The following is a 71,665-nucleotide window of genomic DNA, read 5'->3' as shown; positions in this document are numbered from 1 at the left end:
GATGGGTGATGCAACAGGACAATGACCCAAAGCATACAAGTAATTCAACAAAACAATGGCTTCAACAGAACAGAATACGCCTTCTGGAGTGGCCCAGTCAGAGTCCTGACCTCAACCCGATTGAAATGCTGTGGCATGACCTTAAGAGAGTGATTCACACCAGACTTCCCAAGAATATTGCTACACTGAAACAGTTTTGTGAAGACAAGTGGTCCAAAATTACTCCAGATCGTTGTGCAGGTCTGATCTGCAACTACAGGAAACGTTTGGTTGAGGTTATTGCTGCCAAAGGAGGGTCAACCAGTTATTAAGTCCAAAGGTTCACATACTTTTTCCACCTGCACTGTGAATGTTTCCATCTTATCTTCAATTAAAACATGACAACAGCTAATGTTTGTGTAGTATTATTTTAAGCAGACTGTTTTTCTATTGCTGTGACTTACATGACGTTTAGAGCGCATTTTATGGCCAATTCATGCAAAACTCCACATAATCCCAAAGGGTTCACATACTTTTTCTTGCAACTGTAAGTCTAAATGCCATTGCTGTTGTTTATGATGAACTGCTATTCTAAAACCTTTTTCCTAAATGTTACTACCAAGCCCCATCCTGTAATTATGCATTTGTTGTCTGTTTCTCAGATGGATGACTTTGCATTTGTCTGTTCAATTTCATTGTTATTTTTAAGCCATTTAAAAAAAAATTTGTAAGTACATTTTGGATTTTTCCCCCCAGATCATTATTTATCCCATCCAATTTTGTAATATTAGTATATTAGATAAGCTTTTTCCATACCCAAAATAAAAAATATTGGAAAAAAATAGAGCTAAGGAAGGAAGACAGAACCTTATAGTACCCCACTCAATATTTCCCTACAGTTTGATGAGAAACTCAATGAGTGTGATTTTCAAGTCAGCATCAATCCACTTGTTGTGCCACATAGCCAAAAGTTAGCTGGCTAGCTTAAGAACTAAAAGAATCACCCACTCAAAATACAAGTCACTTTTTTCCAGTGTTACTGATATTGATAGCCATGCTAAAAAAAAAAAAAAAAGCTATCCTCCGGAAAATATGACACAGACCCATCATGCTAAAGAAGCAGAACAATGGAAAATCTCACTTTATTTCCAGAACTACATAGCCAGAAAAACGTGAATACAATATAATTTTGTCTTGCTTGCTTGCAGGATCTCATTCATTCCTCTTCCACAGAACGCAAAGGGAATTGAGTCAAGTTTTAAAAACATCGGCAACAATGTGGACGGCAGATTGACAGGTATTCTTCGCCTTCATGGGCTTCTTCAAAGCTGCTCTCAAAGCTTATCTGCTGCCTTTGTAACTCGGGAGCAGGAGGGAAGCTCATTTAAACAACAGGCCGAGGCTGCTGGGTCATCAGGACACCGAAGCGTTTTTTGATGGTGATCCTATGTCGAGAATATTTGTCATCAGGAGAGAAGCGGGCAGGATGGGCTGAGCATGTTGGCTGGCCGGACGGATCCACCTTCTACAAAGTCGGGGAGGCAAAACAGAACCGTGTGTCAATTTCATGAAGATGATGTATTAACTTGAAATCAACATATTTCATCTTAAAATCATGCAGGCCCCCAACCTCTCAGACGAAATAGCTGTATGAGCATAACTTATTGAAAGCTCATTGGAACGTATCCAGAACATCTGCAGAGTATTAGAAGACCATGAAAAAACAATGCTGAGATGCTCAGTAACCTGCATGAGGATTGTGCTGCAATGCTTCTCTTTAATTTGGAAAAGTATATTCAGCCACCAAGCAACTGACCTCGAAAGCAAATTGGAAAGTGTTAAAAGTCTCCCTGCAGTTCTCTCTGGTGTCTTTATTTTCACTCGCAAACACACACGGATCCAGCTCTGGGAAAAGGTCATGTGTCCATTGGTGTTTGACTGATACCACTAGCATCCATCAAATGTGCTTTCTTATCTAAAACAGGTCTAACATTAGACAACCAATGACCCCATGGGGTCATCGTTTCAGAAATATTTCCTTACCAGATTCCTCAATGTCTTCAACAATGACAGAGCTTCTAATGCACTGCCTTCACTGGAAAAGTTAGGATTCATTCAGAGATGTATCTGCCTTGGAAATAGCACATGTTGAACTGAGAGATCTTTGGTGCTCTCTGTGCTGGGTTATTTTTTTGCAGATGTTTCATTACCCAAACTGGGTGACATCATCAATGTTAGATTTTCAGCGCCAGCACAGATAATGTTACCTAGTTGGATAATGAAACAACTGCAAGAAAACAGCCAAGCTCAGAGGGAGCACCAAGGACCCCTCAATTCAACCCTAAGCTACAAACATTCTCTATTGGTACTATGTTGAACTGTATAGCACAGGGGTCCTCACACCCTGATCCACAATCCTATTATCGGTCCGCAGCCTGTTGGGAACCCAGCCATACAAGCAGCAGATGAACAAAGCTTCATCTGCACATGGGCAGGATCTAGGTTGTGCATGCAAAACCATCCCTCCCAGCACCGCTCCATGGAGCCAGAAAAGATGGGAACCACTGATATACACGTACCACAATCAAACATCAGCACAGGACGTATTTTATGACATTTTGTATTGTGTCATAAGGATATTGTTTGTGTCATAAAAAGCTTTATAACATTTGCAAAATTTCAATTCCACAGGAGTCATGAGTCCTAGATTAAATTTGCTGACAACACCAAGCTGGCAGGAATAGCCAATACTCCAGAAGTTAGGCTTAAGATACAGGAGGATCTGGACAGACTCGAACACTGGGCACTATCTAACAAAATGAAATTCAATGGTGAAAAAAGTAAGGTTCTACATTTAGGCAGGAAAAATCAAAGGCACAGGTATAGTATAGGTGGTACCTTGCTCAATAGTAGTAACTGTGAGAGGGATCTCGGAGTCCTAGTAGACAATCACTTAAATATGAGCCAGCAGTGTGCTGCAGCTGCCAAAAAAGCCAACACAGTGCTAGGCTGCATTAACAGAGGGATAGAATCAAGATCAAGTGAAGTACTAATACCACTTTACAATGCTTTAGTAAGGCCACACCTGGAATACTGCATCCAGTTTTGGTCACCACGATGTAAAAAAGATGTCGAGACTCTAGAAAGGGTACGGAGAAGAGCAACAAAGATGATTGGGGGACTGGAGGCTAAAACATATAGGGAACGGTTGCTGGAATTGGGTATGTGTAGTTTAACGAAGAGAAGAGTGAGGGGTGACATGATAGCAGTGTTCCAATATCTCAGGGGCTACCACAAAGAAGAGGGAGTCAAGCTATTCTCCAAAGCACCTGAAAGCAGGACAAGAAGCAACGGATGGAAACTAGTCAAGGAGAGAAGCAACCTAGAACTAAGGAGAAACTTCCTGACAGTTAGAACAATTAACCAGTGGAACAACCTGCCTCCAGAGGTGGTGAATGCTCCAACACTGGAGGTTTTTAAGAAGAGACTCGGCAGCCATTTGCCTGAAATGGTATAGGGTTTCCTGCCTGAGCAGGGGGTTGGACTAGATGACTTCCAAGGTCCCTTCCAACTTCTTCTTCTTCTTCTTCTTCTTCTTCTTCTTCTTCTTCTTCTTCTTCTTCTTATTATTATTATTATTATTATTATTATTATTATTATTATTATTATTATTATTATTATTATTATGGATGCATTATATAAATTAGCCTATTTGAAGTAGTTTGTTTCAGACATTGTTGTCCTATGGTTTCCTAACATTTTGCCCAATTAAAGGATATGGGAAAGACTTTTGGTAGTATTGAGAATCTAATGTGGTGATTAAAATACTACTGGTATTTCAAATGACCTAGCCCTTTGCCCAGCCCTTTGGAGAAGACAACTGATGTTCCTTTCTTCCCCTCTCTTTGTCTCTGGGTTTACTTTCGTTGCCATCATTTTTCTTTTGGCTTGTACTGTTTTGTAGAGTTATTTTCCACTTGTCTTTGTTTTAAAAATTTTAACAATTGTAAACCATCCATAGTTGCCAGGAGTTGGGAAGCATATAAATTTTAAAAAAATTATTATATTATTATATACCCTACAATGTGAAATCACAGCTGCAAGTCTTTAGCCGGTGTTGGCCTTCATACGTATCAAGTTCTTTCCCAAAACCTAGGATGTTTTAATATATGTGCGGATCCAAGTAGTGCGGCCTTTCACAATTGACAGATAGAAATTTGGTCAATGTGCGCAATTTCTAAGGGCCATCCAAGATTTTTTGGTCTGGCACCAAGTGTGCCGATAACTATTGGGACCAACATGGCCAGCTTATGCTATAATTTTTCAATTTTTATTTTCAAATCTTGTTACTTTGTGATCCTCCCCAAATTTGTGTCTTCTCTTCTACTATCCTCTGGTACTGTCACATCAATGATCCACATTTTCTTCTTTTCAACCACAGTTAAATATCAGTTTGTGTTTGGCTTTATTAATAAATTATAAATTATTATTGGTGCCTCTTTTGCAAGCCTTAATATCACAAAACAAACAGCTCTACGGCTCTAACCACTGAGTTGCATATTTGTGCTTTCAATCTCTTTTTATCAGTTTTGCTTTAGGTGTGAAAAATTCTATAAGATACAGTAAATGAATATTCCATTCCCAAATTTAGATAACGATCCCATTCTAACTTTTTTTCACACCGGTTTCTATATTTCCCAGTTTTTCTTCTCCAGGCTAAAGACCTGGAAGAGCCCAAGAATTAATTATCCTAGTTTTAAACTGAACAAAAAATATTCCCATATTAAATTCTGCAAATCCAGCTGCATATGGAGATCATTCTCTCCACCTCCCTTTACTTCCCAAAAGATGATTAAGAGAAATACTATGGAAGGAAAATTGTGTTTGCAGCCACACCAGATGCATGAAGATTAGCTACAGGATATCAAAAAAATAAAACAGGCCAACCATTCAGACAAATCGCTAAATGGCCATGGGAATTATATTTCCATGGCTTTTTATATTGGTCATCGTATTATATAATCACATTAATGTTTTCAATATCTGTATTTGTGCATTTGATATTTATGTCACTGTTCACCGCCCTGAGTCCTTAGGGAGAAGGGCGGTATACAAATCAAATAAATAAATAAATAAATAAAATAAATATTGGTCACCATATTGTATAATCATATTGGTAACAATATTATAGAAAAGAGGTAGAGGTTCTGGAAAGAGGATAGAAAAGAGCAAAAAAGATGATTAGAGGCCTGGAGGCTAAAACATATGAAGAACAGTTGCAGGAATTGGATTGATCCAGTTTAATGAAAAGCAGGACTAGAGGTGACATGACAGTAGTGTTCCAATATCTGAGGGGCTGCCACAAAGAAGAAGGGGGGGGTCAACCTACTTTCCAAAGCACCAGAAGGCAGGACAAGAAGCAATGGACGGAAAGAAATCAAGGAGAGAAGCAACCTAGAACTAAAGAGAAATTTCCTGATAGAACAATTAACCAGTGGAACAAGCTGCCTGCAGAAGTTGTGCATGCTCCATCTGGAGGCTTTCCAAAAGAGACTTGAGCTTGTAGTTATTTTATAAGAGTTAAAGTGCGATAGATTTAATAGTTTATTGTTGTTTGCATAAGGTAGACTATGATTGTTTGTATTTTTATACCCTGTATTGAGCTCTGGGAAGTCGGGGAGGGGGGAGGGGGAGGGGAGGGAGGTGTTGGGGAGGGTTGGGGAGAGGGGAGGGGGTTGGGAGGGGTTTTGTCTTTTTAAAAAAATGTATTGTAAAACTTTTCAATAATAAAAAAAAAAGACTGGACAACCATTTGTCTAAAATGGTCCAGAGTAGACTCTATGGCTGGCTCAGGAATTCTGGGAGTTGAAGTCCACGAGTCATAAAAGAGCCAAGGTTGCTCTAGGGCAGGGGTAGGCAACCTCGGCTCTTTTATGACTCATGGACTTCAACTCCCAGAATTCCTGAGTCAGCATAGCTGACTCAGGAATTCTGGGAGTTGAAGTCCATGAGTCATAAAAGAGCCGAGGTTGCCTACCCCTGCTCTAGGGTCTCCTGCTTGAGCGGAGGGGTTGGACTAGAAGACCTCCGAGGTCCCTTCCAACTCTTGCTATTCTGTCCTTTTCTGTTCCAAACAAGTCTTACCTTGAGAGTGTAGATTCTCTCCCCTTGTTCATTGATGTAGTACTGCAGAAACATTGTGACCAAGCTGCAACCGCAAAGCCGCTGAGTTTACAGGTTTATTTATTATGAAAAAAACGCAGTTCTTCTTCTGCTACTCCGCACACGCACGTGCGTGCCACCACTTCCGGGATACCGCTCCACTTTAATCTTCCAAAGAAGAACCGCCCAAGAAACAGAGCATTCTGGGTCTTGTCGTTTTATTCGTCTGAAGCTCGACGAATCACGTCACTGTCTGGCTCGCAGTGCTCTCCTGGAGTCTCTTCCCTCAATGAATTCTGGGAACGGTAGTCGTTCTTCTCCGCGCAAGCCTTATTTCAGGGGTCTTCAAACTTGGCCCTTTTATGACTTGTGGACTTCAACTCCCAGAATTCCTTTGCTGGCTGAGGAATTCTGGGAGTTGAAGTCCACAAGTCATAAAAGGGCCAAGTTTGAAGACCCCTGCCTTATTTTGTCGAAAGCATTGTCACTGAGGATGTGGGGGCTTTTTTGGGGGAGGTTTTCGTTCAGGTTTTCGTTTGATTTTCTTAGAAAACACAGTTTGCCGCATTAATTAAAAAAGCAAGTTGCGTAACAAGCAACAACTGCCACTGCAAAAACTTATCGATGACCTCAAAACATCTAATTTGTGACAGCTCATTGTTTGATCAAAGAGAGGAGAAGAACATCACATTTCCAAACAGTTAAATGAAAGAAATCTTAGATCACTCTCCAGCTCACCTTTCTTGCCCTGTTGTAGAATAAAGCTGGAACACGTCTAGAAATCAATTTTCTCTTGGGCGTCACCAAAAACCAGCACCCCATTTGCATTGTGTAACCTGGGAGCAAATCCTCTCAGAGGAGGGTTTATTGGCTTTTTCTCCATACTACATTTCTCAAAATTCTGTTAATAGAGGCCATATGACAGTTAAAACAGTTTGAAACTGGTTTACATTGTGTCAGTCGAGGCTGCCCTCAAGGGGATAACATGTGCCTACAATTCACTGCCCCATGTCAGAAGAGACATCATGTATCAAACTGCGCCTCACAAACACCCCCTTGCTGTTTCAATTTTGGTAAACTGGACTTAGATCATATTTGGGGGAAGGTATGTAACTTCATAGGGCTCCCGTGTGATTTGTTTTTTTTTAAAGGTCTCAGCTAAAGGAAGGATTGTCAGCTGACCCAAAAGTAATTTCTAAAACTTGCTTCTCTACCTTCATAAGAGCTGTGTTGTGTACAGGCAACATCAGGCATGAATCTTAATCATGGAACCCAGTAGGTTATTGTAACCTATTCCTGTTTACAGGTTAATTGGGGTTTTTATTTTTTAGGGATTGATTTAATCTTTTTTAATTGGTTTTAACTTTTGTATCGATCTTTCTTTTAAATACCCTGTAAACTGCCCTGAGTCCTTCGGGAAAGGGCGGTATATAAATCCAATAAAATAAATAAATAAATAAATAAATAAATAAATAAATAAATAAATAAATAAATAAATAAATAAATAAAAGACCTAAGACAGACATGTCAAACACAAGGCCTGGGGGTTGGATCCGGCCCGCGAAGTGGTTTCATGTGGCCCGCGAAGCCTTGGCCCTGGCCCAGAGACCCTCCTTCTGCCAGAGACCCTCAGATCTGTCCCACTCCTGCCCAGGCCTCCATAGGCACCCTTGATGCGAACGATGTAGAGCTGGCCACGCCCACCCAGTAGGCCATACGCACTCTGGCCACGCTCATCCAGTAGGCCACGCCCACCCTGGCCATACCCACCCGGCCCCTTGAGGGCAACCGCAATGCTGATGCGGCCCTCAATGAAATTGAGTTTGACACCCCTGACCTAAGAGATAAACATCCTTAGAAAGTATTGTTGAGATGGAATAGAACGTTCCTTCTCGCAGAAGGAACCATGTCATCTGAAAGTATTTTCCATTCCATTTTCCCTTCTGGGACGCTCGCAGTCGGTGTTGGCAGGGGGGCAGAGATCGACCTTGAGACCTCTCATTTGTGGAGTTCCTCAGGGATCGGTTCTCTCGCCTCTCCTGTTCAACATCTATATGAAGCCGCTGGGTGAGATCATTCGTGGTTTTGGAGTTGGGTATCATCAATATGCTGATGATACCCAGCTTTTTATTTCGACCCCAAACCACCCCAGTGATGCCCTCGATGTGATGTCCCGCTGCCTGGAGGTGGCCCGGGTCTGGATGGGGAGGAACAGGCTTCGACTCAACCCTGACAAGACTGAGTGGCTGTTCGTGCCGGCATCCCGGGAAATTCTGATTATTCCATCTTTGTCCATGGGGGGTGAGCTATTACCCCCCGTAGATAGGGCACGCAACTTGGGGGTCCTTCTAGATTCACAGCTCTCTTTAGAAGAGCATATCGGAGCTGTGACTAGGGGGGCCTTTGCCCAGGTTCGCCTGGTGCGCCATTGCGACCCTATCTAGACCGGGATGCCTTGCGTACAGTCACTCATGCGCTCGTGACTTCTCGTCTAGACTACTGTAATGCTCTCTACATGGGGCTGCCCTTGAAGTCCACTCGGAGGCTCCAACTGATGCAAAATGCAGCCGCGCGAGTTGTGCTGGTGGTTTCCCGATACTCCCATGCTACACCTTTGCTCCGCGAGCTGCATTGGCTGCCGGTTGCCCTCCGGGTGAGATTCAAGGTGTTAGTAATGACTTACAAAGCCCTACATGGCATGGGTCCGGATTACCTACGGCAACACCTGCGGCCGGCGTCAACTTCCCTCCGTCCAGTGCGCTCCCACAGAGAGGGCCTCTTCAGGGTGCCTCCGATCAAAGAATGCCGATTGGTGGCCCCCGGGGGGGGCGTTCTCTGTGTGCGCGCCAGACCTATGGAACTGCTTGCCGGTTGAGCTCCGGACGGCCCCCGACCTTCGCTCCTTCCGGCGCGACTTAAAAACATATCTATTCGAGCAGTCTGACCTGGTCTGATGGGTTAGGGTTGGGGTTTTAATATGTTTTAATACTGTTTTAAACTGGGCTAAATATTTAATCATTTTTTTAACTTTTGTATTCCACTTTTTTATATTTATTGCCCTGTACACCGCCCTGAGTCCTTCGGGAGAAGGGCGGTATAAAAATATAATAAATAAATAAATAAATTATGTTCACACAATGGAATATTATACATGATAAATACAGAGCCACTGTATGAAAATTCAGGTCGGATCTGCAGGTAGAACTTTAAACTTCCTCCCCCTTATTAGAACCACCAAGACATCCAAGTTCTGGAACCGTTATTCAACCTTTGCACCTAGAGTCAAGTCAACAATGAACGATCTTCTTGGAAACCAGATGCTGGCCTCATGAATTTCCCAGAAGACCCAGCATCCAATCCACTTCCACTAATGCTGTTACAGCAGGACCTCTCAGAGACCAAAGGGCTGTCAGTTTTCTTGGCCAGCTCAATTTGCTAAAGATTCTTTCTCCTGTAGGATCATGACCTCCCAGAATCATACCCAGGCCCCTGGCCTCTCATCCTGCCCCCCAAATGTTCCTTCACTGCTCCTGCCAGCTTTTCCTGGGGCTGCTTTACTGGTGACTTCAGCTGACACCCCAGGAAGCAAGCTGATCATCAAACTGAAACGTGAAGGACCACTTATGGGAGGCAGTGAGGAGCTGCCCCGAACTCAGACTTTCTTCCTGACAGGGATGCCATTAGGTTGGGCCACCCACCGCCGGGATGGGCCAGGTGGTCCCGGCATCCGCACTGTGTTATTGACGAAAGCTGGTGAGGAGCCAGGTGGTCGGAAAACCAGAGCACCTGAGGCTGTCCCATCTGCACAAGGGTCACCTTCCAGTGACACCTCTTTTGCTTGTACCTCCAAGGGAGTTTATGAGAATTACCGGCGCTGGCAACGCTACAAGGCTTTGGCAAGGCGCCATTTCCCAGCCACACCTGATGCAGAAGCTCTTGCTTGTTTTTTCATGTGAGGATCCTGGTGGGCAAGATCCATAGGTTGGAAGGCTGATCTTGTCTTGGGAAGATAAGGAGATATAGACAGGGTTCAGCCAATATGCCAAATCCTAGGGGAATGTATTAGATTTTTGATTTAGCTTGCTGGGTGAACCCAGCTATATAGTAGACATCATGGTTTAGTGACTTCTGATAAACCATGGTATTGAGCAATATATGAACCTAGACTATGAAATGGGACTAGAGACACTTAAAATTAAATTATCCCTCACTGGGACAAAATGCCAAGTTTAGAACAAATCCTGTTTTTCAAAAAATACTCAGTTCAACCCATTAGAAAAATAGACTCAAGGGAGGGAAATGGCTTGGCCCAAAGCAATGTGACTTTGGTAGCAAACTAAGAACTGGTTAGCTCCAAATCTCAAATTGTGAAGGCTGAATGTAAAGTTAGCGAGTCAGATTTACAGAGATTTTCATTTTACCTCCACAGCAAGAGGTCCATCTAAAATTTCAGATCTATGAGTTTAAGGATAGACAACCGGTAGCTGTTTGTTTCTTTGATTAATTTATATTCCACCTTTCTCCTTCAGCATCCAAGCGCCATCAGTAGTAATCTTGCCTTCAGATTTATCCTCCCAACAATTCTATGAGGTATCCTGGTCTCAGAGATGTTGCTTTGTTCATCACAGGACATATTTACTTATGGTTAACTGAATAATCATGGGTGATCTTTCATTCCTCCAGACCATAAAATAATCATATAGCCTGGAGCAGTAAATACATGGTTGTCTAGTTTATGTTTAACACAACCAACATCTACCCCAGAGTCAATAGGTTTTGTATCAGAGTCGATATTTAAACCTGAATTTCTAGTCTCACCACTATTCTAAGGTAGGCTGTATAAATTCAGGCTACAGCTACATTGCTAAATATGCTTGTGTCAAATATTTGTGTAATGTCAAGAAACAAAGCAGAATCAAAATTAAAATCAGCACCACCACCCCCAAAAAAAAGTTTCTAAAAATTCTGGCACAAAATAAACCCACTCTTAGGTGCTGCAAAGTTATATTCTGCTTTTCCTCATAGGGCAGTCTTAGTACAATCTGTTGCTAACTTCCCCCTCATCTTTTCCCTAACGGTTTTTTTAAGTGCCTCTCAAAATGTTGGTTTCTTTGCCCCTTGCTACTCTCTTCTTGTTTTGTGCACTTAAATCAATTACACTTCTATCACAGCGCTGTAACCACTGAGCCACACTATTGGAGAGCCCAAGAAGATGAGAAGGTACTCTGAGGGGGTCTTGAAGATGAGGGCTTGAGGAAGGAATGGTGGGGGGTGGGGGATGGAAAGTTGTAAGTCATGTGGTGGGAGATGCTACAATGGGCAATGGTACCTTATTACGGTGAAGACGGCTGTTCAGAATTGAGAAATCTTGTTGATACACAATATTGCCATCCTGCCCTACAGCCCCGTCCTCCGTTCACTGGCCCGCCTTCGTCCCAACATGACCCTAGAGGATGGGATCCCTCGTGCTGTGCAGGAATGGGAGCACAGCAGCAATTTTGAACGCATGATCTTCTATGAAATGGCAGAAAAGTGAGAATTGGCTCCAAGTGTCCCTTTTAGTATCCCCCGAGGCCCTCAGTGTATGTTACGCATATCTGGTGTGGGTTTAAGATGCTTGACCCCCCCCCTACTCAGTCTTCTTCATCTCCATCCTTTCCCAGGTTCATGGAATTTGAAGCCGAAGAAGAACAGCAGATCCAAAAGATCAAACTCTTGGCCACCTGTTCCCAGTTCCAAAACCCAGTCCCCAAACCCACCAAGCCAACAATGTCCCCCGTCCCTGAGTCTGGACATCAGCAAGGTACTGTCTATCCATCATCAGCTGTTTGAGCAAAGGGTTTATTCACTCAGGGAAGCCGCTCGGAGAATTACCCAGGGTCAGTCAACAAGAGGCATGATGGGAAAATAAGGGGCCCTGTTTGCAGTGAGACTCCTTTGTTTTCCCCTTGCCCTGTGAGGTGGGTTCATGGGTAATGTAGTTGGCTTGATTTGGAATGACAGCTAGTCCTTGATTTATGACCGGTCACTTAGTGGCCATTCTGCAAAGTTACAACAGACCTCACAAAAGATATTTATGACCCAGGTCCAAAATTGCAATAGCTGACTCCCTCCCCCCCACCCCACGGTCATGTGACTGCATTTTGGGCACCTGGCAGCCAGACAACATTTATGGCCGTTCCCCATATCCTGTGGTCATGCCCACCACAACTTATAACATTTTTGCGGACAACCTGTCCTGACTTCTAGTTTTGGGCAAAATCGCTCCATAACAAACAATGGGTTTGCTCTGCAACCATCGTGCTCACTTAACAACAGCCACAAAAAAAGGCAGTGAAAACAGCTCCAGTCACATACAGTAGCAACCTACCTTACAACCATCATGACTTAATGATCCTAATGGGCAGGTTATAAACTGAGGACTACCTGTAGTATGTATGAATCCAAGCAATGTCATTGGTAAAACGTGGTTGTATGATGAAACTACAGATAGTCCTTTACTTACAACCATTTGTTTAGTGACTGTTTGAAGTCACAACAGCACTGAAAAAGCGGACTTACATTTTTCACACTGTTGCAGCATCTCCATGGCTCAAAAACAGTAACTGCAAGAGGGACCTTGGAGTCCTAGTGGATGATCACTTAAATATGAGCCAGCAGTGTGTTGTGGCAGCAGACAAAAAAGCTAACACAATCCTTGGTTGGTAAAAATTGGGTATGAGAAAAAAAGGACTAGGGGGGACATGATAGCAGTATTCCAGTATTTGAGGGTCCGTTTGTCCAGTCAGACAAATAGATGTCCAGATGGTATAGGGTCTCCCACTTGAGCAGGCGGTTGGATTAGAAGATTAGAACGCAAAGCCAATGGAGAAGGTAGATTCATTTAAGAACCGTGTTATAGCTTAACAACTGCAAGAAACTATATCCAGAAAGATTGTAAATAGGGGCAAAACTCAACTTAACAAGCGTCTTGCTTAGCAACAGAAATTCTGGCTTAATTGTGGGCGCAAATTGAGGAATACCTGTACATGTGGATTATAAACCTGCCAGCTACAACAAAAGCAAATTAATAATAATAATAATAATAATAATAATAATAATAATAATAATAATAATAATAATAATAATAATATGTTATTATTAATAAAAGCTAAAGTAAACCATAGTTTAGTACCATATGCAAGCACCAGGTCTCCAAATAACCACTAGGTGACGCCATTTTCCATATTGTATTGCTGCTGTCTGGTGGTTACCCAGATTGCTGCAGTTCAAAGATGGTAGGTAGCTTTATTGGGCCCACCCATTAATTATGTTTCTAGCAGGGAATGCTTAAAGCATTCCCTGCTAGAAAGTATCTGAATTTAAGAGCAGAGTAGGACTTCAGTGCATATATAGGCATGAGGACTATTAGCTTGTTTCAGTGTTTCTGATTACAAACCAGGCTTTAGTCTCCATGCTTTCATGGATATGTGTTTATACTGTAGTGCTCCACTTTGCAATCCTGGGGAAAAAATTGTATTCTCTAAGTGATGTGTTTGGGATATATAAAGTGTGCTCACCAGCCTCCTTTCCAACTCACTTCTCTTTTTAATACCATACAAGGAATCTGAAATAATCCCTAATTCTGAGCTGCAGCAGTGCGCAAAGCGTAAGAATTCCAGAGATGTTAAAAATGCTGTTGCAAAAGCACAGCAGCAGCTAGCACATATTGGACCAAAAGTCATTATGCCAATGGAACACATTGTGTGTACATGTGGGAATTGTGTAAAGTTGCTTCTATCAACCTGAGTTATGGGAGGACACTAGATAGGGACTCGTCGTTAGAATCTTGGCTCCTGTGTGTCTCTGCTTCCCAACACTGCTATGGCTGCTATGAGTTTAAGCTAGTATGCCTTTTTCGTGTACAATAAATTAGTACAAAGCCAGACCTGTCTTTGCCTAGCCTACTCTAACCCAATTCCCTCTGGATGTAGTGGGACTGCAACTCCCAGGATTCTCAGTGAGAATTGGGAATTCCCACCATATTCAGATGCTATAGATCAGGGCTTTTCAACCAGTGGTACGGGTACCACCTGTGGTACATTGGCACCTGGCAGGTGGTACACAGCCATCCTAGAAAAGTGGTAGCGGGGGAGGGGAATGAGCTGAATCGGTGGCAGCACCGCACAAGCCTGAGCGAGAGACGGCTGGAGCTGCAGGGCTGTCAGGGCTCAGCGGAAGCCCTAGGATCAGTGCTTCTTCGGGGCTGTCAGGGCTCAGTGGAAGTGCCAGGATCAGCACCAGGCTCCAGCTGGATCTCGGTGCTGATCCTGGCGCTTCTGCTGAGCCCAGAAGTAGCGTCGATCAGCTGGAATGTTGCAGCATCTCCAGGGTCTTGTGATTTGCATTCAGATGCTTGGCAACTGATTCATATTTATGACGGTTGCAGTGTCCCAGGGTCATGTGAAGTGATCAAAACCTGCTGCAACCAGACCGGGGAAATAAAAACCAAATATCCCCCCACCCCCCACCCCACTGCCAATCCTCAACAGAAATGTTCACAACAATGGAAACCTCGGACAGGAGGAAGAGCGCCGCCGGGCGGACAGGCAGGTGTCTTGCTCAGCTGTGGCTTATGGGGGGGGGGCTTTTTTCAGTGCCATTGTAACTTCGAACAGTCCTTTTGTCATCAAGTTTTTGACACCTTGCTAGGCGACTGGTGGTACTCGGATATTGCCATATCCTAAAAGTGGTACAATGGGTGAAAAGGTTGAAAAGCCCTGCTATAGATAAGTGAAAACTGATTTAGGATTTCCCTGGGCAGAAAGTATTTGGATCTTATCCAATTGGAGAAGCATCAGCGATTCTTTGCAGTGACCAGTCCAAATGAAGGAAAAGAGCATTTCAAGCAGTAGCCTTGAAAACTGCTGAAAATTCTTCCATCTTCTTCTCAGCTAACATCTAGTTGCTCCCTGGGCCATCCCCTAGAAATTATAGGTTCAGAATGGGACAACTTGCCACAGTGATCTTGCTGTGGTCAACTCACTGAGGGACAATTCAATAGATACAAACATTAAATTAATTTCGACGGAACTGCGGCCAATAATAATAATAAAACCAAGAAAGTCAATCCAGAAAGAATAGAATAGAATAGAATAGAATAGAATAGAATAGAATAGAATAGAATAGAATAGAATAGAATAGAATAGAATAGAATAGAATAGAATAAGTTTAAGTTTAAGTTTAAGTTTAAGTTTATTATATCTGTATACCGCCCTTCTCCCGAAGGACTCAGGGCGGTGAACAGGGCACATATAAAATACAAAGTACAAAAGTTAAAAGAGAATTAAATAGAGGCCCGAGCTAAAACAATAAATAATAGTATAAAAACCCGGAATAAAAACCCCAACACATCCCGCATCAGGCCAGGCCGGCTTGTTCAAATAAATAGGTCTTCAGATCGCGTCGGAAGGAGCGAAGGTCAGGCGCTGTCCGGAGCTCAACCGGCAACTGATTCCATAAGTCTGGGGCGCCCACAGAGAAGGCCCTCCCCCTATTCTATAAAATAGAGTAGAGTAGAGTAGAGTAGAGTAGAGTAGAGTAGAGTAGAGTAGAGTAGAGTAGAGTAGAATAGAATAGAATAGAATAGAATAGAATAGAATAGAATAGAATAGAATAGAATAGAATAGAATAGAATAGAATAGAATAGAAGAATTGGAAGGGACCTTGGAGGTCTTCTAGTCCAACCCACTACTCAGGCAGGAAACCCTATACCATTTCAGAGAAATGGTTGTTCAATCTCTTCCTAAAAACTTCCTGTTTTGGTGCATTCAGAGGCACGTTGTTCTTCTGATTAATTGTTCTAGCCATCAGAAAATTTCTTCTTAGTTCTAGGTTGCTTCTCTTCTTGATTAGTTTTCATCCATTGCTTCTTGTCCTGCCTTCAAATGCTTTGGGGAATTGCTTGACTCCCTCTTCTTTGTGGCAACCAGTAAGATATTGGAACCCTTCTATCATGTCACCCCAGGTCCTTCTCTTCATTAAACTAAACATATCCAATTCCAGCAGCTGTCCTTTATCTGTTTTAGCCTCCACTCCCCTGATCATCTTTTTTTGCTCTTCTCTGTATTTGCAAGAGTAAATACAAGAGTTACAATAGTTTCTGTGAAAACGTGGCCCCCAATAATAAAAGTAACTGAATGAAAATGGTTAATACAGTATTGAATTGTCCTACGGCGAGTTGCCCCACAATGAGTTGGCCATGGCAAGTTGTCCTAGACCCTTGTAGGTCAACCGTAGGACTGAGTAGACCATATCATTCTATTTAAGGGGAGTGGCAAATGTACGCCTGTGGGTTTTCTTCAGAATTGACTCCCTAATCCCTCTTTTCCCCCAAAGTATACATTCCAAAGAAATCAGCTTCCAAGAGCCGACAGCCTCGACGCCGTCAAAAGCGCCCACCCAGTACTTCCAACCCAGGAGCACCCAGGGAGATCCCTGCTGAGGCCGTGCACCAGTATGCCGAGATCATGGAAGGCCTAAAGGCCAGCTGGGAGGAAGAAGAAGCTGAGAAGAAAGAACAAGGGATGTGCCGAGACGCCCAGGACCAAGAGGAAGGGGTGTTCCCAGACCCTGGCCTGCTTCAGTATATTGATCAGTTGTGCGATGATGAAGAATTTGTTTGTAAGGTAATGAAGAACGTCCAACAGCAGGGAGATTTGTCCTTCTGAGCTGTAGCATTCTTCTGCCTCATTTTCATGACTTCTTTCTCTTGAGAATTCCCAGTGTTCTTTTAAAATGTGGGTTTAACATGATAAACACACAGTTAGAGATAATTTTAATTTGTAGATGGGGCAGTGATGATGGTGCTAATGACCATCAGCAGCTATCCCAAAAGAGTCCCCAGACGGCAAGGAAGATGGAGAGGCATAGACCATTGGACCCCCATCAGCAGATCAGCTCTGCTGCCTTAACCCAGGGGTGTCAAACTGCCAGCCGGATGCGTCATGGCGAAACTGCGCCTACCCCATTTGCCAACAATGGAAAAAAAGTCACGATGCATCACGACACGTCGCGTGACATTGCAAGTTTGACACCCCTTCCTTAACCAAACTATTTTTGCTCACAAAAGACAGTAACTTACTGCAAGCAGCCATCGGTCACTTGAGCAGTGCTATTCCAAATAGGGATATGACTGTGACCCTCCCTTTACTGAGCCATTTCCACATGAGTCTTGGCTTAACTCCAAGTTGGGAAAACGTTCCTTTAATTAAAATACTTGTTTTCGGACTCTTGAGAACTAAAAGGGATGGAAGAATGCCTCCATGATGTCATCATAAGGGAAGAAGCTGAAATATTCAAGCTTTTTTTTAAGTTTAGGGCCTGCGGAGCCTATTTTAAAGAGCCACGATGACACAGTGGTTAGAATGCTATATTGCAGGCTAACTCTGCCCACTGCAGGAGTTTGATCCTGACCAGCTGAAGGTTGACTGAGCCTTCCATCCTTCTGAGGTCAGTAAAATGAGGACCCAGAATGTTGGGGGCCATATGTTGACCCTGTTAACCGCTTAGAGCAGGGGTGTCAAACTCAATTTCATTGAGGGCCGCATCAGCATTGCGGTTGCCCTTAGGGGGCCGGGTGGGTGTGGCCTGGGTGGGCGTGGCCTACTGGGTGGGCGTGGCCAGCTCTACATCGTTCGCATCAAGGGTGCCTATGGGGGCCTGGGCAGGAGTGGGACAGATCTGGGGGTCTCTGGCAGAAGGAGGGTCTCTGGGCCAGGGCCAAGGCAGTGGGGGCCGTTCCCTCACTGTTTCCAGGATGGCTTCGCGGGCCGCATGAAACCACTTCGCGGGCCGGATCTGGCCCCCGGGCCTTGTGTTTGACATGTCTGGCTTAGAGAGTGCTGTAAAGCACTATGAAGTGGTATATAAGTCTAAGTGCTATTGCTATTGCTATGAAAGGGAAATATGTACTCCAAGCTTGGTTGTTTTCTTGCAGATGATGATGTTCCCTAGTTGGGTAATGAAACATCTTCAAGAAAACAACCAAGCTCAGAGACCACCAAGGACCTTCATTTCAAGCCTATACTACAAAATTCTCCCTTTATTGGAAATATGCACATGAAGCCTAGTCAAGGAGCTTCATGTACCAATTTGATCTCAAAATCCATCCATCCCAAATTCAATGATTTGCTGATTTTTCAGCAACGTGGTTTTGAGGAATTCCAGGGACCTAAAATGGGCTTTGAAGACACGCATCCGCCTGCAGGCTATAGACTGATCACCCCTACTTTACTTTTATATCTTCTTATCCATTATGTTCCTCTCCCTCCTGATTTTCCATAGTGGTTTCAATTATGGGTAGTCCTCGATTTAGAACAGTTCATTTAGTGACCATTCAAAGTTACAAAAACACTGCTTGTGACTGATTTTCAGTTACAACCTTTGCAGCAATTTGTGATCAAAATTCAGATATTTATGACCATTGCTGTGTCTCAAGGTCACGTGATCCCCTTTTGAGACCTTCTGACAAGCAAAGTCAATGGGGAAACCAGATTCACTTAACAACCAGGTCACTGACTTATCAACTGCAGCGATTTGCTGAAAAACTGTGGCAAGAAAGGTTGTGAAAGGGGGCAAAACACACTTAACAAATGTCTCACTTAACAACAGAAATTTTCAGCTCAGTTGTGGTCATAAATCAAGGACTACCTGTATTGTCCTGGATTTATTAAACTAATACAGGTTGCAATCTCTTCTGCCAACCAATTCCTCACTTTTTGTGGCTTCTTGTTATTGCGAATATAATTGTGTTCATACCAGTGAGTGTGAGGATGAGAGAATTTGATGCCTTTTTGTGGTTATCCTCCACCTGGCCTAGCACGGCATTCTCTTCTCTGTGGCAGGTGGAAGCTGTTATCCATCCACAATTTATGGCTGACTTACTATCTCCAGAGAAAACCCAAGATCCCTTGGACCTGGTGGAAGAGTTAGCAGAGGAATTAAATCTGACCCCTAGCCAGGTAATACAAGGAAATGAAATTTGAACGGGGGGGGGGGATTGCAATCCTGCAGTGGGGAGGGCATGCGGAAGAGGATTGGAAGCAATGGTGCCATTCTGACTGCAGAGAAGAGCAACAAAGATGATCAGGAGACTGGAGGCTAAAACATATGAAGAACAGTTGCAGGAATTGGGTATATCCAGTTTAATGAAAAGAAGGACTAGGGGTGACATGATAGTAGTGTTCCAATATCTCAGGGGCTACCAGGAACAAGAGGGGGTCAACCTATTCTCCAAAGCACCTGAGGGCAGGACAAGAAACAATGGATGGAAATTAATTAAAGAGAGAACAATCTAGAACTAAGAAAAAAAATTCTTGACAGTTAGAACAATTAATAAGAACCAACTACCCACAGAACTTAGGACTGCCCCCCGACCTTCGCTCATTTCGCCGGGACCTGAAAACTTGGCTCTTCGATCTGTTTGGTCCAGACTGTGGGGTTGTTAATTTAACTGGGTTTTAGATTTACTCTTGGGGCTTGAATTTAATTTAATTGTGTTAATTGTTTTTCATTTTTTGTATTCATGGTTTTAACTGCCCTGTAAACCGCCCTGAGTCCTATGGGAATAGGGCGGTATACAAATCCAATAAAATAAAATAAAATAAAATAAATAATAAGTGGAACAACTTGCCTTCAGAAGTTGTGGATGCTCCAGTACTGGAAATTTTTAAGAAGAGATTGGACAATCATTTGTCTGAAATGGTATAGGGTTTCCTGCCTGAGCAGGGAGTTGGACTAGATTACTAGAAGACCTATAAGATCCCTTCCAACTCTGTCTATTCTATTCTATTCTGTTCTGTTCTGTTCTATTCTATTCTGTTCTGTTCTATTCTATTCTATTCTATTCTATTCTATTCTATTCTATTCTATTCTATTCTATTCTATTCTATTCTATTCTATTCTATTCTAAATTTTGGATCGTAGACTTAGTATTTTTATTCTGAAGCTAGCTGGCAAGGGCCTTTGTATGTGTTCCTAGGGTTTAAGTGCTATCTTTAATTCAAAAAGTAACATTCATTTTTAAAGTGAGTACAATAAAATGACTGTCTGTAATTAGGCATATCTGGGTACATCCTCTCCAGCTGTCCAGAGCTACAAAATTAAAGGGGGGGGGGAAGATGAAATACTGAGCAATTTGTGAAATACAGTTGTAGCTTGCCTGTCACCCAGATATTGAAAATAGACACTTGTGACTCTGCAAGTGTTCATTTGGGGGGGAGGGGGGTGTTTCTCAGTTATGGATAAAAAGATATTTGTCCTGCAGTTCGATTCCAGTTAAGACCACTGCATGGAATAAATTCTGTATCGGAGTTCGAGCAGATTTATAGATCAATTCAGATGGAATTGGCTACAGAAATTTTATTTTCCTATTGAGGCTCCTGGATTCCGTAGTCTTGTGCAAATTCATATTGATCAGAATAGAGGTGGAAGGGACCTTGGAGGTCTTCTAGTCCGGCCCCCTGCTTAAGCAGGAGACCTTATAGAATTTGAGACGAGTGGCTATCCAGTCTCTTCTTAAAAACCGTCAGTGATGAAGGACCCACAACTTCTGAAGGCAAGTTGTTCCACTAGTTAATTGTTCTCGTTAGGAAGTTTCTTCTTAATTCCAGGTTGCTTCTCTCCTTGATTAGTTTCCACCCTTGTTTTTTTTTGTCTTGCCTTCTAGTGCTTTGGAAAAGAGGTTGTCACCCTCCTCTCTGTGACAGCCCCTCAAATATTGGGACACTGCTATCATGTCACCCCTGGTCCTTCTCTTCATTAGACTAGCCATACCTGATTCTTACATCATTCATGTTTTAGCCGCCAGGCCCCTAAACATCTTAGTTGCTCTTCTCTGCACTTTTCACTCTCAACATCTTTGTGGTGACCAAAACTGGATGCAGTATTCTACGTGTGGCCTTACTAAGGTTTTCTAGGATTGTACTAGTACCTCACATGATCTTGATTCAATCCCTCCATCTCTGTCTATCTTCAGTTAACTGAGAAGAGACTCCTGGCACTATCAGAAGAGGAAAGAGAGCCTTCTGCCTACCCTACCTCCCATTCTGATTCCACTCCATCACAATCTGAGGAAGAAGATGAGGTGAGCGGTAACGGCAAAGGAGAAGACATGATGCGGCAGGCTGTAAAACGGTCTTCCATGAACAAGGGCGCCAGAGCCAGTCAACTAGAGTTGACCACCTCCATCGTCAGTTCTCCACTGGCTTCTAACTCACAACAAAAACTGGGAGACCGTGAGTTTCTCCCAAAGACTGGCAGAGCAAGCTTATTTCCTCGCGAATATTGCAGTCACGGCTCTCAGGAGGGGAGTTTACTATCCACCTTGAAGAAGTCAGAGGAAAGAGAGATGCAGAAATCCCAGGAAAAAGATCTAATTATGAGTAATGGTAATGAAACCCCACCTCAGACCCAATGGACCTTTCCAAGCGTGAAAGGAAACAACACCCTTAGTAGTCATTTAGCATCACCAAGGCATAGTAGAGCCAGGCCAGAAATGGTAAGACTCATCTCTTCTGGTAATGCAAAGCAAGATATCAGCCAGGAACAAAAGAAGAAGGATCAAGCAGAGTCCCCTGAGACTACAGAGAAGGGCAGCCATGGAATCGTAGCACCTGTGAAGAATGGAATCCAGACAATTTGGAATAATATAAAATCAAACCAGGATTGTAACCAACAAGGAGAAGTGAAAACAATATGGACAGCACAAGTGTCTTCTTCGAAACAGGCTGAGCATAATAAAGAAGACAATATGATGTTAGTAGGGAGCCGCAAGGGAGAAAAGCATCTAAAATTGAGTTTCAGTGGACATAGAGAATTGAATGAACAGGTCATAAATCAACCTCAGAGTCAGGAAGATGGGGGATTTGAAACTCCTGTAAGTAAAGCAGAGCTAGATTATCAGGAAAGTAAAATGAGATCTCATCTGGACACTCAAAGCAAAGTCAGCAGTCAGGAAGTCATTCAATTTGAACGTGGTAAACAAGAGAGTTGCCAAGGAGAAGTAGGCAAAGATCAATACCAAATCCAGGGGCTTCAGAAATCTAATGTTACTGCAGTTCAGTTTGAAAATGTAAATCCTTGTGGTCGAAGTATAGCAAGTCAAGACAGACTAATACCAGCTCTTTCAGGAACTGGTCAAAAACCGGTTGGCCAAGGGGCCAAGACCATATCTCAGCGAAAGACCCACACTAACGTAAAGCAAATGAAGACCGTGCCTATAAAAAGCAAAACCCAAGCAAGAAGCATAAGGTTTCCTGTTGATAACGTAGCACTGTACAAACAGTTGAGATGTGTTAGACAAGATGGCCAACAATCAACTGAACTAGCTGGGTTGGAAACTCATCAAGAAACTAATTTAAAACCAAGCGTTGAGTTGGGCAGAAAAAATATGCAGCCTTTGTCTTTAGGGGGTTCGAGTGAGGGAGGCAAGGTCGAAGACCAGTTACAAGGTGGAGATTCTGAGCACCCGCCGTATTTCGTTTTTTCTGAGCATTTGCCAACATCTTCGATTGTCCAGAGTGGCCTCGAGAAACTCCAGGAGTCTCAGGGACCATTCTCAGATCAGGATAATGTCACTCCACAGATGGAAAAGCTTTCAAATGACCAATGCCTAAAACCCACTTTAAATCCTTCCAGCTATATCTCTATGAGTGAGGCTGATGGAGAGAACAGTGGTCCCCATGGTGTTCATACCCCTGTAGCCACTAGTGCGTTTCCACCACCCCTTAGCCTCCAAGGCAATAGCAGTCATGGAAACATTGATTTCAACCCTACAACTCTAAGAAGTGAATCCAAAGTCTACTGGGAGCCAGTAACTCCAGAGAAGGAAATGAGTAACTGGAATCAACTAGGAGGTGATCTGGTCAAGGCAGTCACTGTGATGAACGTTGTGCTTCCAGACCTCCCTGGAGGAACCATGGAAGGTGTACTCAGAGAAGAAGAAGAGGAAGAGGACGAAGAAGAGGATGAAGAACTGTCCAGTTTCTCTTCATTACTTGCCTCCAAGCTCAACTTCTCTCCTCACAGTGACCACTTGCTTCTCACCATGGAACAAGGGGACCCACTGACCTTTTCGCCCATGGATCTGGCAAAGCAAGTTAAGTCAAGGCATTGCTCCAGGGGTCAGTTATCCCAGAATGCCAGCCCTCTTGCCAACAAAAATTTGGACGTTAACTCATCTGTCCATCGTTATCACAAGAGAAAAAGCAACACCACTGGGACTCGGAGAAGCAAGCGTCTTCGCAACCAGTAACTGGTCCCCTTTTCCTAAGTGGGTTGTCATTAACAAGCCCAGAAATGTCCTTTTTGAACCCAACGCTGATAAGTGTCATCTTCATTCACCTGAATCACATCATTGTTCAAAATACGACCGGCGATAAGGTTTTGTTGGTTTTTATATCTTTCTAAAAAAACAAAAAACTTCCTTTAAGAAGGACGTGTCCCACCACCCATCCACCCCAGTTGTTCATGCTTCCTAGCAATTAAAAACGATTTTAAACCCCTCAACTGGGTCTGCAGGAAGGAGTCCAAAGCTGTCTAAAGTCTGCTGTTCAGAGAGTAAAAAAATAAAATAAAAATGCTTTGTCTTCTTAAGTCCATCTTGTATTGAACTTGGGTGAACTTTGGAAGAAAGAAAGGCCCAACCAAGAATGAGAGAATGATTTCTGCCAAGTTGGAGAATGCCCATCTAGGCAAAACAATGCCAATTTTCTAAACTATTACAAATATGGAGAAGGGTGGAAGGGAGGAATCACAATTGGGTTGCACAATTAGAGAAAGCCACATTTTGTCGCTTTCAAATTTATGGAACAGGGAGAGGGAATTTTACAATTTGAGAAAGAATGAGGATCTACGTCGGCTTTTTAGCAAAGCAGCCTTTCAAAAACTCAGTGTTTCTAAGTGCACTGGCTGGGGATAAGGGGAGAACTGGTTGAGGATGAGGGGTATTGCAGTTATACCCACATGGAGGACAGCTAAATGAATGAGAGCGGTTTTATAGCTTCTAGGAATGGAATGTTGTGTGTTGGTTTGGGCATTTTTTTTAAAAAAGTCCTTGAATAATATGGGAACGTTTCAAGAAAAAGTAAATAAGGTATTTTCCAATAATCCCAAACTCTGTCTCTTTCTTATCCACCAGGGCTATATTGCAATAAAACAGATCAGGACAGTAAAATCAGTCTCTTACCCTTAGCACAATTGAAGTGATCAGGAAGAGCCTTGGTGGAGCAGTGGGCTGATGCCTCCTTAAGTAACACCAGCTGCCTGCAATTAGTGCAGGTTCGAGTCCCACCAGGCTCAAGGTTGACTCAGCCTTCCATCCTTCCGAGGTAGGTACAATGAGGACCCAGATTGTTGGGGGCAATTAAGCTGACTTTGTAATAATGCCGCTTGGGGTGTGTGTGAAAGCCCTAACGAGCAGGCATATACATAGAATGAAGGCTACTGCTAAGCTTGTAAGCCGCCCTGAGTCTTCGGAGAAGGGCGGGATATAAATGTAATAAAAAATAAAAAATAAATAAATAAGGTGGGGGCAAAAAAGAGTGAGGTTTTTCTCCCGCCCCAATAAGTGAATTTTGAACAATGCCCCAGGTGTTATACAGATAGTCCTCGGCTTACAACAGTTTATTTGAAATTACAACAGGACTGAAAAAAATGACCGTTTGTCACGGTTACAACCACTGCAGCATCCCCATGCTCACGTGATCAAAATTCAGATGCTTGGCAACTGACTCATATTTATGACAGTTGCAGTGTCCCGGGGTCACGTGTGATCCCATTTTGCGACCTTCTGACAAGCCAGGTCCAATGGGGAAGCGAGACTCACTTAACAACCTGTGTAACTAATTTAACAACTGCAGCGATTCATTTAATAACTGTGACCAGACAGGGTTATAAAATGGGGCAAAACTCACTGAACAAACGTCTCACTTAGCGACAGAAATTTTAGCCTCAATTGTGGTCGTAAGTCGAGGACTACCTGTAAATGCCATATTCCCACTGGTTAGGTAGTAGGGATACCGTGCAATATTCAATCTCCTTTTGCAACCTTGAATGGGATAAAAAAAACATCCAGATGGCAAACGATTGTTTCTGTATCAATGCCTTTTTTTTAAAAAAAAAAGTCAAGAACCATCTTTGTCTTAAAATGTAATACATACTTATATATATATATATATTTATTTTAGAGATATAGATATTTATCTTATATATAAAATAGCACTTTCTTATATTTTACAAAACAGAAAATGAAACCCCGAAAGCCATACGATCTCATCCTTCGGTTCATCGTTCCTCTTGACGAAAACAAAACAAAACAACATAAAATAAAGGATAGGATTAAAATCCTAGCCCCCCCCCCTGCCCTGCCCCCCCCCCAACAAAACTCTAAAGTAAACCCAGAGAAGCCCCAATTTCCACCACCACCACCCCCCAAAAAAAATTGCGGTTGTGATTTCCCCATTTTCGTTTGCCCTGAGATGGGGAGGGAGGGGGGAGGAACTCGGCCCCAGTCTGCCTAACCACCCGGACAGCAGGGAGCAAGCAAAGAACGAGCTCTGTAGAGGCCAAAGGTGTGGCATGGCTGAGTGTCAGTGTGGGTTGTTGTCACGGTGGTTGGATACACATGGCTTAGTAGACAGACAGGGGGAGGGCTTCAGTCAGCCTTGCTTTTGGGAGAGATGGCGGAGACACCGTTAGCGTAAGTGGAGGCTTGGGCAGGCTTGGGCAGAGCGCAGGCTGGAGGGGGACGCAGGTACGTGCTGAAGAGGCGGGCGTAGTCGGGGTGATGAAGAGAGAAGTCCTGGAATTCACCTGGTTACGGAAAAGGAGAAAACAAAGCACGTTGTTACAAAAGGACTCCCAATGGTGGCATCACAAGAGGCTAAGTCCCTCTTGAACCAAGCATGGTTCTAGATGAACCACAGGAAGATCCCGAAGGGTGTAATTCCAAAAGCCAACTGGATTTTCTTGGTTTCTTTGAAAACATTTCTCTTCTCATCCAAGAAGCTTCTTCAGTTCTAGCGGACTGGTGGGGAATGGAATGATTTTTATTCTTTGCAGTCTTTTTTTGTTCGTTAACTCTCCTGAGAGTCGCTAAGGCCACTTGGGGGGTTTATCTGGACCCTCAGAGTCACCTGAATCAGAGTTGAAATGGGTGTGGAACCTTCTTGGGAATGCTGAAAGGACTGTGTTATAGACAGGAAGCAGGCGATGTTTCTTAACAGAGGGGGATGTTCAGTTTTAACATAGATGGCCTCTTTGACCCCTCTTTCAAATCAGTGGTCCTCTCTGTCCAGAATTTCAAAGAAAAAATCCAGAAAGTCCAGTTGTCTTTTGGAATAGCACTTTTGGGACAACTATGACCCGGATGGTTGAGAATCTCCAAAGACATCGGAGCAACAGAATGCTCTGTAATTTCTATCATAATTGGCTTGCCACTGTGGATTTTCTAGGATGTGTTTTTGACTTCCTAGCCTAGAAATTATTCCGTGGTTTCCCCTCCAAGGACCAAGAAGGTCAAACCCTAGGCTTTTTTTTTTTCAACATCAGCCCAGATCACTTACGGGTTGATCCAGGCAAAGATGCCACACATCCAGTTCAGCCCCTGCTGAAAATGCCTGGGAATTTTTTATGGCAACAGTACAGAAATGCGTTTGCCATTTGCTTTCTTCCAGGATGTTTTTCAGACTGCCCAACCTAGCCTACAGCCCTGAGACATGGGAGCAGTCGTCTATCTAATGACTAGCCAGGTGCAACTCGGCTCCGCTCTTTTTTGTGATCAGTCAAACTCAATTTAGGCCCAAAGCCAGTTGGGTGACTTTGAGCCAGTCCCTCTCTCTCAGTCCTTTAAAGAAGGCCATGGCACACCCCTCCCAAAAATGTTGCCAAGAAAACTGCAGGGTTCTTCTGAAGTGACCTGTCAACCACCACCTTCTATAATATGGAGCCTACATTTTAGAGCTCACATGTGGACAGCCATTTCTCCTCTTTCTTGAGTACCTTTCTTATTGCTTCTGTTGTGATTCAGGGTCAGCCTGTGGGTTCGGCAGTTGGGTCGGACGATTCAGAGGAGGAGGAGGAGGGGGGTGTTGGAGAGCTTGCTGAGGATAGTATTGAGGCTCCGCAGAGCCCTCAGCCAGGCCCCTCTCATCTGGTTACGACACAGACCCAGCTGTGTGAGCCTGACAGCGTGGATGAAGATGACCCACAGCTGGCCCTGTTCAAGGACGCCCGACGCAGGAGGCAGTCAAGCAGGAGTAAACAGAGGAAGGCAATGGGGCACCTCGGAAGGAGGCAGACAGAAGCCACGCCCTGAACTGTTTAAAAGGGGAATGTGTGGGAGGGCTGGTTTGCTGAAGGCAACCGTTTGAATAGCTCCTGTTTCATGGTTCGTGTTTTGTTTTGCTGTTTGCTTTTGTGTCCATAAATTTGGCAGGCTTAGTTCCAGCCTCTTGCCTTCTTGTAAAGGGGTTGTCCCTGCCTTTTCTGCAGGGCTGGTAGTAGGCTGGTACAGAACAGCTTCCATGGTTAGAGGAACAGGCAACCAGAGGCCATATTTTTAACTTAAGATCTCCTACAGCCACAGGTAGTTGATAATGATACTTCAGGCATCCGTAGAGCTCTCTGAGCTTGGTTGTTTTCTTGCAGACATTTTATTACCCGAACTAGGTCACATCTACTCTGCACTGATAATGTTACCTAGTTTGGGTAAGGGAATGTCTGCAAGAAAACAACCAAGCTCAGAGAGCACCAAGGACCCATTTCAACCCTGAGCTACAAATGTTTCCTTCAATGATTCGTTCAATTTTTGGGGTGTCTGTTGAGGGTATCGAAAGAGAAAATGGACATACTAGGCTTAAAAGAAGCCAAACAAGTGTATTTCTGCCCACATTTCCTTCCATACTGCAACTTAAATGAATGAACCTTTATGGTCAAAGTACAACCATGTATACATTGAGATTGGCTGAGCCTCCCTTCGTGCCCCCACCCCCAACTTACAGTGACACAAACCTTCCATCTTATTACACCATGTGAGCTAATTGCACAACACACCGGCCTCGCAAGTCAATCATGCATAAAGTTTATAAAATTATTTCCCGTTCAAAAGCCAAACAGCCCATGGATAAAAGCTGTTCTTCAGCCTGTTGGTACGGCTGGCTATACTCCTATATCTCCTACCCGATGGTAGGAGAGTAAAGAGATACCGTCCAGGGTGTGAGTCATCCCTGAGATTTTTGGATAACTATAAATGGAAGAGTTGCTGTTTAAACCTAGAAACTTGATCCTGGAGGTCTCCATGGCCTACAGAAACAAAGTTCGGTGTGGGGCATATGGCCTAAGAGCTGCCCAAAACTTTCTCATCAAAATCTGCTTCCCTCATAAGGCTTCCATATCATATCAGTGGCCAGAAAAATAACAGCCTTCCTCTTTCTCAGCTCCTCATATCCATCTGTTTCTCTCTTCCATGACTTGCTGTGTGGATTTTGAATATCCTTTGGATGACCTACTACTACTGTGCACAGTTGAGGGTTTCCTTCCCATCCTAAGAGTTCTTCTCCCTGCCCCATTCTCACCAAGGGTAAGCCCGTCCCGGCTGTGGTCCTCGGTGCAGAGTCGGCCATAGAGTTCAGCTCCATCCACAACTGGAGTGCCCAGCAAGAGGCGCAAAATGGCACAGAATCCATCTTGGTGCAGACAAGAGCTTCCTGTCGTGGTCTCCACCTCAGAGAATAGCTGGTTGACAGGGAAGGGGCCAATAAATACATGACTATAAATCATATTAGCACTTTATTGTAATTCAATAATAAATAAGAGATTGATTGGCAAAGGGATGAAATTGATAGCTAGATAGTTCACAAAACCTATCTAGCTCCACCTTCTTCAAATCTTGTGCCCCTGATTTGCTACAGACTCTGTTGATCTTTTCTTCAGAAGTCCATGCTGATGTCCTCCATGTCTTCCATTGCTAACTATTCTGTGTCTACCTACTTGTTCCTTTCCATACTTTTGACCTTTTCACCGATAAAATATTCTGGATGTCGGGCTTCACCCAACATCCAGAACTGGAACCACTCCAGGAAATTCACAAGAATCCAATACAGGTATTCCTCAACTTACAACAGTTTGTTTAGTGTGTGGTTTTGTACATTTGTGTGTGGTTTGCTTGCTGCACAGTAGCAGATAAGAAAATGCTCCAGAGGGTCATTACCATTGCCCAGAGGATTATTGGATGTCCTCTCCTCCCCCCTCGCCCCCCGGATGAAATGTACAGTTCCCGTTGTCTTAGGAAAGCTCAAAATATTCTTAAAGACCCATCTCATCCCGGACATTCTTTTTTTTTTAACTATTACCATCTGGCAGATCGTACAGGATAATAAAAACAAAGAAAAATAGGCTGAAAAATAGTTTTCATCCCAGAGCTGTAACCATATTAAATACCACAGTCTAATGCAACATTGAAGTGCAATATTAGGGGCAGTGCAATGGTGAATAGAATGTGAAGGATGTGTGTTTATAAAGTATGTTCTTATTTGTGGTTTTTACTTGTGTGGAGTGGTGCACTGTAAGGTAAAGGTAAAGGTTCCCCCGCACATGCATGCTAGTCGTTTCCGACTCTAGGGGCCGGTGCTCATCTCCGTTTCAAAGCCGAAGAGCCAGCGCTTGTCCGAGGACGTCTCCGTGGTCATGTGGCCGGCATGACTAGACGCCAAAGGCGCACGGAACGCTGTTACCTTCCCACCACAGTGGTCCCTATTTTTCTACTTGCATTTTTACGTGCTTTCGAACTGCTAGGTTGGCAGAAGCTGGGACGAGTAACAGGCGCTCACTCTGCTACACGGCACTCGGGATTCGACCCGCCAAACTGCCGACCTTCAGATCGACAAGCTCAGCGTCCCAACCCACTGAGCCACCGCGTCCCTCGGTGCACTGTAGACAGCACTTAATTTTGTTGTGAGTTACACAATGACAATAAAGATATTCTATTCTATTCTATTCTATTCTATTCTATTCTATTCTATTCTATTCTATTCTATTCTATTCTATTCTATTCTATTCTATTCTATTCTATTCTATTCTATTCTATTCTATTCTATTCTATTCTATTCTATTCTATTCTATTCCATTCCATTCCATTCCATTCCATTCCATTCTTGACTGTTCGAAGTTACAACAGAATTGAAAACTGACTTATGACTGTTTTTTCACACTTATGACCATTGCAGCATCCCCATGGTCACATGATCAAAAAAAAATCATGCTTGCCAACCGATTCATATGACGGTTGCAGTGCAACCCCCCCTTTTGCAGCCTTCTGGCAAGCAAGATCAATTGGAAGCCAGATTCATTTAACAACTGTGTTAACTAACTGAACAACTGCAGTGATTCACTTGACAACTGTGGCAAGGAAAGCTGTAAAAGGGGCAAAACTCACTTAACAACTGTCTTGCTTAGCAACAGATAGGTTGGGTTCAGTTGCTGATCCTAAATTCAGGGCTATCTGTAATTTCTGACAAGTGATGTTTACAAAGTTAAAAAAGGTAAAAGTTCCCCCGCACATGCGTGCTAGTCATTTCCGACTCTAGAGGCCGGTGCTCATCTCCGTTTCAAAGCCGAAGAGCCAGCGCTTGTCCGAGGACGTCTCCGTGGTCATGTGGCCGGCATGACTAGACGCCAAAGGCGCACGGAACGCTGTTACCTTCCCACCGGAGTGGTCCCTATTTTTCTACTTGCATTTTTACGTGCTTTCGAACTGCTAGGCTGGCAGAAGCTGGGACGAGTAACAGGCGCTCACGCTGCTACGCGGCACTCGGGATTCGACCCGCCAAACTGCCGACCTTCTGATCGACAAGCTCAGCGTCCTAACCCACTGAGCCACCGGAAAAGGAAAAAATTCTAGGGAACAGCTGTGTTTGAAGAACGAGCTCTATTTAGAGAAACGCTATTCAAATCCATCTGCATCTTTTCCTTCCTGTCCTCCCCTCTTGCACATAAGGGCGGGATTTTCCCCTTTCCCTTGTTTTGCAATGGTCAGATTTGCCATCAGCTGTACTTCACTGACAGTGTGAAAATTCTCTCCCTACACATGAGGAGGCATAAAAAACTTTTTGAGTTGAGCTTACTCTGGAAGATTTTATGGATCGGTCCCTGTCATTTTCTTAACAGCAATACGAAAGGGTCTTCTCCTCCTTCTCCTTTCCCTGGCATGTTCTGGTGCTCCCTGCCCCAGTACTAACTCAGTGTTTCTCAACTTGAAAGTGTGAGGACTTCAACTCCCACAATCCCCTGGGCAGTAGAGATCCAAGTCCTTGCTAAACATCTCGCTGGCCTTCTGCAAGCTCATTTCCTTTGCCCCTCAAAGATAATCAGAGCCATTACCTCAAAAGCCCGACGTGTCAGCTGCTGTGGGTCATTTTCTCCTTGTAAAGCTTCCAGGGCTAAGGCCACTTCCCGGGCATCCATGTTTCCATTGGAATCCTGGGAATCAATGCAGGAAAGTACGAAAGAGTTGCTGAAGTGCAGGGAAGGCAAAGGGCAAAAGAAGAAAAGCAAAGCCACTCTAGCTTATGCACATAGTACAGATAGTCCTCGACTTACAACCGTTCATTTAGTGACTGTTCGAAGTTAAAACAGCACTGAGAAAAGTGAGTTATGACCATTTTTCACACTGATGACCATCACAGCCTCCCCATGGTCACATGATTTACATTCTGATGCTTTTCAACTGGCTTCTATTTATGATGGTCTCCCAGGGTCATCTTGATCATCTTTTGCGACCTTCTGACAAGGAAGGTTGATGGGGAAGCCAGATTCGCTTAACAACCATGTGACTAACCATGACAGTGATTCACTTAACAACTGTAGCAAGCAAAGCTGTAAGATGGGGCCAAACTCACTTAACAAATGTGTTTCACTTAGCAACATACATTCTGGGCTCCGTTGTGGTCTTAAGTAGAGGACTACCTGTAACAACATTTCAACCAAGGCCAACGTTGCATTTAATGATAATGCAGAGACTTCTCGGTAATGGGATGAAATTTTAAGGTTCAACTAGTTTTGCAGTGAATTCTCCAACGTTTGAATAATCATTCCTATTTTATTTTTATTTTATTTTAATTTAATTCCATTTATATCCCGCCCTTCTCCGAAGACTCAGGGCGGCTTACAAGCTTAGCAGTAGCCTTCATTCTATCTATATGCCTGCTTATTAGGGCTTTCACACGCACCCCAAGCGGCATTATTACAAAGTCAGCTTACTGCCCCCAACAATCTGGGTCCTCATTTTACCTACCTCGGAAGGATGGAAGGCTGAGTCAACCTTGAGCCTGGTGGGATGCGAACCTGCACTAATTGCAGGCAGCTGGTGTTACTTAAGGAGGCATTAGCCCACTGCTCCACCAAGCAGTCCTAACCCATCAGGGAACCTCTCCATAGAGGTAATCCTTGACTTACGACCAATCACTTAGTGACCACTCAAAGTGATGATGGTCCTCCCCTGGGCTACTTATAACCTAAATTTGAAGTTTTGATGGTCAGGACTTATCTGTGGTCACAGGATTGCATTTTGGGCATTTGGCAACCAGCCCACATTTACAGCCGTTTGCAGCATCTTGTGGTGACGTGACCGCAATTTAGCAATAGCAATAAGACTTTACAGCCCTCTCTAAGGTTACAGAGTCAATATGTGCCCCCCCCCCAACAATCTGGGTCTTCATTTTACCGACCTTGGAAGCCTGGGTCAACCTTGAGCCGGTGAGAATTGAACTGCTGGCAGTCGGCAGAATTAGCCTGCAATATTATACTCTAACCATTGCACCACCACGGCTCTACAATGATCTATGATGATCTTGGCTAGAAAGAGGGATTTGCTTCCAGTCTCCAGCAAAAAAAAAAAAAAAAAAGCCCATTGCAGACAATGGGTTCACGTTTGCGTAATGACTGCTTCAAAAAAGGTTGTTAAATTGGACGTGGTCACATGGTGACCCACTAAATAATCATAATTTGAAGCTCAATGACGGTCATAAATAAGGGACTACCTGCTAATCGAATCTTTTTACGAAGCTAACCTGAGAGCAATTTGGGGGGGAAAAGAAGATTGCTCTGATTTTTGCAAAGTTTATTTATTATCAATGTTGCAAGCTTCTTCCATACAGGTAATCCTCAATTTACAACCGTTCATTTAGTGACTGAAGTGACAACGGCACTGAAAAAAGTGACTTATGACTGATTTTCACACTTATCACCATTGCAGCATCCCCATGCTCACATGATCAAAATTCGGAGGCTTGGCAACTGACTCATATTTACGATGGTTGCAGTGTCCCGGAGTCACGTGAGCTCACCTTTTGTGACCTTCTGACAAGCAAAGTCAATGGGGGAAGCCAGATTTACTTAGCAACCATGTTACTAACTTAACAACTGTGGTGATTCACTTAGCAACTGCAGCAACCAAGGTCATCAAATGGGGCAAAACCAACTTAACAACTGTCTCACTTAGCAACAGAAATTTTGGCCTCTATTGTGATCGTGAGTCGAGGATGACCTGTACTCCTCTTCCTGTTCCAGCTTACCTGCTGGAAATAGACGCAGATCTCCTCCACAGCTTTAGGACAGGCCAGTCCCAGCCAGTGGGCAAGATCACTTGGTCCCACCTGCCCCGAAGTGCCAACAGGAAGCGCATCCAAATCGTATTTGATCTCATCAGTTAGGTATCTGTTGATTGAGATAATTGGAAAGGTGAAAACCAATGAGGCTGGGAAGCTTGTCAGCCCTCTTGGCAACATCAGCCACAAGAGCCATCTCTCCGGCGCAAGAAACCAGGAGCTGGGATGGAGTTCAAAAGTACTACAAGTTTATTTCATGCTGTCTTACATGAATTCAATCCATTAAGGAATGGTCAAGCCAAACTGGCACTGGATAAGAGTCAATAGAATTCACAGGGGCTGGATTTAGATTGCTTGTGGCTACGTAAGGATTCCAAACTGATGAAGTGTTTGACATCCCCCACCCCCACAGCTCAGCCTGCTCATTTTCTACCGCATCCATATTTTCGTCTGTATAGAAAAACAATATGTTTCTTTTTTGTATCTATTGTGAACAAGAAAGCATGGGGTGGGTTGCATATGCTCAGCTCTTTGTTGTGACCAGAACAAAGGAGGGATGTGCTGGGGGAATTTGGTGGGGATATTGTTTTCTCTCAGTCCCTGGGCCATTTTTGATCTCAGCCTTTTTTTCTTTTTTGTGTGTGTGGGGGGGAGCTTCTCCCTCACAGCGAGCATCTTCCTACTCTCTTCAGATTTTTGAGAGTTACTATGGTGACAAACAATCAGAATTCTAACTTAGTTAATTCATTTCTTTCCAACATACTTTGAGGGAGGAAAGAATAACAACAAACGATTGCTTTTGTTAGTATAATACCATATCCAGTGTTATACTATATCCAGTGATAACATGTTTTCTGGAACGCAAACAAACAAAAATGCAAATTAGCTTAACTGGGATAGAATGAATTTGCCTACTCACTGAGGGAAAAGTGGGGGAGGGGATAAAAAAAAGAAATGTATTTATTTTACATGTTTACACTGTCCTCTTGGGCAGATCAGCAAATATTCCCCCCATTTCAGTGGAATTCTATTTATTTTTCCCACAGCAGTGAAGCTGAGCCCTGATTTACTTAACCGCATTTTCCTCAATTATCCCTATAATTGGTTCTTAGATCACCTTCAGTGACAGACCATGTGTGTGTGTGTGTGTGTATAGGTATATAGATATAGATACAGATATAGATAGATAGATAGATAGATAGATAGATAGATAGATAGATAGATAGATAGATAGATAGATAGATAGATAGATATAGATAGATATTAGAATTTTTCAATATAGTAACAATATACAGAACAAAAACATAGAAGAAAGAAAGGAAGGAGGAAGAAAAAGAAAGAGAAGGAAGGAAGGAAGGAAGGAAGGAAGGAAACATGCAACTGATTTTCTAGTGTGCTTCATTATATTAAGTGAAGCACACTGGAAATTACAAACCCACCAACCTGGACCATCTTGGTTCCTTCCCAGGTGTCATTCCAGTCCTACTTGATTTGTTCCTCCCAAGCAGACTTTGTGCCAATGATTACGCTATGCTAGTCAAATTTCTGATCCACTAACAGCTACCCCTCCTTTGCCAATGGATTTCCAAGAACCAGAAGGGGTACCCCAGCTGCTCCACCCTAATAGCAAGAGAGGCTGACCCATAACTTATCAAAGGAGATTTTTTTGTGTCTTGTGGCAAAGGTTGGATGAAGGATGAGATGCAACCACCAAAGCTCTTTCCTTGTCCTGGTGACCTCTCACCTGGCTTTCCGGAGAACCTTCCCCAGTTCCCAGATGCGTGGCTCCAGAGCTACTCTCAAGCATCCTACTACTGTCACTGGAAGGTTGCCCACAAATTCACAGTCTGTGGCAGGGATCCCCAGGGCTCTAGTTAAAGAAGGAGACAACATAAGGAGAAGAGTCTGGAGGGAAACAAAGATTCACCAAGCAAGATAAGAAACGTATTATCCATGTGCACCAAGAACCTGGCTTAAAGCTGCAGTAGTTTTTCCATACACCCCAGTATATTTTCCAGGTAATAAATCACAGCTTCTAGTCTCTTGCTGAGGCCATCAGGGACTTCAAGCTAGCATCCTGTAGATCAGATTCGAAGCCCAGCAAGATGGTCAAGGGAAAACCTCTGCATTGATGGATTTTGTCATAAACCTTAATGAACTGGCCAACTGTTCTAGACTGGTCAACTATCAAGAGCCTTGGGCTTCCTCTGCTATGAATTCAGTTTTTCCAGGTGCCTTCTCAAGTCTTCAGAGCTCAGTTTTTAGCAGCCCACGCAACCTGGACCCCAAACCAGTCACGACATCGTCTGACCATTTCTTATAATGTTGAGCCTATCCTTCCTCCTGTTGCACCCCAAACTCCCCATTTACGGAAAGCATCTCCAACTCACTTGGCCATCACTTTCTGGACATTGTTAGCATATAGTGTGGGGTTCACAGCCTCTTCGGGGCTGGGTTGATAAACTGGGAGAAACTGGAAAGGAAAAGAAAATCAGAATTAAAGGAAAATGGCGTTCTGGAGAACTGAGCTATATTACGCAAAGAAAAAAATGGCATCAACTTTAGACAAAATGTAGGCCAATCTAAAGACTAGAATCTGAGCACCCAAGGCTACATGAAATTATAATTTTTAATAGTGTGGAGCATAGAAATTCCCTTCCATTGTTTGGGGGATTGGACCTCCCACACAACATTTAAAGCGAAAGTGTGACTCTAGCTCCTACAAATCATATAGAATAGAACAGAACAGAACAGAACAGAACAGAACAGAATAGAATAGTTGGAAGGGACCTTGGAGTTCTTCTAGTCCAACCCCCTTCTCAGGCAGGAAACCCTACCATTTCAGACAAATGGTTGTCCGATCTCTTCTTAAAAACTTCCAGTGTTGGTGCATTCACAACTTCTGGAGGCAAGTTGTTCCACTGGTTAATTGTTCTAACTGTCAGGAAATTTCTCCTTAGTTCTACGTTGTTTCTCTCCTTGATTAGTTTCCATCCATTGCTTCCTGCCCTTTCCTTAGGTGCTTTGGAGAGAATAGCTTGACTCCCTCTTCTTTGGGGCAAACCCTGAGATATTGGAAACCTGCTATCATGTCACCCCTGGTCCTTCTCATCATTAAACTAGACATACCCAATTCCAGCAAAAGTTCTTCATATGTTTTAGCCTCCAGTCCCCTAATCGTGTTTGTTGCTTTTCTTTGTACTCTTTCTAGAGTCTCAACATCTTTTTTACATCATAGTGTACAAAACTGGATGCAGTATTCCAAGTGTGGCCTTACCAAGGCATTGTAAAGTGGTATTAACACTTCACATGATCTTGATTTTATCCCTCTGTTAATGCAGCCTAGAACTGTGTTGGGTTTTTTGGCACTTTGGACAAAGTACAGTTCATTACTTTGAAGCAGAAAAGGCACCAAGGGATCACCCCAAGAGGAATGATCACAAACTCCCCATCTTTCTTGTTACCTCTACTTCTACAGTCGTGCAAGGCTGAGATGCAGTCAACCAGATGACTTTTAACCTGGAAGAAGAAATGGAAGATGACTCAGACTTGGTCTCACTGACATGAGGTATACACATAATCAGCCACTATTATAAAACCATTATTAAAAACTTACACTCCAGGTCCTCTCCATGCCCAGGTGGTTGAATCCTGTAAAAAAAGGAGGTATTTAGTTTTATCAAACTAAGTGGCATTGTCCATAAGGGGGATGTAATATAACAAGTCCATAATGGTCCATAATAGAGATCCATATAATCCATAATGGGGACATATCACCGGAGAAAGAAGAAATTAATCTTCAACTGCTTCTCCACTACCAATTTTATAAGCACTAATAAATGTACTGTCAACATCCAGCTCAAGAATCCAAATAAAACTCCAGGTTCATTCCATCCCCGAAAATCTTATTGCTTAATGAATACACTGTGTGGTTATGTTGAAGCAAAACTAACTCTGAGGTTCCAACACCAATTCATAAACTTAATAATTTTCTTAGCCAAACCCCCAACTTCTTATGTAGTCCATATAAACAAGTTTACTTTGTTATGGGAACCGTCTGCTTCAAATCCACACCTATTCTGGTGTCCTTGAAAAGGCTTCAGGCTCTCACAGTCTTCAGCTGAATTGTAGAAGTTTCGTTTCTCCATCTAACCCACTTGAAAGTAACACCTCCCCCCTTAATCTAAAAGCAAGTTGAAACACAGAGGCACGTAGCTGCCAAAGTTTCATCCTTGACATGTACATTAAGTTAAACATTATGTAGCTTAATATTTTCTAAACCAGGGGTCCCCAACCCCCAGTCCATGGACCGACACTGGGCCACAGCATGCCAGAAACCAGTCCGTGCAAACAGGCGAAGCCCGATCCACGGGATGCAGGCAGCATGCAAAACCACACTCCCTCCAGTCCGTGGAAAAACCTCTCTCCACGGAACTTGTCCCTGGTGCCCAAAATGTTGGAGCTGCTGTACTAGACAAGCCAGCTTCAGAAATTCAGACAAGAAACTCAGCCAGCCCTCTCTGGCATCAGGTACAGATAAGTCTTTTGACTTAAGCTGTTGGTTTAGCGACCATTCAAAGTTACAACGGCAACGAAAGAAAGTAATTTACAACTCATATTCATACATGTGACCGTTGCAGTCTCCATGGTTACGTGATCAAAATTTGAGTACTTGGCAACTTGCAAGTATTTATCGTATTTTAGAATTATAAGGTCATGTGATCTTCATATGCAACCTTCCCTGAGGGCTTCCAACAGAAAAAGCCAACTTGGAGGGGAGGGCTAGATAGCTTAATGATTATGTGACTTGCTAAACAACTGCAGTGGTTCACTTAACAACTGTGGCCCCCAAAAAGGTTGTAAAATTGGTCGCAATTCATTTAACAATCATCTTGCTTAGCATCAAAATTCTGATCCTAACTGAGGCTGTAAGTTGAGGACTATCTGTAATTATTACAATGCTAAGACTCCTAAAGTTCTTGGAAACTCACCAGAGAGTTGGGGTAACGAATGAGGACTGGCTGAATGGGAACACCAGATATGAAGGCACCTGAGAACATAAAGCACACATGCTCAAGATTTACTCATCTGGCGTGGTATTTCTGTGGTTAAGATGCTGGGCTTGTCAGCTGGAAAGCCGTCAACCCAGGTTCAAGACCCGAGCACCGTGGGATGGGATGAGCTCCTGTCTTCACTCCAGCTCCTGCCAACCCAGCAGTTTGAAAGCATGCAAACGAGAGTAGATAAACAGGTACCACTTTAGTGGGAAGGTAACAGTGCTCCACGACGTCATACTGGCCACATGACTGTGGAAATGTCTTTGGACCGTGCTGGCTCAATGGCCTTGAAATGGAGATGAGCACTGCCCTTTACAGTTGGCAATGGCTAGCGGAGTAAAATTTTATCTGAGTGCTGAAGGTGAATCTAAGGTACATATATTTTAAGGTTGAAGGATGAGGATACTCACAAGCTTTTCACCCAAATCAACTCTGAGAAAAACTCTTCCCCCCCTTTTTTCAGTTTTCCAAAGAGATTAAAAGATAAAGGTTCCCCCGCACATGCTAGTCGTTTCCGACTCTAGGGGCCGGTGCTCATCTCCGTTTCAAAGCCGAAGAGCCAGCACGTGTCCAAGGACGTCTCCATGGTCATGTGGCCGGCATGACTAGACGTCAAAGGCGCACGGAACGCTGTTACCTTCCCACCGTAGTGGTCCCTATTTTTCTACTTGCATTTTTTACGTGCTTTCGAACTGCTAGGTTGGCAGAAGCTGGGATGAGTAACAGGCGCTTACTCTGTTACGCGGCACTCGGGATTCGACCCGCCAAACTGCCGACCTTCTGATCGACAAGCTCAGCGTCCTAACCCACTGAGCCACTGCGTCCCTCCAAAGAGATTAGACTTCATCTAATTGGCAACCCTGTCTACTTTTCAAAGCAGGCACTGAAAGGCCCTAATTGGTAGTCTCTTGTGTCAATCATAAAAGTTGTCTTTTTCATTGATTAGTTTAAGGCAGAGCAATCTTCAATGCTAATGAATTGGATCTGTAACTCAATCCATTGTTTTTACACCTATTGAACAGGTTTGCTGATGCCTTACCTGGTTTAAACTTCAGTAAGGCTTTTTTGTTTGAGCAGGTCCCCTCAGGATAGAAAAGTACCTGGAAAAAGAGGTCATACAAATCAAGAGAGGAGCCCCAAACACACACACACACACACAATTTAATGGATCCGGTCTTCCAACAAGTTTTACCTGTGGCCATTTGCCCTGGGATGTTGCTCGTTTCTTCACTTCCTCCACTACTTTCTTGCGAGAGGCTGGATCATGGCGGGAGACCAAGATAGCCTGATTGAATCTCAGCAGGGCTGGAGAGAATGAACACATGGGGAAGACATGAATAAGTTGTTGCAAATCTTTTGACTCACTGCTAAGGCAGTTGGCCTGAGAAATCTTTTCCCAAAGGATGGAATACAGGTAGTCCTCAACTTACAACAATTTGTTTAGTGACTGAAGTTACAACAGCACTAGAAAAAAAATGACTTAGGACTATTTTTCACACTTATGATCATTGCAGCATCCCCAGGGTCACATGATCAAAATTTAGATGCTTGGCAAACCGACTCATATTTATGATGGATGCAGTGTCCTGGGGTCACGTGATCCCCTTTTGTGACCTTCTGACAAGCAAAGTCAGATTCACTTAACTACTGTGTTATTAGCTTAACAACTGCACTGATTCACTTAACAGGTCATATAATGAGGCAAAATTCACTTAACAACTGCCTCACTTAACAGCTGAAATTTGGGATACAAATGTGGACGTAAGTCAAGGACTATTGTACGGCATTTGCTTCTTGAAATCCAAAGCTGTCAGTGGAATGAATTCTTTCTAAGTTGATAAAACACCTGCTGGATCAGTCCAAAGGTTCGTCTCATTTTTACGGAATGACAATGATAAAATCAGCACAAGATTAATGACGGTCTTGGAGCAAATAAATCAGGGCGACCAAAATTCAAGCCATGACAGTCTATGGAGACTCTCAGTCATCCAGGTCACGGTTGTCCCAAAGGTGCTTTTTCACGATGCAACTACACTTCCTTTTCTCTCCTTGAAGACGTTTGGCTTCTCATCCAAGAAGCTTCTTCAGCTCTGACTGGATGGTCGGGAACAGAAGGATTTATACTCCTTGCAGACAGCTGGTCATTTGCATTCTTTTAGAGCAGGGCTGTGAAACTGCTGGCCCGTGGGCTGGATGCGTCAACCGGAAGCCGTGCCCACCCCATTGCTGGCAATGGCAAAACCGTCCCGATACATTGCGCGACGTCACGAATTTGACATGTCTGTTTTAGAGAATCATTGAGGCCATCTCTGTCAAAATTGAACAGCCCTCTCTCAACAGAGGGGATACGACATCATCTATCTCCAATCTACAACACAGTCCTTTCAACCGTTCCAAGAAGGCTCCACACCCATTGGCACCATCCAGGTGACCCTGAAGGCACAGATAAGCCTCCAGGTGACCTCAACAACTCTCCAAAAGAATAGAAATGACCAGCTGTCTGCAAGGAACATAAATCCTTCCATTCCCCACCATCCGGTCAGAGCTGAAGAAGCTTCTTGGATGAGAAGTGAAAGATCTGCAGAGAGAAAAAAACGGAAGTCCAGTTGCCAAGCCATGACAGCATTCACTACTACTTGACAATGGCAAAGATAGATAGATACGCCAACCCTTTGCTGCCATCTTACCGATCAGCTGGATCTTTGCAGCCACAATAAGGCAGACTTAGTGAACATCTAAACCCACAAATCTTATTCCGTTAAGCATTTGAGGGTGAAATCGAGCTTCACTCCAAGAGCAGGGAAGTTGTGTTGCATGGAGTGAGAAGGAAGCACCTAGTTTAGAAGCATAATTTAATTTAATTGATATGAAGTCTGAAGAGCAAATTCCTCCCGCTTGAGCACTGATGACGTTACCTAGTTTGGGTAATGAAACGTCTGCAAAAAAAATAACCAAGCTCAGAGAGGACCAAGGACCCCTCAGTTCCATCCCTCACTGCAGTCCAATATTTTAAGTACTGTATTTTTTTCACCCTACAAAACTGAGGTGATTGAGAGGGGACTTTACTCAGTGGGAAAAAAATTATACATGATGTGGATACAAAGGGACAAAGAGAAGGTCTCTTTCCCTTCCTCAAGGATTAGAACCAGAGGCCACTCAGTGAATCTGATACTTGGATGAATCTGGAAAGACAAAGAATTTTTTTCCCCCCTCAGGGAGAGAACCAACCTAGAAGGAGAAAATTGGTGACAGAACAGTTAGCCAGTGGAACTGCTTGCCTTCAGAAATTGTGGGTCCCAGATCCCTCCGAACTCTTGTTATTCTGTTAAACTACTCACTGCAGTCACCATTGCAGATATCCTCACAGTCATGAGGACTAGAATCCCAGAGGTTCCATTTCAGAATGGATTAAAATCTCCAGAAAGCCAAAGTCTAAACCAAATGGTCTTGCAAGGTGTACCAGATGCAGTGGATGAAAAACGTCCAAAGGTAAGATCTAAGAAGATGTTCAGTCATCCAGGTCATAGTTATCCCAAAGGTGCTTTTTCAGGAGACAACTGGACTTTCTTGTTTTTATTCTGAAGACGTTTTCGCTTCTCATCCAAGAGGCTCCTTCAGCTTTGACTGGGTGGCGGACAATGGAAGGACTTATACTCCTTGTATGTGTGTGTGTGTGTGTGTATTTATAAAGGTAAAGGTAAAGGTTCCCCCGCACATGCGTGCTAGTCGTTTCCGACTCTAGGGGCCGGTGCTCATCTCCGTTTCAAAGCCGAAGAGCCAGCGCTTGTCCGAGGACGTCTCCGTGGTCATGTGGCTGGCATGACTAGACGTCAAAGGCGCACGGAACGCTGTTACCTTCCCACCGTAGTGGTCCCTATTTTTCTACTTGCATTTTTACGTGCTTTCGAACTGCTAGGTTGACAGAAGCTGGGACAGGCGCTCACTCTGTTATGCGGCACTCGGGATTCGACCCGCCAAACTGCCGACCTTCCGATCGACAAGCTCAGCGTCCTAACCCACTGAGCCACCGCGTCCCTAAATCCTTCCATTCCCCACCATCCAGTCAGAGCTGAAGGAGCCTCTTGGATGAGAAGCGAAAAAGTCTTCAGAATAAAAACAAGAAAGTCCAGTTGCCTCCTGAAAAAGAACCTTTGGGGCAAGATCTACTGCCTACGTGGTTCTCCTTGTCCTTCCCACCCCACCCCCAGCTAAGTTAAGCAGCCTTACCTCCAATGACTGGTACGTGGAGATTCTCCGTGCGCGACACCACCTTGGGAAGATCACAGGGCAGCAAAATAATTGGGTCAAAGAAGGTAGAGTGAGGAGCGGCCACCAGGATGGGCGCTTGGAGCCGGGATGCCATCTGACCTCGCACCCGGATCCGCATGAACCCAAGCAAGAAAAACATCAGGCGACTCAGCCAGTAGACCGAACCATGAGCAACTGTGCTGAAAAGAAGGAAGAAGAAAGGCGACAAAGGAGGAGGCATTAAGAGGACCATGGGCAACGGGCCCAAAGGAGAGCCGAGATGTCCTCCCCGCCATTACTTACTTTCTCCATCCCGAGCAGGGTTCTTGCAAGGTTTCCTCAGACAGTCCCACCACTTGCAGCAAGGCAAAGGGCCAGATAAGGAATAGGACCACAAAGGCCAACGCAACCCGGATTGGGGCCAGAATAACTCCCAGCACATAGAACTACAAGGAAAAGAAATACATTGGAAGGTGTCTCGTAAGGAGGCACCCCGATCCAGTCCCTCACTTGCTTTCCTTTCTGTTACATTTTATGCTTTGATTGGGGGGGTGTCTCTAAATTATGATTATATACCTGCGTAGTTTGCAAAAGCTACAGAATACAGAAAACAAGAGTTGGAAGGGACCTTGGAGGTCTTCTAGTCCAACCCCCTGATCAGGCAGGAAACCCTATATCATTTCAGACAAAGGGTTGTCCAGTCTCTTTTTAAAAGCTTCCAGTGTTGGAGCATCCACAACTTCTAGAGGCAAGCCGTTCCACTTATTAATTGTTCTAACTGTCAGAAAATTTCTTCTTAGTTCTAAGTTGCTTCTCTCTTTGATTAGTTTCTATCTGTTGCTTCTTCTCCTGCCTTCAGGTGCTCTGGAGAATAGCTTGACTCCCTCTTCTTTGTGGCAGCCCCTGAGATATTGGAACACTGCTATCATGTCACCCCGAGTCCTTCTCTTCATTAGACTAGACATACCCAATTCCAGCAACCGTTCCCTATATGTTTTAGCCTCCAGCCCCCTAATCATCTTTGTTGCTCTTCTCTGCACTCTTTCCAGAGTCTCAACATTTTTTTTACATCGTGGTGACCAAAACTGGATGTAGTATTCCAAGGGTGGCCTTACCAAGGCATTGTAAAATGATATTAACACTTCACATGATCTAGATTCTATCCCTCTGTTAATGCAGCCTAGCATTGTGTTGGCTTTTTTGGCAGCTGCAGCACACTGCTGGCTCATATTTAAGGGTTTGTCCACTAGGACTCCGAGATCCCTCTCACAGTTACTACAGTTGAGCCAGGTACCACCTGTTCTGTACCTGTATTATAATAGTACCTAAGTGTTATAACAATTAAGCAAGGACTCCCCACCCTCAGGGCCTACCACACACTTGGCAAAATAGTCTGGGCTTCTCCAGCAAAAAGAATAGTACAGAATCCAAATAAATAAGCAAACAATACTACAAATAAATGGAAAAAAATAATAAAAAATAAGATTGCAGTCATACGTAAATCAATTTGAATTTCACTATTCCGAGCCTAGATTCCCATTGCAAGTAGAGTAGTTTGGTCTAGGGATTAAGATGCTGACTAGAAACCAGGAGATTGTGAGCTGTACTCCTACCTTAGGCATGAAAGCAAGTTGGGTGACTTTGGCTCAATCACTAGGAGACAGTGAGTTCTAGTCCTGCCTTGGCTGGCTGGGTGACTTTGGCTCAATCGTTAGGAGACAGTGAGTTCTAGTCCTGCCTTGGCATGGGAGCTGGCTGGGTGACTTTGGGTCAACCGCTAGGATACAGTGAGTTGTATCCTGCCTTGGCACTGGCTGGGTGATTGTGGGCCAATCACTGGGAGACTGAGAGTTCTAGTCCCATCTTAGGCATCAAAAGTGGCTAGGTGACTTTAGACCAGTCACTCTCTCTCGGCTCAATCCACCTCACAGGGTTGTTATCGTGAGGAAAATGTGAGGAGGGAGGAATATTAGGACGTTCGCCACCTTGAATTACATATAAAGTAATAAAGGTGGGATAAAACCCAAATAAATACATCTTATTATGCCCTACGTAGCCTTAAGCCAGACATGTCAAATACAAGGCCCAGGGGCTGGATCCGGCCCGCAAAGTGGTTTCATGTGGCCCGTGAAGCCATCCTGGAAACAGTGAGGGAACGGCCCCCACTGCCTTGGCCCTGGCCCAGAGACCCTCCTTCTGCCAGAGACCCTCAGATCTGTCCCACTCCTGCCCAGGCCCCCATAAGCACCCTTGATGCGAATGATGTAGAGTTGGCCATGCCCACCCAGTAGGCTATATGCACTCTAGCCACACCCACCCAGTAGGCCACGCCCACCCTGGCCATACCCACCCGGCCCCCTGAGGGCAACTGCAGTGCTGATGCGGCCCTCAATGAAATTGAGTTTGACACCCCTGCCTTAAGCCCTTTACTTTAAGAGAACATCAGTTTGCATATATTATTTGCATAAAATGGGAAGACGGATTAACTCGGTTTCTCTGTGTTCCCCACTGCTGCTTGTTCTTCCTGACTGCCACTTGCGAAGGCAATAATAACACGTTTTTCTGCATTGCGCTTGACAAGATCATTTGTTACTTTGGAAAAGTCACTTTCTTCTGAGGGCTTAGATGTTCTCTTAGCCAAGATCTTAAAGTTGGACGAACTGATTCCCAGAGAGCCAACAGCATCTTCCTTTCCCCCCAGATCACAACAGGCACCTGCCGGGGGGGGGCAGGTCCTGTCCTGTGCAGCTTGACATCATCACATCGATCACACAAACTATGTAATTATGCAATTTGTGTTCGTCACATCGTGACTTGTAAGGGACACCTGGGGCGATAATCCTTCTCTGAACAGGAAATGGAAGTCCAGCAAGCTAAGATGGCCCAAACTGGGAGGGACTGGGATTCCCTGGGGATTTCTCTCCCTTACACGCTTTGCTGGGAAAAACAAGTTTGAGGCTGATATTATTGTTTATTGCTTCCAAATGATAAAAAACCTGAGGTTTACATTGGTCCTTGTTAATTAAAAATTCAGGATCTGGGTCGGTTTCTCTGTGCCCAGCCTACCTCGCAGGATTGTTGTGGAGAAAAATATAGGACAAGAGAGCGGTATGAATGATCTCTTGAGCTGCTGTACAAAAGCCGGGATACCGACTCGATATACAAATAAATAAACTCCATTCAAGATGGTACAGGTAGTCCTCAACTTACGACCACAATTGAGCCCAAAATTTCTATTGCTAAGTGAGACATTTGTTAAGTGGGACTTGCCCCATCTTACGACTTTTCTTGCCACAGCTGTTAAGTGAATCATTGCAGTTGTTCCATTAGTAATATGGCTGTTAAGTGAATCTGGATTCCCCATTGACTTTGCTTGTAAGAAGGTTCCAGAAGCTGATCACATGACCCCAGGACACTGCAACTGTCATAAATATGAATCAGTTGCCAAGCATCTAAATTTTGGTCATGTGACCATGGGGGCTGTTGTAATGGTTGTGAAAAACGGTCATTTTTTTCAGTGATATTGTAACTTTAAATGGTCACTAAATGAACTGTTGCAAGGCGAGGACTATCTGTAATGACTTCTCTATGGATTCCAAAGATGTCTTATTTCTAAGCCAGTTCAGATATAGAACCTGCCTCCTTTATCCAGTCTGAAATTGGAGCATGTCTCGCTTTTCAACCTGGAGTCCATATATGGATCACATCAATCACCTCATTTTCAAATGGTTTCACATGAGCCAAGGAATGTGAAGCCCATGGGTGCTTTGGTACACAATCCCTCCTCATTCAGTGGGCTTCCAAGGGCCCCCAACATTATGTAAAATTTAGTTTTAGAAGTAAAAATATACTCCATATTTCATAAGAATGCCGGTAGGAGTTGGGAATTCTTGTCCAGAATCTTGTGAAATCTTGGGGTTAGCTCACCAGAACCTCACACAATTTGGGTTCTTTTACATTTTTATTATCAGAGCATTATAAACTATGCAGATGAAGTCAGGCAAAAATTAGCCAAATCTTTGTAATACTCTCACAAAATTACAAAACAGGGTGGCTTTTTTGTTTTGTAATTGTGTAACTATTAACACAGTTTTTGTCTCTGTGGTCCCTTTGCTGGCCAGCCTCCAACACATGTCTTCTTAGGCAAGAGGTCCAGGTTGTAAATATCCAGACAGCCTGCAGAGGCAGCAAATGTTTGTGTTTTCTGTATCTCACTGCTGCCGTCTGGTGGTCAACTGATATTTTGCACCCTGTATATACTATGCCTACTTTTTCAGTTCAGTTAAGACTCAGGGGTGTAAAACTCAATTTCATTGAGGGCCGCATCAGCATTGCGGTTGCCCCCAGGGGGCCGGTTAGGTGTGGCCTGGGTGGGCATGGCCTACTGGGTGGGCGTGACTAAAGTGCGTATGGCCTACTGGGTGGGCATGGCCAGCTCTACATCGTTCACATGAAGGGTGCCTATGGGAGGCTGGGCAGGAGTGGGACAGATCTGAGGGTCTCTGGCAGAAGGAGGGTCTCTGGGCCAGGGCCAAGGCAGTGGGGGCCATTCCCTCACTGTTTCCAGGATGGCTTCACGGGCCACACGAAACCACTTTATGGGCCGGATCTGGCCCCCGGGCCTTGTGTTTGACATGTCTGAGTTAAGTCATCTTACAAGATTTTAGCCTTTCAATGAAAACAAACAAACAGAAGAAAGAGGGGAGTTACACCTTGCAGCCTTACAAGTTAAAAATCAATTTGAAAATGATTTAATGAGGGCTTTGGATGGCTATTTATTCATTTATTTTTTTATTTTAATTCCATTTATATCCCGCCCTTCTCCGAAGACTCAGGGCGGCTTACAAGCTTAGCAGTAGCCTTCATTCTATGTATATGCCTGCTTGTTAGGGCTTTCACACCACCACCCCAAGCGGCATTATTACAAAGTCAGCTTAATTGCCCCCAACAATCTGGGTCCTCATTTTACCTACCTCGGAAGGATGGAAGGCTGAGTCAACCTTGAGCCTGGTGGGATGCGAACCTGCACTAATTGCAAGCAGCTGGTGTTACTTAAGGAGGCATTAGCCCACTGCTCCACCAAGGCTATAAAGGGAGTCCTCGACTTGAGCCCAAAATTTATGTGGCCAAGTGAAACATTTGTTAAATGAATTTTGCCCCATTTCATGACCTTTCTTGCCACAGTTCTTAAGTGAATCAGTGCAGTTCTTCAGTTAGTAACACGGTCATAAAGTGAATCTGGCTTCCCCGTTGACTTTGCTTGTCAGAAGCTCGCAAAAGTTGATCACAGAATCACGGGACATTGCAACCGTCATAAATATGAGCCACTTGCCAAACATCTGAATTTTGATCTTGTGACTAACGGGGTCGTAAGTGTGAAAAATGGTCCTAAGTCATTTTTTTCAGTGCCGTAACTTTGAACAGTCACTAAATGAACTGTGGTAAGTTGAGGACCGTTTAAATTTGCACAGTAACCTCAGGCTAAACTTGGGTTGTAGCAACACCTCCGGGTGAGATTCAAGGTGCTGGTCCTTACCTATAAAGCCCTACATGGCTTAGGCCCGGGATATTTGCAGGACCGTCTGCTGCCAGGAACGATTTCCCATCGCCCTCTGTGCTCGCACAGAGAGGGCCTCCTCAGGGTGCCGTCGGCCAGACAATGTCGGCTGGCGACCCCAGCCTTCTCTGTGGGGGCACCTGCCCTGTGGAACCAACTCCCCCGGGAGCTCCGGATGGCCCCAGACCTTCGGTCCTTTCGTCGTGACCTTAAGACGTACCTTTTCCAACAGGCCGACCTGGACTGATGATAATGGGGTTTTTAATTATGATTTTAAATGTTTTAAATTGGTTTTAGTGGGACTTCGACATAATTTAATTCTTTTTTAATATTTGTATTTATTGTATTTTATTGTTGTTTAGCTGCCCTGAGTCCTTCGGGAGATAGGGCGGCATACAAGTCTCATTATAAATAAATAAATAAACAAACAAACAGCAAATCCTGCTTTTTTCTTCCCTAGGAGAGATGCCACATCAACGAGAGAGAAGTCAGCAATCCTGTCCCCTGTTTTACTGTATTGCTCCGGAATTCCTGTCCAGCTTAGAATTAATTCCCAGTTGTAACTCCTCTCCTGGGGCCCCTTGGCGTAAATACTACATCACAGAGTTCCTTCACCATTGACGCCAGTAATTTCGTTTGGGGAACAGCCAGAGTGAAGAAGTCGGCTGTGCTATTTTAGAGGGAAGGGCAAGGAAGATGCCATTCATTCAGAGGGAGGAAGTGAAAGAGCTTAGGACTCCGGATAAGACTCCTTGGAAGGGCACCATTAGTGCACACTGCCCAGAAGAAATAAAATTGAGCCATAAATCCAGCAAGAAAGACAGATAGGTGGAAGTTGTGAGTACCACGAACAACTGAGGATGGTGAGGGAACATGTTTTTGGAAACTGATGAGGAGAATTGAGTTTTTTAAAAATGGAGGGGAGAAGGATACAGTTACCCGTTTCCCCAAAAATAAGACTGGGTCTTGTATTAATTTTTGCTCCAAAAGATGCACTAGGTCAGCTGACTCAGGAATTCTGGGAGTTGAAGTCCATAAGTCATAAAAGAGCCAAGGTTGCCTACCCCTGCGCTAGGTCTTATTTTTCGGTTAGGTCTTACTTTCCAGTTAGGCCTTATTTTTCAGGGAAATACGGTATTAAACGCATCCATCTGGCTGACGATTTTAACTGGGGCTTATTTTGGGGGTAGGGATTATATTACAAGCATCCTGAAAAATCATGCTAGGGCATACTTTCCAGTTGGGTCTTATTCTCAGGGAAACACGGTAGCCCTTGACGTATGACCTCAATTGAGCCCAAAATTTTCCATTGCTAAGCAAGACAGCAGTTAAGTGAATTTTGCCCCATTTTACCCCATGGAGGTTTTTAAGAGGAGATTTGTCTGAAATGGCATAAGATTTCCTGCTTGAGCAGGGGGTTGGACTAGAAGACCTCCAAGGTCCCTTCCAACTCTGTTATTCTCTTAAAATTTACAAAATGGTGGACACCACACATGCCATCTTGTGGATTTGACTCACAGAGAGACACCGTGGATGCTTCTGTTTGTAGTTAATAACATTTTGACAATTCTCAAACTTTAGACCCAAAAGCACAGGACAACTCAAGAACATGGGCTAATGAGACAGCAAGAAGTAACATTTATTTAGTTATCCTAAAATTGACTAGAAAGAGATAAATCTCTGTGTGTATCTGTGTATATTATATCACCAGCAGCGCTGTCTGCAATCTTAATTAAAAAGATGATGTTACTTAGTCGGGTAATGAAATGTCTGCAAGCAAACAACAAAGCTCAGAGCTCATCAAATATTCCTCTTAATTAAAAAGAGTAAGCTGACCTGCTTATATAGAACAAGAGTTTAGTTTCATACCTGCTAAGTTATTGCTAGATTCTGAAATATCCAAAAGAGAGTTTGGGCATTAAGGAAAATAAGCTAAAATGATAATTTAAAGGAATGCACAAAGAATAATATAACACTTTTGGAATAGTACGAATCAAAAGCACTATCACAAAATTGGGATGAGTTATTGGGCAGAAAGGATGGTTCATTTGTTTAAAAATACCATTTTAGTGCATAGGAATACAGTACATCCACACATGTGGCTTGCAGGATTCTTGGAATGGATCTCTAAGAAACATGGTTTAAGGTAAATTGAGTGAACAACCAATCACAGTTGAGCCTTGAGTAAGTACTATGCGTGAACCCATAAAACGTACCTACAATACCAAAAGCCAACTTTGACTCACAATTAGAGAGAGAATTCTTGAATATTCCTATTATACAATACTATATTATTCAATATTGATAATATTCACATTATTTAATTGATAGGTAAATACCGTATTTTCATGAAAATAAGCCCTAGCATGATTTTTCTGGACGATTGTAATATAAGTCCTACCCCCAAAATAAGCCCCAGTTAAGATTTTCAGCCAGATGGACACATTTAATACCGTATTTTGCCCAAAATAAGACCTAACTGGAAAATAAACCCTCAGGGAGAAGGGTGGCATATAAATTTAATAAACCATAAACCATATGTCTTTTGGAGCAAAAAATAATATGAGACCCTGTCTTATTTTTGGGGAAACATGGTATATATTTCAAGCAGACAGCTAGAGTTGTCTAACTTTCTTACATTCCTAAATACTGCAAAGGACACTGGGTTGTGTTTTAAGAAAGATGTTCAATTTACACTTCAGTCAGTTGCCATATAGACAGACAACAACTGTAAGATGACTTTGGTTTGACCTGGATCTCAAAGATGGAATTAGACATTAGTTCCTTCCATCAACCCCCCCCCCATCCAGTCAGAAATGATGAAGCTTTTAGGATGAGAAGCGAAACGTCTTCTTCCTCAAAGAAAAAACATAGTCCAGTTGCCTCTCGAAAAAAGCACCTTTTGGACAATCATGTCCTGGATGACTAAGAATCTCCATAGATATTGAGACAGGCAACAGTTATCTAGCATCTCTCTATCCTGGGAATTCCTTTTAAGAAGGGGCCAAAAATATCTGGAAGAGTGCATCTTGTATACTCCTGATTCAAAATCTTATGCAATCTGAGACTGTGAATCTCTTTGCAAATGTCAGGCTCCAAAAATGGGAGAAGCTAAAGTGGTTGTTTTTTTTAAAAAAATATTGTTGTTGTTGTTACACTTGGTTAATAACTCATAGGAAAAGAAGGAAATGAATGGGCTGTTTAATGTGTCAGATTCAATTAGAAGAGGTGTTTCAGAATCTACAGGAGCAAAAATCTGTGACTCATTGAAGGAGCCATGTCATTTTCATCGAAGCAGCCATGTCATTTTCTGAGCCATGTCATGCTGGCTCAGGAATTCTGGGAGTTGAAGTCCACGAGTCACAAAAGAGCCAAGGTTGCCTACCCCTGTTCTAGGGTAATACAGCTGAAGGAGTTATCCACTATAACCTAGGATCCTGGAAACAGACATGATTGTTTGAATACGTAAATGCTGGGTTTGAGGGTTCCCCGGTGTTTTCTGGGCTTGTTAGTTTTCCTGCAGACCTTTCATTGCCCAGACTAGGCAACTAACTACTGCTAGTCAATCAATGGACACTGAAACGTTTGCAAGAAAACAACCAAGTTCAGAGAACGCCATGGTCCCTTCATTTCAACCCTGAGTTAGAAATATTCTCCTTAAGAGAAGCTGGGTTTCCGTTCCTTCACATCCCACACCCATCTTCCAAACAAAATCCAAAATGCTGGATTGCTCTAACAAGCAAGCAACTAATAATACAGGTAGTCCTTGACTTATGACTACAACTGAACACCAGATTTCTGTGGTTAAGTGAGACAGTTGTTCGGTGAGTTTTGCTCCAATTTACAAACCTTTTTTTTTTGGCCATATTTGTTAAGTGAATCACTGCAGTTGTTAAGTAACAAGATTGTTAAGGGAATCTGACTTGTCAGAAGGTCACAAAGGCGGATCACATGATGTTTGGTTCTGATAGACGAGGACTCAGAGTGGTTTAACAATGAACGAGTTTATTGAATACACAAAGTCAACTGGCTAACTGTCAAATGTTGCAACCTTTTATATGAGAAGTGTGTGAACTGTAACCAATCAATGGAGTCTATTTTCCCGCTCCTAGGTTATTGCAACCAATGAATGCACCTTAATTTCCCGCTCTAAACCCTGCTATGCTGCAATCTGTTTGCAATCTGTTAAGTACCTTGTTAATAACTATTTACATACACAACACCCCTTACCCCCCAGTTGATGTTATTTCTTTACAAAATCCTTTAAATATTTTGGTGGCCTATGTATTCTAGAAGGGTATCTGTTATTCTGGCTGCTAGGGACCTCTCTTCCTGATTGATTGCTTGGCTGCATGTCACTATTGGACCTGGGCTCTGGGTTGCTAGGCTCTGATGTTTCTCTGCTGCTGTTTTGTGTATTAGTTTGTGTTTGAAAATCAGTGGTCACTGGCCTACTTCGCAGGGGTACCTCCCAGTCAATTTGACTAAATTGATGTTGTTGTTGTTGGGAACCAGGGGATGAGATGTTTTGCCATTCCACTACCGCACTTTCTAGCATGTTGTTATCCCTGAATCTGGATGTACTGTTTCCCCCCAATATACTTTGGTCCCCCTCTACTGGCAAGCATCCACTGGATCTCTTCCTCAGCTGATCTATGTGTCTTTTACAGATCCTATTCCCTTCCCCCTCAATAGTGTACGATAGGGGACCTAAGATTTCAGTCACCACCCCGGGAATCCATTTATCCCCTTGGCCGTAGTTCCTGGCCCAGATCAAATCCCCCACTTTAAATGTTCTGTTAGGAATGTCCAATTCAGTGTTTGATTGAAGTCTGTCAGGGTGTAATCTGTCCAATTTGGTAGTCAGTTTCCTGCCCCACCTCATTTCAGCTGGACTTTTCCCTGTAGCAGAACATGGGGTCGTGTGTTGGGCCAACAAGACCTCGGCCAGTCTCTGATGCCAGTCGCCCCGAATGATTCTTTTTAAAGCGTCCTTCGTGGTCCGCATGTTCCGTTCAGCCAAGCCGTTGGTGGATGGGTGGAAGGGTGCTGATGTCTTATGCTTAATCGAGTTGGCCTTGAGGAAATCCTGAAATTCAATAGATGTGAATTGTGGCCCATTATCAGACACAATTAAATCCGGCAACCCATGAGTGGCAAAGAGGCCCCTTAATGCCTGTATTGTTCTTCCTGAAGTTACTGAACTGACTGGTACTACCTCTAGCCATCTAGAGAAGCTGTCAACCACTACTAGAAATGTTAACCCTTGGAAAGGTCCAGCAAAATCAATATGAATCCTGGACCAAGGATTCCTAGCTAACTCCCACTTATGCGTACGGATGTGCTGTTGTTCAGGCCTAGAACGTTGGCACAGATGGCAATTGGCAACACATTCCTCAATGTCGTTGTCCAGTCCTGGCCACCACAAGTGACTCCTAGCCAACGCCTTCATCCGTACTATTCCAGGGTGTCCTTCATGTAATTCTAGTAAAATAGCTGATTTGTGAATTGCTGGAATAACCACACGATTTCCCCAGAGTAAGCATCCCAAATGAACTGATAATTCATCCTTCCTTCTAAAATAGGGCCTGTATTTTTCGTCCGGGTTGGCATTTGGCCACCCGCTCATGACCCAGGCCAATACTCTCTTTAAGGTGTGGTCCTTATTTGTTGCCTCAGCTATGTCTTTAGCAGTTAGGGGTAAATCAGGAATATCCTGTAGGGACATTATTTGTCCCACAGGTGCAGGGTCCTCCTCTGTTATGCTTAGGGGCAATCTGCTAAGGGCGTCAGCGTGTCCCATGTCCTTGCCCGGTCTGTATTGGAGGGAAAATGAGTATGCTGAGAGGAAAATGGACCACCTCAGCATTCTGGGCGACATAATTTGGGGAGTCTGTTTATCCGTGGTAAACAGTCCCAACAGGGGTTTGTGGTCAGTCAGTATGGTAAAGTTCCTACCATAAAGGTAGTCGTGGAACTTTTTTACTCCTGCCACTATTGCTAATGCCTCCCTGTCTATCTGAGCATAATTCCGCTCTGCCTTGGTCAGTGTCCGGGAATAATATGCAATGGGTCTTTGTATTCCTTGGTTGTCTAAGTGGCTGATCACAGCCCCTACACCATAAGGCGAAGCATCGCACGCCAGATAAATTGGTTTGTTTTCTATAAAGTGGGTTACAGTTGATTTACTGGAAAGAATGTCTTTTAACGTTTGGAAACTCACTTTGTGTTTGTTCAGCCATTGCCAGGGAGTCTTCTTATCTAAGAGTCTGTGGAGGGGTTCTGCAATGGCAGCCTTGTGTGGCACAAACGTGTGGTAAAAATTTACCAAGCCAAGGAAGGCCTGTAGTTCCGCCTTGTTCCTTGGTTCAGGGGCCCATTTTATTGCTTTAATTTTGTCAGGGGTAGGGTGGATTCCACTTTTGTCAATCCTGAACCCCAAAAAATCAGTGGATTTAACCCCTATACTACATTTTTCCTTTTTTAGTTTCAATCCAGCCCTCCTAAATCTGCCCAGTACCTGTTCCAGCCGCTCTACTAACATTTCTTCATCTTTTCCAGCTATCAGGACATCATCAAAGTAAGGGCATACACCAGGTATGCCCTTTAAGGTCCTCTCCATCACTTCTTGGAAGATGCCTGGAGCAGCTGCAATACCAAATTGCAGTCTGTGGACCCGGAACGCCCCCTTGTGGGTAACTATCATCTGTGCTTCTGCAGCCTCTTCAGAAACAGTCAACTGTAAGTACGCATGCGCCAAGTCTAACTTGGCAAACATGGCGCCGTCCTGGATCGTCGCGAGGACCTGCTTCACCGTCGGGACCGGGTAAGCATGCTTTTTCATTCCAATGTTCAGGGTGGCTTTGTAGTCAGCGCAGATTCTCACATCCCCATTGGGTTTTAGGGGTGTGACAATCGGCGTTTCTCACAAACCACCCTCAACAGGTTCTAATACCCCTTGGCCTACAAGCCGGTCGAGCTCGGCCTCGATTTTTTCCTTTAAGGCGAAAGGTACCCTTTGGGCCTTAAGCCTGATTGGTTTTACTGAGGGGTCTAGGTTAAATTTAATTGGGGGCCCTTTGTACTTCCCCAAAGATCCATCGAATACGTCTGCAAATTCATTGCAGACTGATTCGAGGGTCTTCTTCTTAATCACTGAATTTATCCCCCCGATCCAAATGCCCAGGGCAGGGAACCAGTTAAGTCCAATTAAACTAGTCCTATGTCCCTCCGTAACAATTAATTCTAAGACCCCCTTAAATCCCTTAAATTTAACGTTAAGGCTGGTCTTCCCTTTTATTTTTATGGGGCTTTTTTGGAAGTCAGTTAATTGAATATTTGTTGAACTAAGTGGAATTCTTCTTCCACTTATTTGTTCAATCCTCTCAAGGGTTTCAGTGGAAATTATTGACACTGAAGCCCCTGAGTCAATTTCCATTCTGCAAGGGACCCCTTGCAGCTGGACTGTAATTTTTAATTTTCCTATTGGAAAATTGTGACTTTTCCCCTGTCTCCTCCGGTTGACTCGCGCAACCTCCCCTAGATTTGGGACTTTAACCCGGGGTTTAGGGGTCTCCTTGCCACTGAAATTAGGGGTTACCTTACCCTCGGGCCACACATCGACTTCGTGAAGGCGGTTGTCACGAGCACGGCTCCTACAGATGGCCTGGATGTGGCCGGTCTTGCCGCATGCCCTGCACTTTGCGGTTCGGAATCGGCAAGAGGCGCGGGGATGGTTGCCGCCACAGCTGCTGCACCGGTTCTGGTTGTCGATGTCTCGCGGTTTGGCTGCGGTGTCCCTCCATGGTCGTTGTGCCCCCGTCGCTTGTCTTTGCGGAGTTGCGGTTTGTTGACGGTGGGCAGGTTCAGGCCCTTCACTTCTGGGTTGTCTTGGCGCCATTTTTCCGAATCGCCTGGAGACTTCAGCGATATCTTCCTCCCACTGCTGGTCCACCTCCCCGCAGTCCACATAGCCCTCTTGATTGATCTCGGACGTTGCTGCCATGCTGCTGCGGGGGGGGTCGCGATACCCGGTTGACTCGTAAGTTAAAAGTTCGTCGATCACTTCCTGTAAATCGCCGGTGGGTTTGGCGATTATTCTGTTTTGTAGCTGCTCATCACGCAAGCCCAGTACTACTCGGTCCCGAATTCTAATTTCTAAATTATCGTATTTACATCGTACTGCGGCTTCCCTGACGGCAGCGACAAACTTTTGTATGGATTCTCCCGGTCTCTGGTTCCTCTTCTCAAAGATGCGCCGCCAGAAGAGCTCGGATCTCCTGGGTGTAAAGTGGACCTTTAGTTTGGCTAGGAGGTCGGCATAAGGCACGCTTGAGACCGGTTGCGGTTGACACAGTCCGACAGCGATTCGGTAAACCGGTGTGCCACAAATCGTTAGTAAAGCTGCCGCTTTTTTACGGTCGTCTGTGATTCCGTTCACTAACAGGAACCCTTCGACTTGTCCGATGTATTCTTCCCAATCCTCGGGGAAGTTTGGGTCGAATTCCTTCAATGACCCGATTTGCGCCATTCGGAGAATTTTTTTATTCTGCCGCGGCCGCTCGGTTGACTGTGACTCGTTCTGAATTTGCCGCCTTTGCGCGACAATTCCGCCGATTCTCTGGTCTTCTGTCTATCCCACCTTCGTCGCCAATTGTTTGGTTCTGATAGACGAGGACTCAGAGTGGTTTAACAATGAACGAGTTTATTGAATACACAAAGTCAACTGGCTAACTGTCAAATGTTGCAACCTTTTATATGAGAAGTGTGTGAACTGTAACCAATCAATGGAGTCTATTTTCCCGCTCCTAGGTTATTGCAACCAATGAATGCACCTTAATTTCCCGCTCTAAACCCTGCTATGCTGCAATCTGTTTGCAATCTGTTAAGTACCTTGTTAATAACTATTTACATACACAACACATGACCCCTGGGACATTGCAACCATCATAAATATGAACCAGCGATCAAGCATCTGAATTGTGATCATCTGACCATGGAGTTGTTGCAATGGTCATAAGTGTGAAAAAAAAGGTCAGAAGTCACTTTTTCAGTGCCGTTGTAACTTTGAACGGTCGCTAAATGGCTGTAAGTTGAGGATTATCTGTATATAAAATCACAGTAGAAAAAAGAATAGAAGTTATTCTTAAATCCACAAATGTCAATTCGGAGAGAAAAGGAAAAACATCCAACCAGTCTTACAAACAGCGCAGTTAACTCCGAGTGAATTATGAAAAATCAAATGCATAATGCTATCATTTTCAACCTGAGATCCATAAATTCTGTTAAAGATTTGTCTATGTCAAAAATAAATCAAAATGATTTATGGCATTCTTGGAAAGGCTTTTGAGTGGAGAAGAGATGAAATGTTCTCTCATATAAGGTTTCCTTATATGGACATTTGTTGAAAGAAGAGACGTCTGAATGGAGGATTTATGGATTTAAAAGAGGTTAAAGAGGCAGGAAAAAAATTAAGATGGCATTTGCTGGATGGGAAGAAGGCCGGAAGTCATAATTCTATCTTTTCCTTCTCTTTTTACATTTCATTTCTTTTTTCTTACTTTCCATCTTCTTTTTTCTGCTGTTTGTTTTTAATTTTTTTATAATTTATTGTACTAAAGGTCTGGTTATTACTTGGGTGGGAAACAGCTAGGAAATCCCAGGTTGTAGACTCAACTGAGAAATTGGAAGGGCTTCCTAAAAGAAGCAAGGGCTAGCTAATTCTGGATTTTTGCCATGAAAAACATTTTATAAACCCACTAATCAGAAATCCAAATAAATTCAGTAGAACTTACTCTTAGGAAAATCAGATCAGATTGCATCGAAAACTGTATTTTTCAGCTAGGAACATCATAAGAAACAGTAATGTATCCTAATAAAAAATGTAACTGACAACTTACAACCACTGATTTTGTGACTGCTCAAAGTTACAACAGCACTGAAAAAAGTGACTTATGGTTGGTTTTCACACTTATGACCAATTACAGCATGGTCATGTGATCGAAATTCAGGTTCCTGGCAATTGGGATAGATTTATGACAGTTACACTGTCCCAGAATCGTGTTTGTATGTAACCATTTGTAATTTTCCCAGCTGGCTTCTGAAAAGTACAGGCAGTCCTTGAGTTATGACCACAACTGAGCCCAAAATTTCTGTTGCTAAGTGAAACATTTCTTAAGTGAGTTTTGCCCCATTTTACGACTTTTCTTGAATCATTGCATTTGTTAACAACATGGTTGTTAAGTGAATCTGGCTTCCCCATTGACTTTGCTTATCAGAAGGTCACAAAAGGTGATCACATGATCCCGGGACACTGCAACGATCATAAACATGAACCAGTGGTCAAGCAGCCAAATTTTGATCATGTGACCATGAGGATGCTGCAATGGTCGTAAGTGTGAAAAACGGTCATAAGCCACTTTTTTCAGTGCCTTTGTAACTTCAAGCAGACACTAAATGAACTGTTGTAAGTCGAGGACGGCCTGTAAAGTCAATGGGGGATGCCAAGTTTTGCTTAACAATCACATCATTCATTTAACAACCATGGAAAAAAGGTCGTAAAATGGGAGAAGACTCACTTAACAAATGCCTCGCTTCGCAAAGATAATTTTGGGGTCAATTGTGGTCGTAAGCTGAGGAGTACCTATATTCACGTTTTGTAAACCATCCTTTTCTCTTTCTCTGCTAAAAAAAGGAAGAATCTGCCACTTGAGGCCCAAAGAAAGAAAGGCCAACCTCTTCCTAGCCATGAAGGGTGAATGCTTTTCACAGCAATTCTTACATTTCTCTAACGGAGGCGGGAATGTAAGAGCCAACACTTGCTGTTATTAAAAGACGATTTAAGCCTTTTGCAACCGGATGCCTTACAGATAAGTGGGCACTATAATATTCAGCCGCAGCCAGAATAATAATTGAGACACACCTTTATGATGTACTCATCCGTTTAGCAAAAACGAACATCTTATTAGACAAACCAGATGTTTAGTCATTTAAAAAAAGTATATGTCAGGAGTAGGCAACCTTAGCTCTTTTATGACTCGTGGACTTCAACTCCCAGAATCCCTGAGTCAGCATGGCTGGCTCACAAATTCTGGGAGTTGAAGTCCACGAGTCATAAAAGAGCCAAGCTTGCCTACCCCGGTATATGTACAAAGTAGCGGTGAACCAGTTTGGTGTAATGCTTAATCCAGTCTTTCTGAACCTTGGCAAGCTTAGGATGTGTGGACTTCAGCTCCCAGAATTCCCAAGCCAGTCTGCAACCTTAAAATGTGTGGACATCAACTCCCAGAATTCCCCAGCCAGCCTGCAAATTTAAGATATAGAGACTTCTCTAGCATTTGAATAAGTATTGATGTGATATTTATATTGCTTGTAGTTATTTTATAAGAGTTAAAGTGCGATAGATTTAATAGCTTATTGTTGTTTGCATAAGGTAGATTATGATTGTTTGTATTTTTATACCTTGTATTTAGCTCTGGGAAGTCGGGGAGGGGGGAGGGGGAAGGGAGGGAGGCGTTGGGGAGGGTTGGGGAGAGGGGAGGGGGTTGGGAGGGGTTTTGTTTTGTTAAAAAAATGTATTGTAAAACTTTTCAATAAAAAAAAAAGATATGGAGACTTCCAGTTCCCAGGAAAAAAAAATTGTCAAGAAAATTGTAGAGTCTAGTCCAGGCAATTGCCAGGAGTCAAAAACTGACCCAAAGGCAAAAGTATAGCTAATTAAGAATCCTTTAGCCTTTCCTTGTGGAAAGAGGTTTGTTCCATTCCAAAGATACCACAACTATTCAGAGCAGAGCAAGTGTGGTTGCCCTGCCATAATACAATATCATTTTTGGTCTTTTCCATTGACTTCTGCCACCAAAATATCCCCTTTTCTGTTGCAATACAGGTAGTCCTTGACTTACGACCAGAATTTAGCCCAAAATTTCTGTTGAAATATTCGTTAAAAGTGAGTTTTGCCCCATTTCATGACATCTCTTGCCACAGTTCTTAAGGAAATCACTGCAGCTGATAGGTTAGAATCTGGCTTCCCCATTGATTTTGCTCCCCAAAAGGTTGCAAAAGCGGATCACGTGACCTTGGGTCACAGCAACAGTCATAAATATGAACACAGTTGTCGAGCATCTGAATTTTGATCACATGATCTGTTGTGATTCAGGGTCAGCCTGTGGGTTCGGCAGTTGGGTCGGACGACTCAGAGGAGGAGGAGGGGGGTGTTGAAGACCTTGCTGAGGGGGTTGAAGATCTTGCTGATGAGAGCCCTCAGCCAGGCCCCTCCCACTTGGTCACCACGGAGACCCAGCTGTGTGAGCCTGACAGCGTGGATGAAGATGACCCACAGCTGGCCCTGTTCAAGGACGCCCAATGCAGGAGGCAGTCAATTAGGAGTAAACAGAGGAAGGCAATGGGGCTCCTCGGAAGGAGGCAGAGAGAAGCCACGCCCTGAACTCTATATAAGGGGAATGTGTGGGAGGGCTGGTTTGCTGAGGGCAACCGCTTGGATAGTTCCTGTTTCTTAAAGCTCCTGTTTCTTGGTTCGTGTCTTGTTTGTTTTTGTAGCTATAAATTTGGCAGGCGTAATTCCAGCCTCTTGCCTTCTTGTAAAAGGGGTTGTCCCTGCCTTTTCTGCAGGGCCGGTAGCAGGCTGGTACAGAACATGATCATGGGGATGCTGCAGAGATCATAACTATGAAAAAGGTCCATGAGCCACATTTTTCAGTGCCGTTGTCACTAAACAAGCTGTTGTAAATTGAGGACTACATGCACGTTCAAGCAATGCACGTAGTTTAACTGTACATGGGAAAGACCTTACAAGACAGAACAAACAGGAATGGTCAGATAAGAGAGGCATAGCCCTCAGCTGGACAGTGGATGGAGTAAGAAGCTCAGAAGGGACCCCCTCTCGTTTCTTGAATTGTACAGGTAGTCCTCGATTTACAACAGTTCATTTAGTGACTGTTAGAAGTTACAACGGCACTGAAAAAACGTGACTTACGACCTTTTTGCACACTCTTTGTAGCATCCCCATGATCACATGATCAAAATTCGAACGCTTGCCAACTGGCTTGTACGTATGACAGTTGCAGTGTCCCCTTTTGCGACCTTCTGACAAGCAAGGGGAAGACAGATTCACTTAAGAGCCGTGCTAACAGCTTAACAACCACTGTGATTCATTTAACAACTGTGATAAGAAAGGTCGTAAAATGGAGTATGACTCAGTTCCTTGCTTATTAAGTTTGGGCTCAGTTGTGGTCATCGAGGACTACTTGTAAAAAGCGACTGGAATGAAAAGTGTATTTTCAGACTTGCAAAATTGTGTTAAAAGCAGTTTTACAATAAAGTGATGAGGATGTTGTTATCGGTTTAGCCGTGTTCGACTCTTGGCGATTCTATGAGCCAGATCTCTCCACACATTCCAGTCTTGCACTACTATACAATTATTATTATTATTATTATTAATTTTATTTATATACCGCCCTTCTCCCGAAGGACTCAGGGCGGTGAACAGGGCAGATGTATAAAATACAAAAAATACAAAAGTTAAAAAGAATTAAACATAATGCCCGAGGTAAAAAACAATAAATACAAATATTAAGAACAATAAAATACCCAACCCACCCCCCATCAGGCCAAGCGGGCTTGTTCAAACAAATGCGTTTTCAGATCGCGTCGGAAATGTAATTATTAAATAAAGTGTAATTATTTTATCTGGTTGTATTTCTTGTCAAGTTTACCTGGTAAGGCTGCCACTTAATCAACACAGATAAAATTCTAGTGGTTACACTCCCACGCGCTAGATTTTTATTAACCTTATTATGTTTCGTGGCTTAGCGAAAACCCTGACCAAAATATTACGGTCCAGAAAATGCATGAAATAGTTCAGCAGATTAAGAAAATGAGTTGATGGATTTCTAAGCTCTTTCTGTGACCCAGAGAATCTGAGAACTTCCTGTTGATATGTGATTGTAAATGAGATCTGTGTTTTACGTTTCCACTCATCTATCCCAAACTGGTTGTGGTTGCCTAGGCAACGTATTGTGTGCATTCCGATTGTTTTTAATAAATGGTGGGAAAGAAATCTTTAAACAGCGTTAACAACAAATTTGATCCAACAGATTTTGCACGCCGTGAATCAAATTTCACCGGGATTTATGCCATTCACACGATGGTATTACTGTGCAAATGATATCAGTGGACACAAATGATGTAATCTGTATCATTTGCCATGATCTGACATTGTTTCTGATTTAATGGACAATCACAAATATTGGAACTTCCTTCCCCCCTCTCCAATTGGTCTGTGTTTCTGTGCATATACAGTAGTCCTCGACTTATGAGCCCAATTAAACCCAAAATTCCCATGGCTACGTGAGACAGATAAGAGAATTTTGCCCCATTTTACAATTTTTTCTGGCCACAGTTGTTAAGTGAATCACTGCGGTTGTTAAGTTAATAACATGGTTGTCAAGTGTTACGGTTCCAATTTCCCCATTGATTTTGCTTGTCAGAAGGTCACAAAAAGAGTTCACATGACCCTGGGACAGTGGAACCGTCATAAATATGAGTCAGTCGCAAAGTGTCTGAATTTTGATCACATGACCGTGGGGATGTCGCAATGGTCATAAGTGTGAAAAATGACCATAAGTCACTCTTTTCAGTGCTGTTGTAATGCTGTTGTAATGAACTGTTGTAAGTCAATGTTGAAAACTGATCAAAGAGAGAAGCAACCTGGAATTAAGGAGAAACTTACAGTGAGGGCAATTTACCAGTGGAACAGCTTGCCTCCAGAAATCATGGGTGCTCCATCACTGGAGATTTTTAAGAAGAGACTAGACAGTCACTTGTCTGAGATGGTATAGGTTCTCCTGCTTGAGCGGGGGACTGGACTAGAAGACCTCCAGGGTCCCTTCCATCTCTGTTATTCTATTCTATTCTATTCTATTCTATTCTATTCTATTCTATTCTATTCTATTCTATTCTATTCTATTCTATTCTATTCTATTCTATTCTATTCTATTCTATTCTATTCTATTCTATCCTATCCTATCCTATCCTATCCTATTCTATTCTATGGACTTACACCTGTACACACACATATCTATGCATAATTCTAAAAGGGATTTATGCAGCAGTATCACACTGAACTACGATGGGGACCTCTTCGGAAATCCTAAAGATGTAGGCTAGATTAGGAATTTTTTTTAAAAAAAAGATCCTGGAAGAAAGCAACAGCAAATCATGTCCATAATGCTGTGAAGAGCTTGAGTTGATCAAAATTGTATTTCTCATAAAGCTATGGAAGGTTAGAGCTGCTTTGCAGAAGACTGGGAAATAGTAGATTGGTAGGTTGCAATAAGAAGTTAAAAAAATAAGACTATGATTTGTCCCTAAACAGGTAGTCCTCAACTTATGACCACAACTGAACCCAAAATATACATTTGGTAAGTGGGTTTTCCCTGATTTTATGACCTTTCTCACCACAGTTGTTAAGTGAATCACTGCAGGTGTTACATTAGTAACATGGTTGTTAAGTGAATCTGGCTTCCCCATGGACTTTGCTCGTCAGAAGGTCTCAAAAGGGATCACATGACCCTAGGACACTGCGACTGTCATAAATATGAACCAATCGCAAAAGTGTCTGAATTTTGATCATGTGACCATAGGAATGCTGCAACAGTCGTAAGTGTGAAAAAACAGTCGTAAGTCACTTTTTTTCAGTGCCATTGTAACATTGAATGGTCACTAAATGAACTGTTGTAAGTTGAGGACTACCAGTGGTTACATGAAGAAGTGGACAAATACCATCCAATCTCTAACTTTCCCTTTTGGGTGAAGCCTGTTTAGTAAGCGATGGAGCGGCAGCTACACAAGTTGCTCTCGGCTTACTACTTTCATTTAGTGACCGTCCAAAGTTACAATGCCATGGGAAAAAGTGACTTATGACCACCGTTTCAGCATCCCCATGGTCACCGTGATCAAAATTTGGAGACTTGGCAACTGGCTCATACTTACGACGGTTGCAGAGTCCCAAGATCACCTAAATCACCTTTTGGCACCTTTCGACAAGCTAAGACGTCAGAGGTGTCAAACTCAATTTCATTGAGGGCCGCATCAGCATTGCGGTTGCCCTCGAGGGGCCGGGTGGGTATGGCCAGGGTGGGCGTGGCCTACTGGGTGAGCATGGCTAGAGTGCGTATGGCCTACTGGGTGGGCGTGGCCAGCTCTACATCGTTCGCATGAAGGGTGCTTATGGGGGCCTGGGCAGGAGTGGGACAGATCTGAGGGTCTCTGGCAGAAGGAGGGTCTCTGGGCCAGGGCCAAGGCAGTGGGGGCCGTTCCCTCCCTGTTTCCAGGATGGCTTCACGGGCCACATGAAACCACTTCCCGGGCCGGATCTGGCCCCCGGGCCTTGTGTTTGACATGTCTGAGCTAAGTCAATAGGAAAGCCAGATTCATTTCACAACCACATTACTTAACTGGACATATGCAGTTATTCACTTAACAGCCGTGGCGAGAATGGTCATAAAAGGGAGCAAAACTCACTTAATAACTGTCTTGCTTAGCAACAGAAATTTGGGGCTCAGCTGCAGGGATCAGAAATCATATTGATTGCAGTCATGGGTGGTGAACGAGGCTAGGAGGGAGATGGATGGAAGTTTTACTTTTTTCAATTTGGCTGAAATGAAAGGAGGGGGGCGTGTCAATCTCGGCAAAGGCTCTGCTGTAGATCACAGATAAGGGGGACAGATGGGCAGCAAAAGGCAAGCAGTTGGAAAGAAACAGCAGGAAAAAAGGAGAGCAAAACTGAAGGAGATAAAAATAAAAAAAACAACCCCCCCCTCTTGTTGCAACGTAAACAATCATTCTGCAAATAAATCAAGAGCAGGAGTTTCATTCCCTTTGAAGAGAGTACATTGTCTATTTCTTCTGGGTTAAAAGCTGCAATTGTTCAATCTCTCTGGAGATTCTCAGTCATCCATGTCATGAATTCATGGTTGTCCCAAAGGTGCTTTTTTCCAGAGGCAACTGGACTTTTTTTTTGTTTTTCTTTGAAGATGTTTGGCTTCTCATCTGAGAAACTTCTTCAGCTCTGAAGAATGGGGGGGGGGGGAGAGAGAGATGGGTGGGATGGATCCAGCCAGAGCTGAAGAAGCTTCTTGGATGAGAAGCCAAACATCTTCAAAGAAAAACAAGGAAGTCCAGTTGCCTCTGGGAAAAACTGCAATTGTTCAGAATACAATAAACTCCCGGTATTCTGTTAAACTAGAAGGAAAGTGTTGCTAATGGACTTGTGCTATTCAGGAATTAAAAGGATTTTAAGGATTTGTTTATAGATAAGAAATGAGATATGGGAAGAAAAGATGATTTGTTGTAGTCAAGGTGATAAGTTACTAAACTTGTTTATACTTGTCTAGAAGGGGGGGCATTTGCCCAGATTCGCCTGGTACACCAGTTGCGCCCCTTTCTGGACCGAGATGCCCTACGTACAGTCACCCACGCACTCGTTACCTCCTGTATAGACTACTGTAATGGTCTCTACATGGGGCTGCCCTTGAAGACCACCCGGAGGCTTCAACTGGTGCAGAGTGCAGCTGCACGGGTAGTGATGGGAGCACCCCGATACTCCCATATTACACCCCTCCTGCGTGAGCTGCATTGGCTACCGGTTGCCCTCCGGGTGAGATTTAAGGTGATGGTTCTTACCTTTAAAGCCCTACATGGCTTAGGCCCGGGATACTTGCAGGACCATCTGCTGCCGGGAACGAATTCCCATCGCCCAGTACGCTCACACAGAGAAGGCCTCCTCAGGGTGCCATTGGCTAGATAATGTCGGCTGGCGACCCCCAGGGGGAGGGCCTTCTCTGTGGGAGCGCCAGCCCTGTGGAACCAGGGCCCAAGATCTCCAGTCCTTTCGCCGCGGCCTCAAAACAGTCCTTTTCCACCTGGCTGACCTAGACTACAGGGATTTTAATTATGTTCACAATTCTAACTCTATTCTTTAATTTATTTTAATTTATTTCAAATTTTTATTTTTTATTTACTGTACAGAGAGGCCTTTAAGTTTTGTTGTTGTTAGCCGCCCTGAGTTCCTCGGGAGATAGGGCGGGATATAAATCCCATTAATAAAATAAATAAATAAATAAAGTCATTTTTTTCTATACATAGTTCTTTTTCTTTGCAATATTCTTATTTTTTTTTTCTCTTTCTTTTCTGTTTTTCTTTCTGGTATTTTCTGCACCTTCTATTTTTTTGTATTTTTATCTTTGAAACTGGAATTCTTAACAAAATCACGACTTAAAAAGCAGAAACGCCGATGCAGAGATAGCTTGCTTTCCTGTTTCCTTCTAACTCAATTTTGAAGACCATATAGGAGCTGTGACCAGGAGGGCTTTTGCCCAGGTTCGCCTGGTGCGCCAGTTGCGACCCTATCTGGACCGAGATGCCCTACGCACAGTCACTCATGCGCTCGTGACCTCCCGTTTGGACTACTGCAACGCTCTCTACATGGGGCTGCCCTTGAGGACCACTCGGAGGCTTCAACTGGTGCAGAATGCGGCCGCGCGAGTTGTGATGGGGGTCTCCCGATACTCCCATGTAACACCTCTACTCCGCGAGCTGCATTGGCTTCCGGTTGCCCTCCGGGTGAAATTCAAGGTGCTGGTGATGACCTATAAAGCCCTACATGGCTTGGGTCCGGGATATCTGAGGGAACACCTGCTGCCGGCATCAAGTTCCCTTCGTCCAGTGCGCTCCCACAGGGTGGGTCTTCTCAGGGTGCCACCGGTAAGAGATTGCCGGCGGGTAACACCCAGGGATAGGGCCTTCTCAGTGGGGGCGCCTGCCCTTTGGAACCAGCTGCCAGTGGAGCTGAGGACTGCCCCCGACCTCCGTTCATTCCGCCGGGGCCTGAAGACCTGGCTCTTCGAGCTCTCTGGCCCAGGCTGAGGATTAATCTTATTTTAACTGGGGTTTTATTTATGCAGGGACAAATATAATCTTTTTTAAACTTGGTTTTTTAACTTTTGTATTTTTGGTTTTTAATTACCCTGTAAACCGCCCTGAGTCCTTCGGGAAAGGGCGGTATATAAATGTAATAAAATAAATAAATAAAATAAATAACTCACTCTCCTATCCTTGAACTGTAACAACCTTCTAAAATTGGGAGCCGCCACTGAGAGAGGCCTCGGTGCTCTCTGAACTTGGCTGTTAGCATTTCACATTCTAGCTGCATTTCAAAATGAAAATGAAAGCAGCGTTTTCATTTTCTGCAAAAGATAATACACTTACTTAATGCTCTCTCTCTCTCTCTGAAGCTCTTAAATTAAACAAACAAACAAACAGACACTGCAAACAACTGATTTTTACGTTGGAAACAGTGCCTAGGTTTGGCTAACACAGACCGATGCACTGAATTAATTCATTTACTGGGTTCTTACCCTCCTGCTACCTAAAACCAGGCAAGTTCAGCGTAGTGGCAGAACCACTACCACAGGATCTAAATAGTCAGATGTGTGGTGATAAAGATCAACAAGAATATTCAGCCCCAGAGGGATGAAGCAGATTGGTAGGGAAAAGGGGGAAAGCTGAGTAGTTAAAACAAAAAACCAACACAGAATTATTTTATGGCAGGGTTCAGGGTGATGAAAATTGCACAGAGGGAGAATTTTGATAGATCCTGGAGGCTGCTTTTCAGCCTAGGAGTGAAAAAAGGAGCTGTCAGCTCCATTTTGTGACTGACCAAAGAAAGCGAGCAGGCGGGCGGCAAAAGCATGTTTCATCGCTGCAGGACCAAATACAGAACAGTAAGGAGGAAAAGCAAGGCCTGTCATCTCTAGGCTGTCAGGCTCTGCTTGCAGACTGGGAGAGAAACGAAAGTGGAGGGGGTTCTAACAGGAACCCCCCACCCTCCTTTATGCTACATTTCCCAGGGCCCTGTTTTCGCTCTGCACTACCGCATGGCTAAAGCAATTGCTGAAGGAGACATAGGGCAGAGGGAGGGGAGCGGATCTTCCCCCCCTTCTCCCCCCCCCCATCCTGTTTGAGGCCAAGTGGAGCGGTCCAGATTGTACCCCCTCTGGCCTTCCCACACAAAGGCATTTTCAAGATCCTCCCATTAGGATCCCTATATATCCTTTTCATCCCTGCAACTAGCGTGTTTTTGTGTGTGTCTGTCTGTGTGAGTGGCTGGGTAGGGGGTGTTTGCAATTGCCTGCTGGAAAATCCTCCCGTTTGGGTGGACAGGACAGGGAGCCTTATAGTTCAACACATCTGGAAGGTTTGGGTTTGGGAAGAGGGGGTTGGTTGGGATTTGGGAGGGTGGGGGGAGACTGCATAATCACCCACAATGCACCGCAGCAGCATCTCAACCCCCCCCTCCCACCTCCAAAGATTCAGCCCCTCCTGAACACCGAAAACATCCCAGTTCTTCATGGCGCACGGGAAGAGGGGGCTTTGCAAGGACCCCCCTCTTCCAAAAGCTTCCCACGCCCCCCACAAGAACTTTTCAGCCTCAAAATTCTTGCACCCAAGCAAGCCGCTCTCTCTTCAACATCATCTTTGGGGGGGGGGGCAAGGGGAACCCACTTGATATGAAGTGCCCCCCCCCTCTGATTTTCTCATCTGTGAACCACCAAAACCTCTTTCCACCACTCAGCTTTCCGGAAGTCCATGCAAAGAAAACTTCTGCCTTAGCAGAATCGCGACACACACCCACCCCACCCCCCCCCCCAAAAAGAAAGAAGTTAGCGTTTGAAGCAAAACCCTTGCCAGGACCCCGTTCATTCTAACCCCTTTCCCTGCAGGCTGGCTGGAATAACAAAGACCCTCCCTTTCTCCGAGTTTGGAGGATCGTCGCCCCCCACCGCTTCCCCCTGCCTTGCGGGGTTATCCGATCATCCCAGCCGGCACCCCGGCAGATCTAGATCTCCATCCCTTCAGGTGATCCGCTGGCTGGGATCCCTCCCCCCGGACTTGGATCGCAAGGGAAATCGCGATCCCCAAGGGGCGTGAGCGATGGAGCGAGAAGCTGCGAGAAGCAACCGACCGGGATCCGCGGCCAGGCCAAACTCAGCTTAAGCCAGTGCGTCCTTCCCTTCCCTCCAGCCCTCCAGCCGCGTCGGTCCCAAGCCCAGCCCCCTACCGAGAACCCAGTCCTCAGCTTCTCCGCCGACCCCTCCGCCCGAGCGGGCGCGGCTAGAGCTTACCTGGACTTGCTGGCGGCGGCTGAGCCTCGGCTGGTGGACGAAGGGATTGGGGGCGGCCGCGGCCGGCTCGTCCTCCTCCGGGGCCCCCCGGTTCGAGCCGCCCTCCATAGCCGGATCTCCCTTCCAGCCTGGGATGCGTCCCCAAGGCCGGAGCCCGGGGCCTGGTCGGGGAAGAGGACGGAGGATGGCGAGACGGAGGGAGCGGGCGGCTGGAGGGACACCCTGGCACCGGAGCGCGGCGGCGGCGGCGGCTGGAGGGAGCCAGGATGCTAAGGAGGGGGCGGGGCTCGGCGCGGTCGTCCCGGCGACGGACTGGCTGGGGGAGGGACTTTCGCTTTGGAGGGACCGGATGGAGGAGAGGAGGAGGAGGAGGAGGCGGCGGCGGCGGAGGAGGAGAAGCGGACTCGGCATCCCTGAGCAGCGCTCCGTCCGTCCGTCCGTCCGTCCGTCCGTCTTTAAATTGCTTTAAGAAGAAATGTCCCGACGGTTAGAACAATGAATCAGTGGAACAACCTGCCTCCAAAAGTTGTGAATGCTCCAACGCTGGAAGTTTTTTTTTAAAGAAGAGACTGGACAACCACTTATCTGAAATGATATAGGGTTTCCTGCTTGAGAAAGGGGTTGGACTAGAAGACCTCCAAGGTCCCTTCGGACTCGGGTTATTCTGTTGTGTTCGTCCACCCAGCTCTCCGTGAGCTTCCCTTTCTCCACTAGTGGGGAAGCAAGTAGGAACCATGGAAAGCAGGAGGAAGTGAAGTTGTACAAGGCCACCGCTGCCCAAATGATCTGGAAGGCACCAAAGTCAAGAGCCTGCCTTCCTTCCTTCCTTCCTTCCTTCCTTCCTTCCTTCCTTCCTTCCTTCCTTTCTTCTTCCTTCCTTCCTTCCTTCCTTCCTTCCTTTCTTTCTTTCTTCTTCCTTCCTTCCTTCCTTCCTTCCTTCCTTCCTTCCTTCCTTCCTTCCTTTCTTCTTCCTTCCTTCCTTCCTTCCTTTCTTTCTTCTTCCTTCCTTCCTTCCTTCCTTCCTCCTTCCTTCCTTCCTTCCTTTCTTTCTTCTTCCTTCCTTCCTTCCTTCCTTCCTTCCTTTCTTCTTTCTTCCTTCCTTCCTTCCTCCCTCCCTTCCTCCCTCCCTCCCTTCCTTCCTTCCTTCCTTCCTTCCTTCCTTCCTTCCTTCCTCCTTCCTTCCTTCCTTCCTTCCTTCCTTCCTTTCTTTCTTCTTCCTTCCTTCCTTCCTTCCTTTCTTTCTTCTTTCTTCTTCCTTCCTTCCTTCCTTCCTTCCTTCCTTCCTTCCTTCCTTCCTTCCTTCCTTCCTTCCTCCTTCCTTCCTTCCTTCCTTCTTTTTCTTTCTTTCTTTCTTTCTTTCTTTCTTTCTTTCTTTCTTTCTTTCTTTCTTTCTTTCTTTCTTTCTTTCTTTCTTTCTTTCTTCCCCTCTCCCTCCTTTCCTTCCCCCATCCCTTTTGACTCTCGCCTTCTCTACTGGCCTGCAGCCCTTCCCCTTCAGTCCCCTTTGTGCTATATGAAGAGCCAGTTTGTTTCAGAAATGGCCCATCTTTTCTGGGTTTGGCACTGCTTGGATGGATAGGAGACCCCTAGGAAATGCCGCAGGGCAATGTGTAGGCTTAACAGAGAGCTAAAGAAATGCCCAAAGGCAGTAATAACATGCGACACCTGCACTGTTCTCAAAACATCTTCGTGGAGTCACATTCAGCTCAAAGGCATCTGTAGGAGAGAAGAGAACAAAACCTAAGCTAAATTTCAATAAACAGTAATTAAAATTAAATGAGCTTCCTTTTGAAAACCAGTATAGTGTGGTGTAGTTGCTAA

General features: G+C 44.1%; 2 protein-coding genes across 2 annotated transcripts; both read right to left on the bottom strand.

The window, feature by feature from the left end:
* Nucleotides 1-771: 771 nt before the first annotated feature.
* LOC308676797 (H/ACA ribonucleoprotein complex subunit 3) lies at nt 772-6,308 on the bottom strand. The gene is made up of 2 exons (XM_081342824.1): nt 6,124-6,308; nt 772-1,504 (listed from the first exon to the last, which is right to left on the bottom strand). Exons 1-2 carry the CDS (start codon nt 6,175-6,177, stop codon nt 1,364-1,366), a joined length of 195 nt encoding a protein of 64 aa, XP_081198950.1. The 5' UTR covers nt 6,178-6,308; the 3' UTR covers nt 772-1,363.
* Nucleotides 6,309-25,594: 19,286 nt separating this feature from the next.
* LOC308676734 (lysophospholipid acyltransferase LPCAT4-like) lies at nt 25,595-70,142 on the bottom strand. The gene is made up of 14 exons (XM_081342739.1): nt 69,845-70,142; nt 43,391-43,533; nt 43,067-43,287; nt 40,032-40,144; nt 39,879-39,939; nt 38,774-38,832; nt 37,399-37,433; nt 37,247-37,301; nt 36,173-36,255; nt 35,527-35,652; nt 33,750-33,891; nt 31,558-31,656; nt 28,755-28,914; nt 25,595-25,992 (listed from the first exon to the last, which is right to left on the bottom strand). Exons 1-14 carry the CDS (start codon nt 69,950-69,952, stop codon nt 25,835-25,837), a joined length of 1,563 nt encoding a protein of 520 aa, XP_081198865.1. The 5' UTR covers nt 69,953-70,142; the 3' UTR covers nt 25,595-25,834.
* Nucleotides 70,143-71,665: the final 1,523 nt, after the last annotated feature.

The sequence above is a fragment of the Vipera berus genome (genome assembly GCF_964194415.1).
Source record: "Vipera berus genome assembly, chromosome: W".
Taxonomy (NCBI): domain Eukaryota; kingdom Metazoa; phylum Chordata; class Lepidosauria; order Squamata; family Viperidae; genus Vipera; species Vipera berus.
Note: the sequence above shows the minus strand (reverse complement) of the source record. Positions and strands in the feature narration are given on the sequence as shown.

Bases quoted from the DNA above. Each gene is read 5' to 3' on its own strand.
- LOC308676797 (XM_081342824.1), bottom strand. From the start codon at position 6,177: ATGTTTCTGCAGTACTACATCAATGAACAAGGGGAGAGAATCTACACT. The intron at 1,505-6,123 runs GTAAGACTTGTT...CCGACTTTGTAG, and splicing joins AGAGAATCTACACTCTCAAG to AAGGTGGATCCGTCCGGCCA.
- LOC308676734 (XM_081342739.1), bottom strand. From the start codon at position 69,952: ATGGAGGGCGGCTCGAACCGGGGGGCCCCGGAGGAGGACGAGCCGGCC. The intron at 38,833-39,878 runs GTAAGGCATCAG...TTATGTTCTCAG, and splicing joins CTTACTGAAGTTTAAACCAG to GTGCCTTCATATCTGGTGTT. The intron at 35,653-36,172 runs GTGAGTTGGAGA...TTCTTTAACTAG, and splicing joins GTCCAGAAAGTGATGGCCAA to AGCCCTGGGGATCCCTGCCA.